Source organism: Mesoplodon bidens, assembly GCF_964165515.1.
Source record: "Mesoplodon bidens genome assembly, chromosome: 12".
NCBI classification, from domain to species: Eukaryota; Metazoa; Chordata; class Mammalia; order Artiodactyla; family Ziphiidae; genus Mesoplodon; species Mesoplodon bidens.
This window is the reverse complement of record NC_138168.1, coordinates 69269463-69341551: the sequence shown is the minus strand read 5'-3', so window position 1 is coordinate 69341551 and position 72089 is coordinate 69269463. Positions and strand designations below refer to the sequence as shown.

General features: G+C 42.1%; 1 protein-coding gene across 4 annotated transcripts; it reads right to left on the bottom strand.

The window, feature by feature from the left end:
- Positions 1–11739: 11739 nt before the first annotated feature.
- Positions 11740–56087, bottom strand: HECA (hdc homolog, cell cycle regulator). 4 transcript variants are annotated; one of them, XM_081251144.1, is made up of 5 exons: positions 55562–55591; positions 26744–26825; positions 25440–26480; positions 18482–18636; positions 11740–15682 (listed from the first exon to the last, which is right to left on the bottom strand). In XM_081251144.1, exons 2-5 carry the CDS (start codon positions 26787–26789, stop codon positions 15518–15520), a joined length of 1407 nt encoding a protein of 468 aa, XP_081107270.1. In that variant the 5' UTR covers positions 26790–26825; positions 55562–55591; the 3' UTR covers positions 11740–15517. The 4 variants fall into 4 exon arrangements, with proteins under 4 accessions (XP_081107270.1, XP_081107267.1, XP_081107268.1 ...); XM_081251141.1 differs by lacking the exon at positions 26744–26825 and having other exon boundaries at positions 55562–56087; XM_081251142.1 differs by lacking the exons at positions 26744–26825; positions 55562–55591 and adding an exon at positions 30426–31145.
- Positions 56088–72089: the final 16002 nt, after the last annotated feature.

The following is a 72089-nucleotide window of genomic DNA, read 5'->3' as shown; positions in this document are numbered from 1 at the left end:
CACTGCAATGAGAAGCCCACACACAGCAACGAAGAGTACCCCCCAACACCCCACTCTCAACTAGAGAAAGCCTGTGCGCAGCAACAAAGACCCAACGCAGCCAAAAATAAATAAATAAATTAATTGAAAATTAAAAAGAAAACTGAATTACGTGTACGTTTAGCTACTCATAGAAGAGGCTTAGTTAAGCAGACGTGCTAAATAAGAACACCAGCATTAGGAAGTTACTTTCACATGACACAGACCTGAAATTAACCTTGGTGTTTCACATGAGGCAGGCAAGGGCCAACAGCCAGTTTCCATTCTGTCTGGGGAACATGCCCTGTGATTGCTCATTCAAGACTGTTGATGTCTGAACCACACACACTCCATGGGGCTCCCGGGTACACCTCCCTCCTAGGAGAACCAAAAATGCATAATAAGTAACAGAATCATTTCACACATGGTTTCCAATCTTAAATTCTTTATTGAAATGTATGACCCAGTGCTAGGGGCCAATTATCAGGAACCTGTACATTAAGGTTTTTCAAGGTGGAGAGGAAAGAGTTGTGATGAAAAAGTCTAGTCCAGCAAGGTCCAACAGAACTTTCTCCAATGAGGCAAAAGTTTACAATTGGCCCAGCCCAGTATGATAGCCACTAGCCACACATGGCTATGGAGAACTTAAAATAGTGCAACTTGGGAAGGGGATTTTTATTTTAAAAAAATTTTTTTTTATTGTGGTACGCGGGCCTCTCACTGTTGTGGCCTCTCCCGTTGCGGAGCACAGGCTCCGGATGCGCAGGCTCAGCGGCCATGGCTCACGGGCCCAGCCACTCCACAGCACGTGGGATCTTCCCGGACCGGGGCACGAACCCGCGTCCCCTGCATCGGCAGGCGGACTCACAACAACTGCACCACCAGGGAAGCCCTATTTTAAATAGTTTAAAATTTAATTAGAATGGCCACTTGTGGCTCTTGGTCACTGGACAGGATGGGATGGCTCTGAAGCCCTCGATTCTAAGTGACGCTTGTATCTGTTTCCCTTTCTATAGGAGGCGGATTGACAACGAGGATTTTTAAGGTGCCTTCTATTTCTGACATTCTCTGATTCTGAGTTTTTAATCTTAACTACTTAAACAGTCATAAACATGATCACCTTTCTCTTCAATATGTGAGAGATGAAGTGACTTCTTACCAATGCCCCAGAATAAATGTCAGTTCTTATGACCTAAGTATTTCTTTCCTTTTAATATTTTGATATTTGATTTTCTACAAGGAATCCCCAAAGGAGCAGGCATCAAAAACACAAAACCAGGGAACACAGGATAATGTATGCTATGGTATAGCACGTGAAAAGAAAGACTCTTTGAATCTCCCACAACTAGCACTTTCGTGTCTCTGGCCTGCAGAGCTGCTGGTGCATTCAACCGTTCATTTAGCTGATGGGTAAGGCTCTGTCCTGCTCAGTATGAATACAAGACGTTGAAAACACAGGCCCGGCCCTCAGGGCATAATCAGAGTGGTACCTGCCTGGAATCCTATCACATCATTTCCAGAGCACAAGAGTCTAGCATCATCTCTGTACCCCACATCTGGGCAACTTCCTAACAATAAGAGCATCCTTGCTAAATGCTGACACTGCAATCGTATAAAGCTCTGTTTTCATCTGGCTCTGCCCTCCCCGCTCCTGCACCCCCTGACAGCTGCAGAGAGAGTATTATTTTTGAAGAGTTGAAAGCTTACTTCCTTGACCCACATTAGAAATCTGACCCGGAAGTGTATACTTTCAAAATGAGCACATCTCCACCAGCAGACCATTTACTTCAAGACATTTCTGATTTTCTTTCTTTGAGCTTTAAGGATAAATTTTGAAATCTTTACATTCATAATTAGTATCTTGTTAATTAAAATTATATGTAAACCAAGAAAACTAGTAGTACCAAAGTACTTGTTCCAATCTCAAAAGAGAAGTTCTAAAAGAAAAAACTTCAACTTGACTATCTTAAACATCATTCTTCTTAGATAAAATCCTCTCTTTTGAATTTTAGCAATTTTGAATACACTTTCTTCCATAGCTTAGATGATTTGCTAGAGATATCTTCTTAAAACTTTCAACTAATGCAAATCCAAATATGCACATCAGCTTTAAGAGAAATTATAAACTTTTTAGCAACAGAAACAATATGCCTGTCACCTCCTCTGCAATGTTTTTACCTCGAAAGCTATAATAAAACATTAGTACTTCTTACACTAAACATCATATAAATGCTTAAAGTTAAAATCCCAATTTCAAAAGAGTAAGAACCAGAGCCTATATCCCGCCTACACAGACACCAGATTAAAGACATCTGGAAAATGACTGCGATTCCAACACAATTCTTCAAAAAGCTCTTGCTTCCCTGCACACAAAGTGCTACATATGCATTAATAAACCTGACAAAAATGTAAACGAGAGACATGCCAGGAGTGAAATTTCTCTTTCAGAGTTTTTTTCAATCTAATAAAATTCTTCTTAATTGAAAAACGCAAACCTTGTAAGTCAAACGCTTTGTTAGAACTTCAATTCGTTATTTTAAAAAGGATCTACATTTACAATTTCATTTCGCTGTTAGGGTAATCACAGATGAACACAGTAATTTTGAGCAAGAAGTATTTTAGTTGTACATACCTCGAGGAGTCTTATCACCTCTCACGGAATGCCACCACTTCAAAAGTAGAATTCAGCAGAGTTTTTAAAAGATGTTCACAGCTATTGAAGGTGATCAGCCTTCTGAACAAATAATCATGACTCCTTTTGGTTCCTACTCCTGCACACAGTATGTGCTCAATAAATGCTGAATTGACTAGCATTTAGCATGTCAAGAATGACATGTGAAAGATTTATTTTAGTGAGAAAGTCACAGATGTTTAACACCAAAAGTTAAAGGCAGGGATAGATGCTTTTTTTTTTTTTTTTTTTTGCCACACGGCATCCAAAATCTTAGTTCCCTGACCGGGGATCAAACTTGTGCCCCTGAAGTGGAAGCATGGAGTCTTAACCACTGGACAACCAGAAAAGTCCCAGATGCTATATTTTTTAACATCTTTATTGGAGTATAATTGCTTTACAATGGTGTGTTAGTTTCTGCTTTATAACAAAGTGAATCAGCTATACATATACATATGTTCCCATATCTCCTCCCTCTTGCGTCTCCCCCCCACCCTCCCTATCCCACCCCTCTAGGTGGACACAAAGCACTGAGCTGATCTCCCTGTGCTATGTGGCTGCTTCCCACTAGCTATCTATTTTACCTTTGGTAGTATATATAAGTCCATGCCACTCTCTCACTTCGTCCCAGCTTACCCTTCCCCCTCCCCATGTCCTCAAGTCCATTCTCTACATCTGTGTCTTTATTCCTGTCCTGTCCCTAGGTTCTTCATAACCCTTTTTTTTTTTGGATTCCATACATATGTGTTAGCATATGGTATTTGTTTTTCACTTTCTTACGTCACTCTGTATGACAGACTCTAGGTCCATCCACCTCACTACAAATAACGCAATTTCATTTCTTTTTATGGCTGAGTAATATTCCATTGTATATATGTGCCACATCTTCTTTATCTAGTCATCTGTTGATGAACACTTAGGTTGCTTCCATGTCCTGGCTATTGTAAATAGAGCTGCAATGAACACTGTGGTACATGACTCTTTTTGAATGATGATTTTCTCAGGGTATATGCCCAGTAGTGGGACTGCTGGGTCATATGGTAGTTCTATTTTTAGTTTTTTAAGGAACCTCTATACTGTTCTCCATAGTGGCTGTATCAACTTACATTCCCACTAACAGTGCAAGAGGGTTCCCTTTTCTCCACACCCCCTCAAGCATTTATTATTTGTAGATTTTTTGAAGATGGCCATTCTGACCGGTGTGAGGTGATACCTCATTATAGTTTTGATTTGCATTTCTCTAATGATTAGTGATGTTGAGCATCCTTTCATGTGTTTGTTGGCAATCTGTATATCTTCTTTGGAGAAATGCCTATTTAGGTCTTCTGCCCATTTTTGGATTGGGCTGTTTGTTTTTTTGATATTGAGCTGCTTGTAAATTTTGGAGATTAATCCATTGTCAGTTGCATCATTTACAAATACTTTCACCCATTCTGAGGGCTGTCTTTTGGTCTTGTTTATGGTTTCCTTTGCTGTGCAAAAGGTTTTAAGTTTCATTAGGTCCCATTTGTTTATTTTTGTTTTTATTTCCATTTCTCTAGGAGGTGGGTCCAAAAGGATCTTGCTGTGATTTATGTCATAGAGTGTTCTGCCTATGTTTTCCTCTAAGAGTTTTATAGTGTCTGGCCTTACATTTAGTCTTTAATCCATTTTGAGTTTATTTTTGTGTATGGTGTTAGGGAGTGTTCTAATTTCATATTTTTTTTAAAGTAGAAGCAAATGGAGTCATTACTGACTTGCTCACTTTAATAACCTCTTGTGTCTATTTCTCATTAAAGAGTTTATAAATTCATGAAGCGATTAATTCATTAAACCTCACTCTAAGAATGTTAGAAAGCTGGTACTTACATTTTCCTGTTGTAACAGAAAGCACAATTCGAAAGGTTAAGTGATGGGTCTGAGTGTGTAAGAGGCAAAATTTAAACCCAGGCTTCCTGCCTCCGAAGCCAGGTCACTGGCCCTGGTCGGCTGAGTGAGTTCAGATGCCTGTCAGGGGTTAACGACCCTGCAGCATGTCAGCAGGTGCATTGCAACTTTGATCCCTCAAGCTGCATCGGGCCAGTAGAGGCAAACACCAGTACCGAAGGGCATCATCCTGGCCAGCACAGGGTGACCATGAGCTGTTTCCATCACATTGCAGGTGTTAGCATTTGCAAGCGATGTTCACTGCACCAAGTCTGGAGCGTGGATGCCAGCCTCCATGGGCAAACTTCAGATGAAAACTACAATCCCTATAGCACAACTGGTAGGTCGGTTTGTTTTCACCATGAAGGGGAAAAAATGCATCATTTTCCAGCCCAAGAAAGCGTAGGTCTTAGTTTGAAGCTACACCCAAGTGGGAAAAACCAAACGTGGCTTTCATAAAATTTCTAACCCACCTTATTAAGTCAGATTTCATCTGTTTATTAGTCCCACAACCTCCTGACTCCCTTCGCGGCTCACTGAGGCCTGGTTTTAGCTTGCTTCACACACCCACTGATTTCAGCTGTGTAAAGGAATACCAACACTTCAAAAGCAGAATTCAGCAAATGTTTTTAGAAGATGTTCACAGCTATTGAAGATGATCTGCCTTCTGAACAAGTAAGGCTGCTCTCAAAAGAAGCTCTTTTATGAGTCTGGCATAAAGTGTGCAATTCCTCCCCTGGTATTAAAGAACTCTCTAGATTTTCAGGAGCCCCTTAGGAGGAAGCCTCCTGGGAAGCATCCTGAGATTATCAACTTGTTGGCGATTGCGCGACCTTCAGCCCTACTTGCCAATGTGTGTGTTATTGAGCCACTTTTCTCATCTGTAAAATAAACGGGTTGAGTCAATCTCTAAGGTCCTTCCTGCCCTAATGTTATAAAGATGTTTTCTGAAATAACATACATGATCAAAGTTAGGCACATTTTTAGCACTTACCACATGCCAGGATAAGGGCTAAAGCACTTTATTGCACTAAGCACTTTATTTACATTACTTCACTTAAACCTTAATAATACCCCTATCCCCAGGCAGAGACTCTTAATATTTACAGCTGAGGAAAGTCAGCATTAGCGTGCTTGAGCAGTAGAATCTTTCTCAACCAACTTTTCCTTAGCCAATCCAGCAAATGCACTGACTCCAATTCATTTTGTAAAACTGCACTGTGATGAATGCCTTCAGTACAGTGGATGCTAGCGGCTGGTAGCTTCTATTAGGCAGGGTCTGCATACAGTTTCCCCCTGCAAAGCTGTGTGCTTACCAAAAGTTAGTCATGTTTGTTCCCAACCTTGTTTATGCCAGTTATACTTGGCACTGCAATAATGTAATTTAATAAAAATAGTACATAAACCACTGACATATAATTATATAAAGAAAATACTATTTCAGTAACTTAGTAGGATGCTTTGGAATGTTAGGACAAATCATACACACACAAAAACATTGTTGAGTTAAACATAGGAGATACTACAATAAAAGATTAGGGGTTGGGCTTCCCTGGTGGTGCAGTGGTTGAGAGTCCGCCTGCCGATGCAGGGGACACGGGTTCGTGCCCCGGTCCGGGAAGATCCCACATGCCGCTAGAGCGGCTGGGCCCGTGAGCCATGGTCGCTGAGCCTGCGCGTCCAGAGCCTGTGCTCTGCAACAGGAGAGGCCACAACAGTGAGAGGCCCGCATACTGCAAAAAAAAAAAAAAAAAAGATTAGGGGACAGAAATCCCCAAAGTCTAGAGAGTTGGTAACTTTATATTGTTTCTCATGTCTTTAAAGTTCTTATTCCATTTTGAAGAGAACGAGATGGGGGGTTTCTTAGATAATGCATCACAAAAGGAGATTTTGCAAGAAAGGCAGCATGGCCCTACAAGTGCAGGAATCACACATGAAAACTAACAAAAGAACCAAATCTGTCCAATGAATGTGTATTCCTGATTTAAATAAAATGTTTATGGTACATAGGTCATTGGGGGTGGGACTTCTTTATGGAGGGGTATAATTAATGTAATAAACTACACATATTTGAAGTATACAGTAAGTTTTGACATATATATAAGAAACCATCATCATAATCAAGATTATGAACACATTTGTCACCCCAAAAATTTCCTCATGCCCCTTTGTAATCATTTTCTCTACACGCCCCCCACCCCCCATTTATATTCCTCCGCCCATCCCCAGGCGAAATTGATCTGCCAATACAGGTTCATTTGCCTTTCCTAAAGTTCCACATAAATGGAATCATGTGGTATATACTTCCCACCCCCATCCTGACTTCTTCCTCTTTAGTGTAATTATTTTGTGACTCATCCCTTTTGCTTGTATCAACAGTTTGTTCCCTTTTATTGCTGAGTAGTATTCTACAGTACAGATATCCCATATTTTGTTCATCCATTCTCCTGTTGATAGACATTTGTGTTGTTTCTGTTTGGGGCTATTACAAATAAAGCTGCCAGAAACATTCATAAACAAGTCTTTTTGTGGCCATGCTTTCATTTCTCTTGGGTAAATACAGAGAAGTGGAATAGCTGGGACACAAAATAGGTATATGTTTAACTTTTTTTTTTTTTTACATCTTTATTGGAGTATAACTGCTTTACAATGGTGTGTTAGTTTCTGCTTTATAACAAAGTGAATCAGTCATACATATACCTATGTTCCCATATCTCTTCCCTCTTGCGTCTCCCTCCCTCCCACCCTCCCTATCCCACCCCTCTAGGTGGGCACAAAGCACCGAGCTGATCTCCCTGTGCTATGCGGCTGCTTCCCACTAGCTATCTATTTTACGTCTGGTAGTGTATCTATGTCCATGCCACTCTCTCACTTTGTCACAGCTTACCCTTCCCTCTCCCCATATCCTCGTCCATCCTCTAGTAGGTCTGTGTCTTTATTCCCGTCTTGCCCCTAGGTTCTTCATGACATTTTTTTTCTTAAATTCCACATATATGTGTTAGCATACGGTATTTGTCTCTCTCTGACTTACTTCACTCTGTATGACAGACTCTAGGTCCATCCACCTCATTACGAATAGCTCAATTTTATTTCTTTTTATGGCTGAGTTATGTTTAACTTTTTAAGAAACTGCCAAACTGTTTTCATCAGCAGTGTATGAGTGTTCCTTACTTTGCTTACATCTTTACCAGCAATTGGTATTCTTTTCTTTAAGTCATTCCAATGGGTGTGTAGTGGTATTTCATTGTGGTTTTAACTTGCATTTCCCTAATAACTAATGATGTTGAGTACCTAATCATGCGTTTGTCACCTTCATTCTTTTGGCAAAGTGTTCAAATATGTTGCACTTTTTAAAAAATGGGTCATTTGTTTTGTTACTACATTTTGGGAGTTTTTCATTATTTTCTGGATACAAGTCCTTTTCTTCCAGTCTGTGGCTTGTCTTTTTATTTTCCTAACAATGTCTTTTGAGAAGCTCTTAATTTTAATAAAATTCAATTTATCCATTTTTTTAGATTTTACATTTAGATCTATGATCCACTTTTAATTTTTTTTAATAAGGTATGAGTATGGATTCAGGTTTGGTTGTTTTGTTTTTCACAATGGTTATCAAATTTTCCAGCTCTGTTTGTTACATTATCCTCTCTTCACCGAATTCTCTTTACACCTTTGTCAAAAATTAACCCGTATAGGTAAGTGTGGTTTACTTCTGGACTCTATCCTTCCATTGATCAACTTGTCTATGTCTGTGCCAACTGGAGGAATCTACTCTTTTTAACTTTTTTTTTTTAAGTTTTTTTTTGATGTGGACCATTTTTAAAGTCTTTATTGAATTTGTTACAATATTGCTTCTGTTTTATGTTTTGTTTTTTTTGGCCCCAAGGCATGTGGGATCTTAGCTCCCCGACCAGTGATAGAACCTGCACCCCCTGCATTGGAAGGTGAAGCCTTAACCACTGGATTGCCAGGGAAGTCCCTAACTAACTTTTTTGATTTACCGACCAACTCATGTCTAGGTTTGTCAGGTGGCTTTTACTGTATTCCAATGGTTAAGAAACTTGATACAACAGGAGAGGTAGGAGAAAGGACAAGATAGGAAAGAGATGGGCAGGTACAAAAAAGATAAAACAGAGATATCACAACAGGTAAAAGGAAAATGATTAGGAAAAGCAGACACTTTTAAAAAATGGCTTTTTCCCAACTCTGCCATCACCAAATACCACCCCCACCTAATATAACTCTATCTTGTTTTGAAAGGTTATGTCTGTAAAATAAAAAAATATTAGGTATTAATTCATTTATGTTCTCATATATTATTCATCAAAGGCATATACTACTGCCAGTGTTTCTGAGCAGTATGAGATAACCAAGGTTGCTACAACTCCTGTCAAAAATAAACTGACCTTTTAGATATTCTGTGCAGCCTTGTGGCAGGCAATGTTCTGATCTCCATTAAGCTTTCTGAATTATTCACAATAGCCCCCGGGACTGCCACCATCTCACTCTCAGCCCCAACTACTTTCTTCTTAGAGCCATGAGGCTCTGGAGCTTCAGACAAACCCTAGCCTAGGGGCTTCCCCTGGCTTTACTTTCTTCATCAACCACTTGCTGTGTCATCAGAGTTTCAGAAAAATACGTGATTTATTAATGTGATGCAAATAACAAGAAAGTGTAAGGCACTGATTGTCAACCCATGGTTTTGCAATAACTAGGAATATCACTAATTATTAGCTCAAGAGATAACCCCTACACCATGAAAAATTTTAATTGTTTCAGACATGTAACCAGCACTACAAATAAATAGTGATCAGGTTTAGCAACTCAAAAAAGTCTGAAATACCAGAGCTTCAGACAGAAGAGTGCTGAAGAGAAACTCAAAGTGAAACACACCACGGGCAACTGTTTGAAAAGTTTGAAAAGGAAAACTCCGCCCCAGTTGGGTAGACCAAAGCTGTCAGACCCGACAGCCTGACAGGGCTGAATCCAGAAACATCTCGAAGTCAGATCCCAAAGTGAACAGAATGATGGATTCTTAGTGTAGACTGTTAAAATGTCACCTTACACTCAGATGCAGTTCTTCTCAAGCAATGATTGATCTTAACAAAAGAGAAAAGAAGTCAACAAATGAATGCACAAAAAATGAGGTAAAAGACACAACTACTGATTTCAAATATTATTTCTCCCTTTTAGAAGTTAGAAGTGCTCCATTTGTTTTCTTCTTTCTAAAAACAGGGGATGCTTTCAAATGTGCTCACCCTCATGCAAGGGTCTCAGCAAGGCCTCTCAGAATTACTTCCACCTGGGCTGCTGAAGCAAGGGCTACTGTACCTTTTACATCCAGCGCCCTGTAAAAACAAACCCAAAGTTCTCAACCAAAAACAAAGTACCTACCCACTGGTGTCATTTTGAGGACTAGGAGAAGGAATCCAGACTTAATTCCCAGTCAGCCGTGAACTACACAGACTTATTTATGTAGATTTAAGTTCTCTGGGCCTCAGTTTAACTCTACAATGAGTACAATAGTCAATACGATTTAAACACACAAATGAATGTAACAAAACAGAGAACAAACTAGTGGTTACCATCGGGGAGAGGGAGGGGCGAGGGGCAAGATGGGGGAAGGGATTAAGAGGTACAAACTACTATGTATAAAATATATAAACTACAAGGATATATGGTATAGCACAGGGAATATTGCCAATATTTTACAATAATTTTAAATGGAGTGTAATCTAAAAAATATAGAATCACTGTTGCACACTTGAAATATAATGCTATAAATCAACTATACTTCAATTAAAAAAAAATACACACACATACACACAATGTGAATACGACAAAAAACACAGTCCCTGCTCTAAATTCTGGTATCTCTAATTCTATGACTTTATGGCTATGAGTTTACTATAATACTTTGAGGCTTGTGAGAAATGCAATTAGATAGTTCCAAACTTGAATTTAAGATATGATCTAAACTTTCAAATAAGTGTATCAGAACCACTTGGCATGGTGTCCATCACCAGGAAACAGTGCTATAAGGGCAGATTCCATTTGGACACTGACAAATGTAATCAGTGTTTTTACTGAACACCATGAGACAAAGTACTTTGCTTATTTTTACAATGTTTTTGCTGTCCCCGAGGCTTAGCAATACCAAATTGAGCTTAAATAAAGTGATTATCACAATGCTAAAGGCTGCCATTAGAAGAAAAGTATTCTTTAAAAATACATTATTTCTAGTACATCTATATAACACTTTACTATCTTCAAAGATATTTCACATTGGGCTTCCCTGGTGGCGCGTTGGTTGAGAGTCCACCTGCCGATGCAGGGGGACACGGTTTCGTGCCCCGATCCGGGAAGATCCCACATGCCGCGGAGCGGCTGGGCCCGTGAGCCATGGCCGCTGAGCCTGCGTGTCCGGAGCCTGTGCTCCGCAACGGGAGAGGCCACAACAGTGAGAGGCCCGCGTACTGCAAAAAAAAAAAAAAAAAAAAAAGAAGAAGATATTTCACATTCAGTAGATAACATTTATCCTGTGTATAGAGAGCTGAAAGAACATGAAAAGAACAAAAGCTCCAGAAAAGCTTTTTTTCTTCCAAAATTTACCTCTTTACTAGAGAAACAGCCTATATAATTAGCAATCTAATTGCTGCTAAATTGAAGTCTAAACAATATAAGCAAGGTTTAAAGAAATGGAAACCACTAAGAACAAATAAGATTTTCTTCCATTAAACTTAATTCTTAATAATCACTGTTTAACTTTGGTTTTTTTCTATTATAGTAAAAACTGTATTTTCTTTTGAATTGCAAAGGAATTTTGCTGATATAAATTACACTATCACAAGTGTAATATCCTAAGTCGTTAAGGCTTTAAATGAAATAAAATTTATGCCTCGGATATCTGTAGTAAATAATGGTAAGACAGGCTGTGAATCCACTGGAGACGCTTTCTTCACCCACGTTTCCTGTGTTCTTATGACTTTGTGGATTTCAATCCATTGGCTGAGTATAATATCTGAAATGAAAGGGACGAGGAAATTTGAAAGATAAGGTAAACTAGATCACAGTGCAAGTCAGCAAGAAGTTTAACAGCAACTCAGTTCTCATTTTCTTATAATGAAGAAGGATATAATCCAGTCTTTTTATTATGAAAATTGTTACAGGCCTAGAAGCAACAACAACAAATTGTAGAATAGGATTATCTACTTAGTCAATAGAATTCCCTATAACCAGAACAATAATTGTGGATTATCCACATGGAACCGGCTTTGTTATACAGAATGCTTATTTTGTTGCAAAGGGAATTTACATGTGGTACATCACTTTCAAACAGCATAAAAAGTTCGTAGCTTTTATTAGCTGCAGTACTGATTTTGAAGTGTCTACCTGAATAGTGATCAAACCCTCAGAATGTCTTCTCTACTATCTTTTCTTATCAAACAATCCCAAGTTCAAAAACCTGGAATCCCAACAAAAAATAAAGTGACACACTAAAGAGAGAATACAATGTTAGTTTCTGAAATTTTATTATTTTTAATACATACATTTCACAAACAGAAACCTTCTAACACCACACAATTCCATAACCAAATGTTTCAATTTTATCAACATTCTTTAACTATTTACACTGTCTTCCCTCAACAAAAGTGCAATCCAAGACATTTGACAAGAAATCTTCACTGATAAGAATATGTTTTTGAGCTGGTGTTAATGATGCCCATTCATTATATTTTCTTGTAATTACCTGGAATAACAATAAAATCAACAGGACACAGAGATGAGCTGGGTTAGGCAGCATCCTTTTATAGGAAACAAAACACTGAACAAGAGCACTTTCTCCTCACCTCCTCCCCAGCTCCCGACTACAATTACCCAACAGCTGCTACCATGAGACTAAAGAGAAGAGCAACCTGGAGTTACTGACCTGGGCATGGGAGGAGAGACTGCATGTTAAGCATTGATCTTACAGGACAAAACAAAAGATTTCAGCAAGTTAGTTTGGGTGATCTAATAAGTTACGTATCAGTTTATCTGTTAGTTTTAGGATTTAAACACCTAATATTTTCCTGATGAGTTAATTTCCCCCCAGACAGATAGGAAAATACTTTTTACTCAGAAAATGAATGAGCTTCTTCTACAAAAACTGGGAATTAAAGACTGTTTGGGGAAAGCTCTTTCTTAATTACAATGGGATAATTCACCCCACTCCCTAACTTCACAGCACATGTCTATCTTTTAAGGTGTAAACCCAGTACATCAACTGCTTCAAGCGCAACCAGAAGAGAGTGAAGAACTGAGCTGGCCTGCAGAGAAGAAGATGAGGTGATCAGAAACAGTCTTCCCATTAAACTAAAGCAGGTAATTTTATTTGTTCAAGGTATAACTCTTAAAACTAAAACAAGTTAAAGTAGATAAAAATCACTTATTAGTCACTCATGAGTAGGTTCATGTTATTGAACACTATCAGAAAAACAGAAAGTGGAGCTCTTGGGTGACTAATACCCTTTAATATCCAAACCACAACAAAAATAATCATCCTTTCTGATATATTCCAATTCCTATCAAGGTACTCAGAGCAAAGTACTTTGAGAAAGTGTGGAGAACATATTAAGGTCAGCAGATTCCAAACTAAAATTTATTCTTCACATGGTTGTATATTCAATTACATTTTATTCTCAAATCAGCCAAATTTTCCATTTTAGACAAGAACGCAATGCCTTAAAGGCAAAAGATACTCTCGGATATGATACCTATGCCTCTCCTTTTATATCAATTTGGCATCCATAGAATCCTAACTTAATCATCAAAATAAATGCCAAAAGCAAATGTTACTCACTTACAGTGAAACTTCCTCATACTTATTTTCTCAGAGTAGACAACAATATGAGGAGAAAGTAGTGAATGCATCAGACACTCCACTTGCAGAAGTTTTAGGCTGAGGAGCTTGCTGAATGTGATCTCTATGTAAACTTGAAGCTTCAGAACAACAATACAAGCAGGTTTCTCTTCAGAAATTGAGGTGGGTTAAAGAACAAATATTTTACTATTCATTTTAAATTCAGAAATAAAATCCAATGGTACCCTGAGACAAGAGAAACTCACCAATTTTTATAACTGGGTACACGAGAGAATCAATAGCAAAACAGCTAGTTCAGTTACAGCTTTGTGTATTAAAGACAAATTTGCAAGGGATGTGTCCTATAGACCTCTTTTCCTTGCATCAAATACTGTGAGACCAATGACAATTTGCTGCTTCTTACAGACACTCAGCATTTCCCCTCACTGTGATATTCTTCAGATCATCAAACATCAAACTGGATGTTGTCAGCTGAATTACAATCATGCAAACCGAAAGATAAAGAATATTAGTCAACCTCTCACAGTCAGCTGTGTTCTTTCAAACAAAACATCAAATATTCCATGTAGCAGAACTGAAACTCACTTGCAATGATGCCTAAACACTTCTGAGAGGAAAAACAACTGTTTTTCTGAGAAAAAAAAATGGTATAAACGAAATAATAGAAAATATTCACATAACCCCAAATTTAGCTACCCATAAAAGGATCATATTTTCAACATTCTTTTAGCATGTATGTGTATTATAGTTGAAATTATCAAATTCATTTTTGAGAAATCATATTCCAATTCCAGTTCTCTAAAGGTATGGGGTGTCGGTCTACTTAAATCAGAAAGTTCTAATAAACAGAAGCCTGGGATTTTGGAAAGCTCAATGCTCTGACCAATCAAGTTCTGTAAATTGTCATCTTCTTCACCAATGGTAAGGTATCATGGAGATCTTCAGAATAATCTATTTTCAAACATATTGTTATGCATTATAATCAGTGATTTTCCAAAATGAAACACTTTAAAAAGAAATACTAAAATGATTCTTTTCCTCAAAGGTTCACAAATAATTTTTTCCTTTCCTTCTTAGGGCAAAATCTTTGATTTGGGAAACGCAGCATCAAAGGGGTAAAATGCAGCCATAAGCAATCTGGGGGAAAGACAAGTGTGGCAATTGGTTCTGAAACTCACCAGTTAGGGTCTGTGGCTGTGAGATTTACCTGTGAGAAGGATCTGACATCAAATGGCACTTTGACAGTGCAACCTATATAAATCAGTACCGCTCAAATCTTGTTATTCTCTTGGATTCTCCTTAAGAGCTTGTTTGACCAACTTCAAAGACACAGTTCAGATGACAGCGTTCTGCCTTTTTGCCCTCTTGAGTCAGTCTGCATCATTTCCAAATTCATTTAGCATATTCTCTTTGTTATAGGTCAGCTTACCTAAAAATACATATTTTCATATGCCTTATAATTTGGATATTATTTTCGGTATGAAAACTGGCTGCTAAACTACAACAGGAATAGAATCAGGGCTCATGTCCACCTTCCAACGATCTGTCAGTGAGGGGAAACTGCAGGCCAGCGTGCGCTGCGGAACGCCAAACCAAGGTGGACAAACACACCATCAGCTCTCCAGGCACAGATTACATTCACTTGTCACATGTTTCTCCCAAGGCCCAGAGAAGATCTAAAAGTGGGTCTTTAGACAGTTAACATTTTAGTAAGAATTTCTTCCCAACTCCTACCGTGCTCTCAGCTTATGACCACATAATCCCTTTCCTGAATTCACCCCATCCTCCCCACCACCCTAAAAGCTGCCCGAGAGACCCTTAGTGATAGTTAACCGCTCCCCCAAGCTCACAGGAGTACCGGCTGGGCTCTGGTCGTGACCACAGACTAACACTCGGGAGTCAAGAGAAGGCAAGGCGCAGGCCCCCTTTTAGTGGCACACATACACAAAGGAACTCTCCTTTCAATTAGAAAAGAAATGAATGTCACAGAAGGCTTCCCTAGAAAAGATATGTAATAAAGTAATAATATCAATAAAATAGCTATTACTAAAGCAAAGCTTTCATCAATAAGCTTCGAGAACTTTGAAGGAGGAAAATGGCTTCACGAAATGGTAGTCCAGGTTGCCACAGTGTGGACACTGCTGGACGTTGCTGTACTCGGAGAAGTACTGCATCCCAATCCGCACGTCGATCACTGGCTTCCCGCAGTGCTTACAGTTCAGGCGGGCCTGGTGGGGGGGAACACAAGATGCCGTGAGCCACAGTACCCCTCTACCTCACAGCACTGCCAACGTCAAACCAACGAAAACGTGAGACTGATCTACCTGGGAAACTCACCAAGAGTTTAGTAAAGCATCCCTTTTATTACCCAAAACAGGGTATGCAGAGCATCAGATAAGCATGAGATACACACTCAAATATTCACCCATCAGCCTGAAATTAATGACTCTTCTCTCCCGATGTGCAGCTCTGCTAGTAATTACTCCTACTGGTGGCAAGAAAATTCTCAACTTGTGCCGCCTAAACTTCTCCGGTAAAGTTCCCCGAACAACTGGAAATCTCTGCCTCCTGGATTTTAAAAAGTGACTGAAACCAACTTCCCTCATCCAAATCTGCATGAAATTTCTTTGAAGATTTTTTTTGTTTATTTTTAAAATCCATATACATTTTTCATTCTACTCGTTACTACATTTCTGTTTTCTTTGGGGTAAAAATAAAATTTCCCTAAAATACTCTAGTAAAATTGAGGATCCAGGAATAAGGGCCACCTTTACCCTGAGGCTTCTGGAACCTGCGAGCACACTGTACCTTTATACATACTCCAGCCTCCCTCTAACAGTACAAGACCCAAGCTTTTGGCAATAGGTCCAAGGACTTCAGTGAATAACTAGAAATTATAAGACTCTCAATTCAGACTCATTCTAAAAAGGTAATAGAGAAGTATAATCTCATTTTGTCCTCAAAACGCTCCTGTAGGTAGATAGTAGTACATGAATTTTAGATGATGGAACTGAGGCACATGGTGATAAAGCGGAAAGGCTGAGATCTGAACCACGGTAGCTTACTCCAGAGCCTACCCTCTTAGCCATTACATGGACTAGCTTTCTGTAACCTGAGATAAACTCCCTTTTAACTGACTAATCTCTCTGAACAATATTAAAAGTGAGATTCTAAGCAAACCTCTCTCTTTAACCACTCTGTTTAACCTATTATTCCTTTCTAATAATGAATTCCTGCTTATCTTGGCCTCGAAGTCTTATTGGAAGACACTCCTTGATGCCTTAATAGTGTCTAACCTTTGTACCTTCTCAGTGAATATAGTTAATTGATTTTTTTAAGCCAAAAGTAATCAAACCTGTTTTCCATTTCAGTAAGGGGCCAGAAAAGAAGTGTTTGGGCTTAAATTGTTTTAAGGAAGAAATATATAGTGAGGAACAGCAGGCTGGGTGTGTCAGGACGCCATTCTGCTTTTCTCCCTGAAGGTGAGGAAATAACCCCAGTGCCTTTCAGTGGTGGCGTACAAAGAGCACAAGACTGGGAGTGACAGAGGTTGTGGTCACGGCTGTGACACGTGTGGGGAGACCTGGGAAAAACATTCCAATTGTTTAGGCCTCCACTGTATGTGGAAAATACGAGTCTTTTCCAGTGCTAACACTCTATGAGTTATAGGCCCACACATTCTTTCACTTCCTTATTTCTTTAAAAGATAACCCTGTCTGGTGTGTGTGGGAGAGAGGCGTCCCTTCCTTTTGTTCCTCTCATTTCAAGAGCTGGCATCAAGGAACAGTGGGTATTATAAAATGCTACAGTGAATAACTAAAAGACAATGATATCTCACTTCCAAGGCTAAGTTTTAAATGGAAATGTGGTCCATGTATGAGAATAGCGTAAAGGAGTCAATCTTATCTGGAATCAAACGACAGGCTACAGATGGCCATCCAGGTCTCTCACGACCATATTTCTCTTCTAAGATCACTAGTACGGACACAGCATAGCTGAAATACCAACTGTGCCAACCTTTTAATTCAACCTACACAGCTTATCTTCTGAATAAACCAATAATGGTAAGGATATTCTCTTTATAAAAGTCAAACCATAATGCTAAAGATATAAAACTATGTAATAAAACTAATGAAATGTTTATCAGGTATTTATATTAAAGACTTAGCCACTTAAGAGGGAAGGAAAGTATCTCTCCAATCCATGAATTTCAAAGAATTATATAACAAGTGTTTTCTTTTCTAAAGCACTTAGAAATAAATCAAGATACTTCCAAGGATTTTGTTTTGTCTCCTGTGTTTCTATGGACTTATGTAAGGCATTTTCCAATGTTAATACTTCCCTCTTTTCCTCATGACAGCTAAAGTTCAGATGCTTTCTTAGCATCAGAAGATGCCCCCCCTTAGCAGAGCTTTAAGGACTACAAATCTTTCAAGTCAACCTCAAGCACCTGACAGGGCAGGCAGTTCCTGGATAACTGCACTGTCCCACAGAAAGGAAACAAAAAGAAAACCCTGACTATTAAAGAAAGTGAAACTTTCTTCTTTCCTTTTAAGTGACAACTTTTTCTTACTAGAAGCTATGTTAATCATATAAAACATTAAAAAATATAAGTAAGCAAAAAGAAAACTAAAGGAACCACTCAGCATCCCACAACCCAGAGACAACCTCTGGTAACAGGCTAGCAGGTTCCTTTTCATGTTCACTTTTTACAAATGGAAGCGTATTATTCTGCCATTTAAAGGTGGCTTTTTTGACTTAAAATACTGAAAATATTTCCCACATAATTACAAGATCCCTTTTAATGACTGCCTAGTATTTCAGTAACAGCAGCACCATGCTGCAGTAAATCAACCATCACTGCTGGATTTTGGGGGGGTCCCACGGCTGCTCACTCCTGAAGCACGTTCTCCACACCCTCCCACCTCCTCCAACATAACCACAGTGCTGCCTCTAACTCCTCTGCATTCCCTTGGGGACAGAAGCCTGATAGCACCCACTACTCACTCTGAGGGGTAAATACCAACCTGACAACATGGAGAGGCGGCCAGGATGTCATAGGTGTACATGGTGCCCAGCTGGTGCCAGCTGCCATCCCACCGCGACTTACACTTGATGCAGATGATCTTGTGAACCCCTTCCAGGCAGTCCACACACACTGCGTACAGATGCATGAGCCTCCCTGTACACAGAAGACACGATGCTGAGAGTGGCTGGCCAAGAAATCACCTTTTGTCACCAAAGGGGATTAAAACAATGGCTCATCTATCAGTTATAAGCAAAACTTTATCATTTGAATAAATATATAAAGCAAAATAGATGATATTTATCATATATCCCCAAGTTGCCCTTTTACAATAAGGATGGATTACTAACTATTGTCAGTGGGACACATACTTTAAGTTCAATCTTATTAAATACCGGCTTCAATTCATTTTTCCGAAAAGTGCTGCCAGGTTTCTAATACGGACATCCAAACTCAAAATGACCAAGCCACAGATGCTCAAAAGCAGCCTGTGATCATGCAGGACTTTCTGCTCAGAGATCTACTGTGGATTATGGAGGCTGAACCAGCAATGTTGGTCTGTGTTCATGGGCTCTCATCCATCAACAAGTCCCATCATGAAAAAGTCCAAAGTCTGTCTTGGTATTGGTAGCCCAGAATTACACCATAGTCAAAATTACTATGTTAACTGTTCTTGTCTCCAAAATTGCTCATCCATCACCACATCCAATTTAGGAACCAGAATTATATCTTACTTGTGTTTTTTTTTTTTCAAAGGAGTTCAGTGTCTTGTTATTTACTGGGCTCTTGAAAGTCATAAGCCCATTCCTCCACTATTTATCAATATCTAATGCTCGTAAAGGAAAGATGTCACCCTAGTTTATATGGAAGGGTTCAGGTTCAAATTGGGGAAGAAATGGAATGTCCAGCATCTGTCTGGGCAATGTGTAATGAACAACAACAACACTGCTCTCTATGTGGGGGTCGGGGGTTCCACTGAGCTAGAAAACTACCAGCAGCAGAGCACATACCCCTAAGTGTCTTATTCAGAGTGTGCTGCTCGCTGCCATCAGCCAGACCATGCCCTTCATATTTTCAGCGGTTAAGGACCAGCCTGCTCCTTACCCATTAGAAAGGGGTATACAGTACTTACAGGGAAATCTTTCATTTCACTCATTTACAAGACTCTCTCTCCCCCTCCCTGAGGGCAGGAACTATGCCCTCCTTGAAGGCTCAGTGTCTTGCACAATATCTGGAACGCAGGAAGCACTCCATAATTGTATGTTACATGAATGGATGGGATATATTAACAGCCGAAGACATTATAACCTTGGGGGCCTCTATGCCAAAAAATGGGAAGGGTGACAAGAGCTTCTTGCAATACTGCCCACCTCTGCTGTAGGGCCCTGAAAATAAAACCGTCTCACACTCAGAGTGGCCTGGGGCATTTCAGGATGTCAGTTCAATATCTAGCAGCCACTGGAAAAGGCTTCATTTCCAATCTCCGTCCTAGACAGAGTTCTCAAACACTGCAGATCTCAAACATTCAAAGACATCAAGGTGGCTGCTAGGAAGGGTGGGGACAGGGACAGACAGAGAAGTCACATGTTGGTAGCAATGACCATGATGATGAAGCTGACAGGGAACTTTCACTGAGTGCTTACCAAGGATCTGACACTGTGCTAGGAGGCTACGTGAATCATTTCATTTAACCCTCACAACAACCCTCTAAAGTAGGCGTTACTGTTATTCCTACTTCAGATAGGAGGAACTGAAGCTTAGAGAGCTGGAATAGCTTGCCCGAGTTCAAAAAGATAATAAATAGCAAAGTCCAGACTTGTCTGACTCTTAACCTCCAGGCTACATCACGGGAATTCCTGGCTGGGAATTTGTTTCAGTTACTGTTATATATTGTCCTAAATACTGAGAATTTAAAACTGCTAAATTCTAGGGTTGTGAGTTCAAACAAAAAGCAGATTTCTGAGAGAATAATTACCTATGGTTCTAAGTGGTAAAGAACTATTGTACCAAAAGAAATTCCTAACTCGATCAACCTTAATAAATTATTAAAACCGAACAAAAACATCTTCTTCTGGAAAAATCAGGGAAAAGAGGCTGGAGCTGGAGGGTGGGGAGGGCACTGAGGGGGAAAGGGCCCAGAGCAAGGGAATGGCAATCCACACGGGCCACCACTGGAAATTACACATTATTTCAGCAGCATATAATCAACTGCAGCCTGGAATCTTGTGGCCTGGAATGTGCCTTCCTACTGGAACTGAAAATGCTTTAAGGACTACATGGTTGAAACTCTGTGATGGAAGAAATTATTGACACTGGCTTGTTATAAAAAAAGATGGCATGGACTTTGAGATGTGGCAATAAAAACACGGACATATGACAAGGCCCCACTTATGGCATTGACTTGTCTGGTGCTGATAAAACAACCAGATCCTCAGATTTTTATCATCAACAGTTAAACCTCTCAAGACTTCTGTAGTGCACACCTAACGCATCCATTATCTATTTGGATAATGTGTGTATGTACTTAGGTGTGTACACACACACACACGTACACAGAATTCTTAGGCCTGTCTAATTTTTACCGTTCTCCATCCACTCTGATGGGTACCCTTAAGATCTAGTCCTGGGGTCTGTCATATACTCCTCCTTTTCTTTCTCTTTTCTCCCCATTCAAGGCCTCTTCCACTCTTTTAGCCACTAATTTTATAAAATAAGCTTCAGTGTTCATCCTAAATGTTTATTTCTAATAGCGCTTGTGAAAGACACCTCCACACAAAAGTCCCAACATCCCTTCAAACCCAATACACACAAGTACCCCATCTTCTTTCCTCTAAGATCAGGTCCCTTCCCCAACTTTCTCTACTCCTGTTCGTGACAATACCATTTACCTGGTCTAGGGCCAAAGTGAGCCAACAAGGACACATCTTTATCCTGTACAGTAAAGCTGTCTCCAAAGCTGTGATCTTTACTTTATAATCTCTTAGAGCTGTTCCCACCTTTCAATCCCCACCATCACCACCCAGCTGTCTCTCTTCTCCTTGCATCTAGAATACAGATTTAAATTTCAACTGTATAGCTTCCACCCCTTTCAAACAACTTTTCCCCCAAGCAACCATTGGCTTTAAAAAAAAAAATTGTTAAACCCTTCAATTCATCAATATGGCAAAGCTCTTTGTTATGGCTTGAAAGGGCACCCACAATCTGTTCTCCACCTACCTTACTCATTTCCTACTCTAGAACCTCTGCTCCAACCAGATGGTGCTCTTCAGTTCTCTCTCACTGTCTCCTGACCTTTTTATGAACAACTATTCCTTTGCTTGCATTACTCCTTATCAACAACCCCCCAGTGTAGTTAGACCATGTACTTATCAAAGTCCAGTGCCCCTCTTGACATCTGCCTTCACATTACCTCCTTTGACTACCCAGGCCAAAGTGTCCCCTTCCTCTTTGGAAATGATAGGTTGCTTCACGTACATAATATCCAGGCGATACCAGTTCCAAAGGTGGTACTAGTGCCTTAGGTCTGGTAAAGTTAGTTACACTTTTGCAAATGCATCTTATATCCTAAGATTATAGACTGATGAGTGGCAAGGACTGATAGTACCCAGTACAAGTATGCAATTCATAAGTTTGATTGGTTGGTGAACAGATTAAATGAAAAGGATTTGTCCATCATGAATAGAAAAAGGACTCTCCTCTCATGTACCCTGTACCCTTGTACCCTCATTCATCTTCATAAAGAATACTTCCAGTCATAAAATGGTGAAGTGAAGATGTTTCCATCTACTTCCCTCTAAAATTATCCCCACACAGTATAAAGTACAAGTAACAAAATACAAATTCTATCTTCCATGAAACTATGAGGTACTTGCAACCCTGAATATGAGATCAGAAATTAGATGGAGAAGTAATAAATGGTTTGGCTCTGAAACTGGAAAACAAGCACAGGGGAGGTTGAGATGAGGTGCTGAAAGAGAAAGAGTGGGGTATAACAAATTACTAAATAACCACACATTCTATACAACTTTTTTCATCAAGAAGCAGAGTCTGTTGAATCATCCCCTGAATCTGGGATAGCCTTACAACTTATTTTTTTGAAGAATAGAATGTGATGGAAGTGATGTTACTCGGTCTCAAGCTTAAGCCTCAAGAGAGAGAGGCCACGCAGCTCCATTCTCACCATCTTTAATGCTATCCTGAGAACACCATGTGAAAAAGCCCAGGCTAGTCTACCGGTAGATGAAAGGATATATAAACAGGGATAAGCCATTCTAGCTGAGGCTCCCAAGGACAACCAGACTGCCAAGTGCTAGACATGTGTGAGAGGCCATCCTAACCAACCAACTCATAGAATTGTGAGAAATTATAAATCATCACTGTTTTACACCACTAAGTTTTAGAGTGGCTTGCCCTATAAGAAAGACTAAAAGACACAGGACAGTAGGCAAAACTCTAGAAAATGAATGAGACCACTCCTCGCAAATTCAGCTCCCTTTCCCTGCTGAGAAAGATGAAACAGAAATAGCATGCATGAAACAAGAACAGGATGCTATTAAAAAGAACTTTTGGAAATTACAAATATAATAGATAACAGAAAATCTTAAACTCAGTAAAAATACTGGAATATAAAATCAGAGAAATCTTCCAGAAAGCAGAATAAAGATAAAGAGATGAACAGGGCCAAAAATATACATAATAAAGGATCTCCCCCCTCCTCAAAAAAAAAAAAAGGATCAATCTAAGAGGTCCAACATCTGATTAGCTGTTCTCAGAGAAGAAAGAAAGAAAGAAAGAAAGAAAGAAAGAAAGAAAGAAGGGAAGGAGGGAAGGAAGGAAGGAAGAAAGAAAGGAAGGAAGGAAGAAAGAAAGAAAGAAAATGAAAATGGGAGGAAATCATCAAAGAAATAAATCAAAAGAAACTTTCCCCAAATTGAAGACTACAAGTTTACAAAATCAAAAAGCCAAGAAAGCATCCTGCCCAACAAATGGAAAAAAAGACATCATGGTGAAACTTCAGATTACTAGAGAAAATCTAAAAACCTTTGGAGGATGGGAAGGGGAAATAAAGGGTCAGGAATAAGAATAATATTAGATTTCTCAGTAGCAACACTGGAAGACAGGAGACAGTGAAGTAATGCCTTCAAAATTCCAAAGGGAAAATAATTATAACTTGGAAGACTATGGGAAAATATTCCAAAGGGAAAACTATTCCAAAGGGAAAATAATTACAACTTGGAAGTGTGAAGATAGAATCAAGATACTACCAGACTTTCAAAATCTCAAAACATCTATTCCCATGCTTCCTTTCTCAGAAAGCTCCTAGGGGATGCTTCTTAACAAACTGAGGAAATTTACCAAGAAAAAAGAAAGTATGGGATCTAGGAAACAGAAGATAAAAAATAGGAAAGAGATGAAAGAATTCCTAGAAGGACAGCTATGTAGTACAGCAGGCATTAAGTGCAGCAGGACAGACAGGAGCAGGAAGATGAAAGGCTCCATGAAGGAAATTTCTAGAAAAAAATTCATAAAAATGTTTGACAGGTATGTGGACATGTTTTTGAAAGGTGGTTTGTAGAGCTGCTGGAGAGTTAGAACCACCAGCCAAAGCTTCAAAACAAAGGCTAAGCAAATGAAAATGTGAAGCAATTATTAACTTTGATAAAAACAAAAGGAGGGCTTCCCTGGTGGCGCAGTGGTTGAGAGTCCGCCTGCCAATGCAGGGGACAAGGGTTTGTGCCCCGGTCTGGGAAGATTCCACATGCCGCGGAGCAGCTGGGCCCGTGAGCCATGGCCGCTGAGCCTGCACGTCTGGAGCCTGTGCTCCGCAGCGGGAGAGGCCACAGCAGTGAGGGGCCCGCGTACCGCAAAAACAAAAACAAAAACAAAAACAAAAGGAGTCCCAGAACATACAGTTCTCTAAATAGGAAATACATCTATACTTCTTGGCTCAGCACTAAATATTTATATACTCGTAATAACAAAATCATCAAGGATTTAACTAAGAATTGTGATGGATTATCCTGAGAGAAAGGGGAAGATGCAAGAAAGCATGAACCATCATCCACCTTAAAAGTAAATCTAGAGCTAAAATCGGAGAATGAAGATAGCAGCTTTAAAATTATGATGGTAAAAACCTGAAGAATCAGTTAAGATTTGAAAGAGTCTCACTCTGAGAAGTGAGACACCAGGGGTGGGTGGGAAGAAGATAGGTGGGGATATATCATTTTTACTATAGGTTTTTTTAAGCACACTTTTAAAGTTATAAATGGGTTATATGTCATGGATCCCGTATTTATATAAATTCAGTAGTTTTACATGAATTGACAGATTTCTCTGACAACTGACCCACCCCCTGTTATCCATTTTCTGGCTGAAATGTCCCAGTCTTTGTATGTCATCACAGCACTAATAATAAGAAGAAGCAGCTCCCCACGCCTCACCACCAGGGTAATACCTGAGCTTTCATTTTCCTTTTGCTGATATCAAGAAAGTCTCACCTTTCACACATTTCAAGATTAATTCAACTAATCTAAAAACACATTGACCCTTCCCTCGCTGTGTTATGTTTACAAGGATCAGAGAGAATACACAGCTTGCTGGGCACAGTAACATAGGTTTCAAAGGCACCTATTTTATAGCAAGTGAAACATTTTTATGCAATTCCTTCTCTAAAGTTCCTCCCAATTACGAAAAGCTATACACCTGAATCCTCTCTTCAAATTACAGCAAGACAGAAACATAAAATTACCCACCAGGACCACTGTACTTGGTATAGTGTGACATCAGAGGCAAGGACACCACCTCACTGGGCAGAGCTGAAATATTCAAAAGTTAGCTAGCTCCTGACTAGAACAAAAACACGTCATCAGTTAAAATTAAGCCCCAACAGAGCCATCCCTTCTTGTTGGCTTTTCACTTCTCACAGACAGAAAACAGGCAAGGTGAGCGAACACCTGTACCTTGAAGGTGACAGGGAACATCGTACTCGATCTCATCGTGTCTCGAGGGGCTTAAGAACAGAGTTCCGTCCACCAGCGGGAACTGCTCGAACACCGGGAGCGCCCGGTGGCACAGGGCACAGTTCACCACGTTCCTGTGGCTGGCGCTGAGGGCCGCGAGGATGAACTTCCGCAGATCCTCGCCCTGGCCCATCTGGGCATCGTCCTCCACCCGCACGTGGAAAGTGTTCAGCTTGTGCCGGGGGATGTGAGTGAGAAGCTCGGACAGGTCCAGGCGCCGCAGGAACTGCACGGGCGCGTCGAAGTGGCCCCCCCTGTGAACTGACAACCCGGCCGGACTGTAGTCAAAGTGGGCGTTTCGGAACACGTGGCCCCCCGCCAGAGCCTTTTTGTGAGGCTCCAGGTGGATGGCGTTCTTTAGGAACTCCCCGAGGTACCTGGAGGAGCGGGGGCCGCTGAAGTGGGCGGGGGAGAGGATGGAGTAGCCGGTGGGCGGGGACTGGCCCGGGGAGCCGCAGGGGGAGCGCGCCCCGTAGGCTGCGGCCCCGCCGCCCTTCTCCTGGGAGTTCTGCCGGTCCATGGAATGCCGGCGGGGCAGGTCGTGGCTCAGGCCCTTCTGGGGTTTGGTGGGCGGCCGGCACTTCTTGGCCTCCTCCACCGCCTCACCGGGGGGCCTCCCGGTGTTCCTCTCCGACCCCGACTTCTTCTTTTTCTCATCCTGCATCCGCTTCACCTGGTACCAGTCCGTGTCCTTCTTCAGGTGACCCTGGCCACAGCGGCAGGAGCAGAAGCGGAAGGCCAGGTCGTAGCCCTTCTTGGTCCACATGTTCTGGCGGCACTGCTTCTCGTTCCAGCTGCGGGCCCGGCCGATGCAGTTGAACTGGACCAGGATGCTGCTCTCCCACTCGTAGAAGCACTGCAGGTGCATCCAGGTGCTGTGAGGGCAGTGCTCGTTGTTGCACACCACCTTCTGGTAGTCGTCCTTCTCCAGGTCAACCGGCCTCCCGAAGCTGCAGATCAGCGGCGTGGCACAAGGGGCTTCTGGGGAGAAACAGAGAGAGAGAGCGAGAGAGAGAAAGTCAGCTAGCGGGCTGTGGGATTCCAACCCACGGCCAAGTGTGAGATCAAAGCTACCATCCCACCTTAGCCCATTCACACCAGAGGTATGATTTTTCTGGTGTGGAGATTTCTACTACTGTAATAACACCAGACAGGGTTCAAAAACATTCACCATTTTCTTCTGGTGTGATGTTGTACCAAGGGAATTTATTTTCTGATTATCCGTTATCTGCTGAAAAACATACCAGTAAGCTTCAAAAAGTCCAAATCCTTCACAGTGCAATTAGCCATATGTCAGTACTTGTAACAGCGTAGTATGAGGTCTTCCTGAGATGTGGGTGTAATGAAAGGCAGTTTCAGGGTTCTTTTAAAAATGAATCACTCCTGGGGCTTCCCTGGTGGCACAGCGGTTAAGATTCTGCCGCCAATGCAGGGGACACGGGTTCGAGCCCTGGTCCAGGAAGATCCCACATGCTGTGGAGCAACTAAGCCCGTGCGCCACAACTACTGAGCCTGAGCCCTAGAGCCCGCGAGCCGCAACTACTGAGCCCGTGCGCCGCAACTACTGAGCCCGTGCGCCTAGAGCCCGCGCTCCACAACAAGAGAAGCCACCGCAATGAGAAGCCCGAGCACCGCAATGAAGAGTAGCCCCCGCTTGCCACAACTAGAGAAAAGCCCATGCACAGCAACAAAGACCCAGTGCAGCCAAAAATAAAATGAAATTTTTTTAAAAACCCACACCATTCACTTTATAAAAACAAACAAACAAAATGAATCACTCCAGTGAACTAGGAAATATGACGGAGCCACTGAACCAACAAGTTCAGATGGTAGCTCCAAAAGGGCCCTCGAAACACTATCACGGGATTTAGGTTATCCTGAATACCACAGAGAAAAGAAGACAGACTTGCCTCATATAATACAATATGCCACCAAACGAAGCGGCAGAGATGATGGGACCCACAAAGCCTATGGCTATGTTACAATCATCCCCTTCAGTGTCAGATCCCAGGAACTTAGCAAAATGGCCCAAACTGACCTGTCTACCCCCGTGATCACCGTGGCTTCCCCATCTACCTCCCGGGTGTCACAATGCTTAATCGTCACTTCTCCAAACCCCAACCGTCCAGTGTAGCAATTCACAGCATGGACTCTGCAACCAGACTACCTCGGTTGGAACCCCAGCAGTACCACTGATGAGCTGTGTGCTCGTGAACAAGTTACTTTACTTCTCTTTGTGTCAGCGTCCTCTGTATAAAATGCAGATAACAACTGAATGTACCTTATATGGCTCTTAAAAGGATAAAATATACTGATACACAGGTGGTGCTTAGAGCAGGGACTGGCACGTAGGAAACCTCTTCCCCTTCCTCCCATTCTTCAAGGCCCATCTCTAGATGCCAGGACTCCCCTCTTCCCTTGCATCCTGATCTCCCCACCCCCAGGAAGGTTCTGGACTGAACCTTACTTGAGTCCCCACTGTGGTTGGTCCCCACCAGGTGATGACTCAGGAAAGGACGCCTATTACTCAGTTTTGTACTCCTGGCACCACTTGCACACATCCAGTGCTGAATAAAGGTGCATTGAAAAGACACTGGCACGTGAAACCCACACATGACAAGCAGAGCAGAAGGAAGAGAGAGGGCTGTAATCCTAGGCAGAAAGACTAGTGTAGGGAAGCACGCTGAAAAGCAGTAGAAGAGTGGTGTGTATACTGGGTAAATTAACTGTAGTCACCTGAAATGTAGACATCTTTAGTATCTTAAAATGTTAATTAGTCAATTAAACAAAGTTCATTTGCTTTTATCTTTACTCCTTCAGAGGAACAGCCTCAAAGGCAGTGACTCTGTAATGTAATGGCAATAACCAAAGTGATATTAACCCAGGACTAAGGAAATCTAATTTAAAGAATGACCTAGCAGTACCCTTGCATTCATGATATCCAAAATTTTAATTTTTAAATGCTGAGACGGACTTGATATTTCTTTTAAAAGTATTTTCACATTTCACACACTAGGTATTTAGAAAGTAAGTAAATGAATAATGTCATGCCTCTTTTTCAAATTCCTAAGTCTTACAATTTACTGACACATATAGGAAACATTTTTTTAACTGTAAAAAACAGGACTGGTGGCCTTCAAAAATCACACCTATAACAAATTAGCCATATTATAGAAATGTATTTGATTGTTTCCTGAAAGCTGTTTCTAAATTTACAAAATTCCTAGCTCTTAAGAATAGCAGTCCCACAAAGTTATAAATGGAATACAAACACCTGATGCAACCAAACCTTTAAGGGGGAAGTGTAAAGCAGGGAATCCCACATTCAGGGAGGGCCTGTGTTACACACCTCCCCTGGGACATTAGTCTGAGCTGTGGCAGCTTGACTAACAAGCAAAATGAAAAAAGGTTCCTTTATACAAAGTCAGCATGGTTTTTAAAAATGTATAGGAGGGCTTCCCTGGTAGCGCAGTGGTTGAGAGTCCGCCTGCCAATGCAAGGGACACAGGTTCGTGCCCCGGTCCGGGAGGATCTCACGTGCCGCGGAGTGGCTGGGCCCGTGAGCCATGGCTGCTGAGCCTGCGCGTCCGGAGCCTGTGCTCCGCAACGGGAGAGGCCACAACAGTGAGAGGCCCGCGTACCGCAAAAAAAAAAAAAAAAAAAAAAGTATAGGAACACTCCAGGACCTGTTTCTATGGCTTCACCGTCAAATATTCTGTACTCAGCTTCTATTTCTCCCTGCCCAAGTGAAAATAATCAGGGCTCACCTCATTCTGGGCACAAATCTCAAGTAGTTTCAAGTCTGGACAGTAAGATAATGAGGCTGACGTCACCTGGGCAAAGCCCGTCACTCTGCTTCTCATCCTGTATCCTTCCTCCCCACTCAGGCCTCGGTCCTCCCCCACCTAGTAAAAGGGAAGGACCTGACTGTAGTCATTTATGCTGGCTGCCCAACAAACCCAAAGCTCTTGACAAACTCATTCACGCTAACAGGAAGCCCCCAAACCAGACACCACCATTTTCAGCTTCTTAGCTGTGAAATTGACTGTTTTCACCACTCTTAAAATAGTTTCAGGCGTCACAGGAAGATGGGGAGCCCGGCGGGGTGGAGGGGCGAGGAGGGGCTTCTGAAGTCACGTGAGGCTTTCTAGACAAAGCCTGAGGTAGGGACTCGGTCGTTTTCATCATTGTAAACCCACTACCGTGAAGACTATCGTGCCTAACAAACGTCCTGTTGAAGGCAAGTTCGGCCCGGTCGAATTTCGGACTCCGCAGTGACTGGGTGCTGGCGGAGGGAGAAGGGAGGAAGGTGGCCACTGGGGAGCACAGCCCACGGCCCCGCCCCTGAGTCGCAGCAGGTCTTCTGGACTCAGCACAGGATTCTCTCTGGGGCAGAGCCTGGCCCTCACCCTCACTGCCTCAGACTTGCCATAATCTATTCTACCCTCCTTCAGCATCCAGCTACCAAGTGCAAACTTTAGGGTTTCTGAACAACTATTTTACGACAGGGATCTGTTCCATACAGTAATTCTTCTTACATGGGAACACATCCCCTTGTTTGCAGAGCAAGTTCCCCTCCAGGTATGACGGCTCTGACCAGAGGATCCTCATCGCTGAGCTTTCTGAGAGGCCAGAGCATGGTGACTGAGGATACGGACTCTGGAGCCAGCCAGCCAGCCTGCATTGACTCTCAGCTCTAAACTTATTAGTTTTAAGACGTTTGACTAGTCACTTAACCTCCCTGTGCTTCTATCTTCTCAGCTGTAAAATGGCAGAAGTAAGAGTGAGCACCTACCTGAAAGGGTTGCCATGAAAATCAAAGGAGTTATTAAGGCAGTTTGAACAGTGTCCAGCACATAATGAGCACCATTTAAATATAAGCGATTATTATTATTATCTTTTTTTTGCGGTACGCGAGCCTCTCACCGTTGTGGCCTGTCCCGTTGCGGAGCACAGGCTCCGGACGCACAGGCTCAGCGGCCATGGCTCACGGGCCCAGCTGCTCCATGGCATGTGGGATCCTCCTGGACCAGGGCACGAACCCGCGTCCCCTGCATCGGCAGGCGGACTCTCAACCACTGCACCACCAGGGAAGCCCGCGATTATTATTAAAAGCTTTATCACTTTATATTACCTGATGTAAAAACCAAAGGACTTTGAATGTGTTTAGAGCAAAGCTACAACCAGGAAGTGACCGTCCTCCTTTCTCCATCTGTAAATAAGTGCAAGAAATGTTCTGCTTCCCTACAACAAACAAAGCAGGGTGGTGTGCGTAAAATAATTTCACTAAATATCTACTGACAAGTTTTAAAGAAGGAAAATTTACTTCTTCTAACCCCTTAAAGATTTTCTACTCAGTGTCAGACAAATAAGTATCTTGCTATGTGTATTTTTCAACCTAAACAATCTTTTCCAAGCCTGGATAACAGGGATTCATAAAAGGCATGGATGTATTTGATTATTGAGATGTGCTCCTAAAGAACTTACATAATTCAAGACTGATTATCCCCTAGTCTGGGGGTAGGGTATGGGGAAATGCATCCTCAGAATGCATAAATCTGCAGCCGTTGTGCTGTATTTTTGTTTTACTGGTGCTTTTAAATATCAGCATTACTTCTAATATTTCTCAGTTGTACCTCATAAATTGACAGAATGCCATATCATAGTGTTTTACCACATTTCTGTTCCAAAGTTACAGATTTTCAGGATGTTTTTCAGTACCAGTATTAGCATACTTGGATATTTTGAAAGCTATAATAAACGTTTAAATTATGTTAATTTTAAAATAATAACACAAATGTCACCAAAATCCATGAAAAAGTTCTATAAACAACAAGAGTTCACATAATATTGCCAAGGGTTAGTAGGTATTTCTCTTTAAAAGAAAAGGTAATGACATTGGGTAACAAAGCATTTTTATAATTCAGTTGACCTGCTGGCTTTGAAAATATGAGATGGCTTGATGCATAACTTGGGGGCATGTGTCTGTTGAAATTTTCCATATAATGTGAAGCTTTTATTATGATTTATGTGTCATTAGTTGAAATTTGCATAATTCAATTCGCATATAATGGGATCACACTGTACTAGGAAATAAATTAGCAGGCTGCCTTTTCTCCTGCTTGGAGATTTAGATCTTGAGGGCGCTGTATCACGGAGAACTACACAGCACCCTAGCATTTCATGTACTGCATGCATTCACCCTGAAGGAGAGGTCGGTCCAAGAGCTCTCGGAACCAAACCACAATACCATAGGATGGGAACAGAACTCCACATTAAGTATATGTGTATGTGCACTAGTGTGTGCATGTGTGCCTGTATGTGTGCATGTATATAACTGCAAAGAGACTGCCCAGTTGTTAAACTATCCCACTGTTAAAGACTCCAGAAAAGACTTCACGTCATCCTCAAGTACTATAATCCAAATTTAAAGCCTTTTCCTTGCTCCTCTGAAACACTCTAGAACCTGATTTTGATTATCCTTGTCAATGGCCTCCCCTTTACCTGCATAAATATTCAAATTAGGGCCATAATCAAAACTCCTAAATCATATTTTTTATACATAATTCCCATTTTACCACCTAAGTTATAAGCACAGCATGCCCAAAACGTTGACCTACTTCTCTCTTGATGCACCCAGAATGGTGCCTGGAGACCAAAGGCCACAGTGGAGTTGGCCCCTCCCCTTGCCTCTGGATTCCCAAAGCCCTCAGCTTAAAAGACAAATGGCTTCACCTCCCCCCAGTCTGTCCAATGGGTAAAACATATGGCTGCATGATTAACTGGCAACATGGGTTATCTGCAGACCAGGTACCTGTCAAAGAATATGATCCATAACTCACTGCTGTTCAATATCTTCCAAAAGCTCAACTGAGAGAAACAACTTTTAAGAAAGAGTCCATAGATGATGTCCACACATTCCTCTAGATCAGAGTTCCAGTGGGGTGGTCTGGCCTGCAGTGTCTTATTAAACCAGTACAGGGTTTTTTGTTATGAAGTGTAAATGCCTTTTAGATGTAGCATGCCCTCTCTGGGTCATCCAGGCCTCCACTCCAGCCCCATTCATACACTTACTCATATGCCAGGACCCTGGATTCATTTGGGTACATGAGCCCTGCGCTAGATAAAAGCTATCCCTTAGTTAAGCCAGGTGTCCCAGAGTTGGTTACTTGGACCACATTGTTTTATTCCCTGGACAGGCTGTTTTGAATGACGTGAGCAGGCCTAATAAATTTGTTTTATTTATGAAAGGACATTGTCATGGACATTGCTCAGTATTTTATAACATCTTATAAGTTGCTGGTTTTGTTTTGCTTCATTTGTTAATGTGATGGACACTGTAGCGCAGGCCACTGCTTCTGTTTGCCTCTTTCCTGTGTGCTAGAAATCTGAAAGCCACATTTGTGACCTACCTCTTGTAATGCCTCAAGACGTCCATTATTTTTCCCAACAGTATCATCTCTATTACTAATATTCTCACTTATTTATTATTTCTTATAGTATTACATGTATTTTTCTTTTTTTTTTTTTGCGGTACACGGGCCTCTCACTGTTGTGACCTTTCCTGTTGCGGAGCACAGGCTCCGGACGTGCAGGCTCAGCAGCCATGGCTCACGGGCCCAGCCGCTCCACGGCATATGGGATCCTCCCGGACCGGGGCACGAACCCACGTCCCCTGCATCGGCAGGCGGACCGCCAACCACTGAGCCACCAGGGAAGCCCCTATTACATGTATTTTTGAAAGCCACTTTATTTTTAGAAGAAGGAGGCTATAAATGATCAAAACAAAAATCCATTCCCCACCTCTCCTCTTAACTTTCAAATCAGCTTTGCCTAATACGTGTCAAAACTTGGACTTGACGGGGGCCCAGGTGCTCCCCTCCCTTCTCACTTTCCTAAGTTGGCCAGAGCAGGGTGCAAAGTGAGAGGGGAGGCCGGTGCTGACCCAGGACCCCAGGAGCCCCACAGACACAGCACCTTCAGGAAAGGCTGCCCCCTCTGCCTTGCCTGTGGCACAAGCGGTGGGTCCTAGAGCCGCTCTGCTCACCCGCTCCGTGCCTCTCCCCCATCCCACAGCCCATGCCTCTCACCCACTTCCCCTGGGCCCAGCTTCCCACTCTGCTATTCATACCCAGGCCTCTACTGTTCCCAGCCCACCTGGCTTCTCTCAGACACACCTCGGGCTGGCTCTGCCAGCCAACCTGGCCCCTCTGGCCTCCTTGCCCCACTTGGACCGTGCAGGTGCCTCCCCCATCACCTGCTCCCAGCCTCACTGGTGAAATTAGACATGGTGAAGTGGGCTCAGACTCCCCCCAACTCCACCCTGCCTTGTCTTCTTCTGGGTGTGTATGGAGGGGGGTCTCTCTCCTGGGCTCTAACCCACAAAGCCTAGGCTCTTCCGGGCATTGTCATCCTCATGTGGGCCCAGTCTTGCCTCTGCTTAGCTCTTCCCAACAGCAGCCTCTTTACCTCCCCTTTTCCCCTTCTCCCCGCTCACCTAGCAAACCCAGGAATTCATTTCTGGAAAATATGAAAAGGAGAATCCCATGTTCACTGCAGAGACTAGCTCTAAGGGGAGAGGCAGAAAAAAGAGCAATGAACTGAGAAACTGCAAGTATTACAGACGTGGCCACACAATCTGAACCTGCTGCAGGGTCACATCACCACTGACAACTACAAGAATCCAACCAACTCCATCTTCCTAGGATGGCTACTGAAAAAAACGCCAATGTAAAAACTTAATAGCAAGAATAGCAGATCACTGTAGTCATCTCGCTTTTATTAATGGCATTAGCAATTATAATGACAACTTGTTTTAATAATAAAAGTCATATTCATTGGTAAACTAATCATAGATACATGTACTCATATATAAGAATATAAGAAAAAATAAGTTTATAACAGGTGCCAAGTGAAATAAGGCACATGCGGTCATATATATGTGTAGATGAGCGTATCTATGAATAACTAGATATCGCCTTATCAATGTAATTTCATACACATGCACATGTACACACACACACGCCTACTCTAGATGCAATATTATTTCCACAGTGAACAACAACAAAAGACCCTTGCTTTTGCTAACCAAGTTCTTTAACAGTTAAATTTGAACCTCGAGATCCACTGTAAACCCATCCTTTTGGCAATTGCAATTGCCAGTAAACAACTGCTTGCTTTATGGGTTGCCCTTTCTCATGTCACTCTTTGAATACTGGCCAGCTCAGCATTAGCCACGGCAGGAATCTGTCAACACCTTTTGGAATCCTGACCACATTCTCTAAGATATTAATCATCCCTTGCCCCCCTGCTTGGCATCAAAGCAAATTCAGTGAGCATCTTCTCCTTGCAGTGACACGGGGTTTTGAAGCTTGCGGGGCCAGCAGGTTTGCTTCATCTTTTTTACAGACACTGGAATAAAAAAGAATGATGAAAAATATAGAAAAATATACACAAATGAGTATTTGGAACCAGGATATATTGTTCCACTCTGTGCACAGATGTGATGCCATCAGCGTTTCCGCTTTCCTCCTTCTGCTCCTGGAATGAATCAGGGAACATCAATACAGTGTGTGACAACCCTGAATTTCTTCCATCATCCCAATTGATCATGAAAATGGTAAAGGTTTATCATCTGCAAATATTATGGATTTGAGGCCAGGTTTTTTAAATCAACATATCCTGATAAGTAGACTTAACACCAGTTTACTAGGTCTGACACACTAAAATCTTCTGAATCTTTACTATAAAGAAGTCAAATACAGGATAATATGAGCACTTGACTACAGGTCTCTAGAGATCTGGACATCTGCAAAACAGTACAATAGTTATATTCTCAAAATGCTGTAAAAACTCAAACTATACAGATAAACTTCATATAGGAAATATTTCTAAGTGATCTGGTCTCTGAATAAGTCAGTTTTCTTAGCAGGTTTATTATACATGATTACCTAAAGAAAGAGCCTTCAAATTTTCCAGGATACTAATAAACACTCATTTGGGCAAACGTATGGCTTCTTTTAATAGCTATCATTTAATAAAGACCCTGTTTTAGAAGACGTAATAAAAACACCAGGGTTTGTCTTAGGGTTAAACACTTAACTACAGAAGAAAGAAAATACATGGGGTCTCTGAAAATCAGCTAATTACAAGTCCATTCAAATAACGTTTTTGAACACCTGTTATGTGCCCAGTTCAGAGCCTAACATAGAGGCTGCGAGTGTTGAATAAATTTGTAAGCCATACTTTCCTAAATCTTTGAGTATCTTATACTTTTTTGTTGAAAACTGGACACTTTAAATAACATAAAGTGGCAACTCAAAATCAGATTCTCTCTCCTTGCAGGATATGCTTCTGTTGTTGTTACTGCTGTTTGTGTTTAACTCTGTAAAGTCTCTATTTTTTCATCACATGTAGCCACTGAAGTTTCTGCTCAGTTAGCTTAGTGGTCAGCTAATAAATGGACAGAGACTTCCTTAAATGCCCTAAACCAATAAGTGTCCCATCCTTCGCCAAGGGGCTGTGTGTGTGTGTTGGGCAAGCCTTCAATGCTTCAACAGTTTACAACCTTACTTAGCCTTTACTCTCTGCTTACTCAGAGCCTCAAGGTCAGCCAGAGGTGAGATGAGGGTCTCCTCAGGTCTTTCCTGGACATGCTTAGAGCGCTGCCATGTGCACAGTCTTCTAGAGCACCAGGAATACATCAGAGCTTCTCAAAGCCCCTTATGGACCTCCTACTTCCAAGACATTCTTTTTACGTTTTTTGACCCATTTCTCGTTTGTTCCAACTGGTATCACTGCTGCAGGCAGTTGCAATGATAAATAATTGCTGCCGAGTGTTTTCAGCAGACATCCTAAGAGGGCTTCGAACACTGACCTCTGAGCCAGGTCAAATGGTGAGAGTTCCCTAGAGCTAGGGCTTTTGGGGAAGCTCCAAACCTGTCCTTCTCCCTCTAGTGACTACGAGGTTGCTTGTTTTAAAGCTACCACGCATACTACTATATAAAAAATAAACAACAAGATCCTACTGAATAGTACAGGGAACTATATTCACTATCTTGTAACAACCTATAATGGAAAAGAATCTGAAAAGTATATACATATATACACATACATACGTGTGTGTGTGTGTGTGTGTATATATATATACACACACACAGACACACACACATATATACAGCAGAGTGATTCAGGTATCACTCTGCTGTATACCTGCAACTAACACAACATTGTAAATCAACTATACTTCAAATATATATATAAATTTTAAAAAACAAAGCTACCACAGAGCTAGGGAGAAGGAATGGGAATAAAGCAAGTTAAAAGAAAACAAAATTCACTGTTCTTACTACAATTCAATAATTTCCCTGAATAAACACTCCTAGGATTATTGCAAGCCTTTAGTTAATTTCTAGAATTTTGAAAAGTTGATTTTGATCATTTTTGCCAGTGTTCTCATTGCTTCTATGGAAAGGCAGATTTCTAGATGTTCTTCTTCTGTCATTCTAGAAGTGCTTCTTAATATAGATTTAAGTTTAAATACATATTTTGTTACAGGAAAATGATAAGATGATCAATAAGAGAGTTTCAGGCAGGACGATACTCTTTCTTCGGATCAGACAGATTCTGGGTAAGAATTTAAAAATAAAGAAAAAATGTAAAATTTCTGACCATTACCTTTTAAATGGCTGATAATGGTTAGCAAGTTGCTATGATATTTGGATTCTGTTTAAATACATTAAAATGACACCATTTACAATAAACCGGAGACTGTATCCTCTGCATTTACTTAAACCTTTAAAAAAAACTGGGTGTGACAGTATTAATATGCAAAAGAAACTTTGTTTTCTCAAATTCTTTGAGGATACACAAGCAAAAAAGTTTTATCACCACCTTCAAGTCAGCCTTCTAAAAATTACACTTTGACGACATCATACACACATTCAGGAACCTTGGAAACTCCCAGACTGAAGCCCCATGTCCTTTGGCTATGATCAAGGAGCTCCAAAACTAGGCCCCCAGGCTAGATCTCCCACCTGGTCACCCATCAGGCCCTCCCCCCAAGCCTCTGCTTCAGCTGCCATCCCTCCCTGTGGGGCAGTGCAGAGCGCAGATCAGAAAGGGAAGGAGTGCACCCGGACCACTGTGCCCACACCATACCTCAAACTCACCAGGGGGTTAAAAATCATTTCTTGACTAACTGGTGAGTATTTGAAATGAAAACTAAAAAAGTCTTAAAATAAATGCTCTCAAATATTTTGAGATCTTTCTCTATTCAAAATTTTTAAAAGACACTAAGTCCTGTACAAAAGGGAAGCTAATACTTTCAAAACATTTTGTCAACTTGTTTTAATTAGTATAGGAGCTATAGTAAAGCTCACTTAAGCACATCTGTCTTAACCTCTGATTTAGTTTATCCTCCCTTATGTTATTTTAGTGTGTGAGACTGTTCCAAAGAGGGTAGCAAATTGAGTACGTGGAGATTACATTCAGTTAAACATGTTTTTATGCTTTGAGTAGGATTTAAACACAAGGCTTTTCACTCAGACAAACTCAGACAAATCTATCCAAATAAACATGGAAGCCTCACATTCTCCCTCAACCAAAAAACAAAACAACAATGTGCTCTTCAACTATATTTAACAACTTGGGGTTTTAACATTCTCTTAATATATTGGATTTATTCTCCTAGACTCACTCTTTTCTTATGTTCAATTAAAACTCACAAGCCTACCCAGCCTCAAGTTCAAACTAAACAGAAAGCTACAGGCTTTTATTTTACCCATTTTTTAATTTCCATTCTGGCTCTAACACTCTGACATCAGTAAGAAATCTGTATAAATAATGACTTTAAAGTAGAAAATTCATATCTTTTCTTGTCTACCAAAGGCCATGTCAAGACCTAAAAGGACATGGACCCAAAATATGTCTGGTTTAGGCTGAATATCAGGATGAAGATAATGGTTTCATAGTTTTCCCTGAATGTCTCTTAAAAATACCAAAATACCAGAATAGAAATAAGACAATCCCTTGGTTCAGATTCTACAAACACGTCCTGAGCCCACAAGAGGAGCCTTTAGTGATCTTCCCAAGTCATTCAGCTGGTAAGGGGCCTTCCCTCTTCCATTCCCACCCACACTGCACACAGATCAATAAAGAACACAGAGCCAGTTTATAAGGAGAGGAGGCAGTGACCAACAGCTTTGTGTAACCAGATCATAGTAAGCAGTTCTATAATTTGGAATAGTGTCTCAGTCAAAATTATAGAACTGCTTACTATGATCTGTTTACACAAAAGTTTATTCAATATGGTCCATGTCCATATTAATCCTCAGAAGTATTTAAAAGCTAGGTCTACAGAAAGTCAAGTTAAAGAAGCAAGTGTTTAGGGCTTCCCTGGTGATGCAGTGGTTAAGAATCAGCCTGCCAGTGCAGGGTACGTGGGTTCGAGCCCTGGTCCGGGAAGATCCCACATGCCACGGAGCAGCTAAGCCCATGCGCCACAACTACTGAGCCTGTGCTCTGGAGCCCACGAGCCACAACTACTGAAGCCCGCGCGCCTAGAGCCCATGCTCTGCAACAAGAGAAGCCACCGCAATGAGAAGCCCGTGCACCGCAATGAAGAGCAGCCCCCGCTCGCTGCAACTAGAGAAAGCCCACATGCAGCGATGAAGACCCAACACAGCCAAAAATAAAATAAATGAAATAAATACATTTATTTTAAAAAGCAAGTGTTTAAACCCAATTACAATATAAAGGTTTCCCAATCTTTGCACTCCTTAAAAACAAAGATAGAAAATGAAGCTACTCTAGCTAACAGAACTGCTAATTTCAAAAAAAAAAAAAAAAGCCATGAGCAAAGGCTTACTCGCTTCTTAATGAGAATAAAGCAACTTTTCTTGGAAAGAATGTAAAGAAACGGCACTCCATCAGTATGGAGACTGTCTAATAGGGCGGCAGAAAGAGCACTGATGTTGAGAAACAGAAGCTCAACCTGCTTCTCCCGATCCCTGTTTGGGTCAACATGCCAACCCCCAAGAAGATCTTTAGGGTTACTACTGTATTTAAATCAATAAACCCCCAGCACAACGTGGTTAAATTCATTTCCGCACTCTATCTGTACCTAAACTAAACTAAATCCTTACACTCCTTTGTTTTCCATGTGCCTTTTCTGTCCTGCTGAACTCCCTGAAAAATACACTCTTTCAGCTCCCCTGCCTTGCCATCAAAATAAACCTGGGAAAATACTTCATAGCAGTGGTCCCCAACCTTTTTGGCACCAGGGACCAGTTTCCTGGAAGACAATTTTTCCACAGACAGTGGGGGGGGGGATGGTTCAAGCGATAATGCGAGTGATGGGGAGCGATGGGGAGCGGCAGGTGAAGCTTCGTTCACTCATCCACCACTCACCTCCTGCTCACGGCCCGGTTCCTAACAGGCCGGGACCAATATCAGTCCTCCACAGCCCGGGGATTGGGGACCCCTGTTTTACAGCAATCCTTCCCACCCTGGCCGTCCCTCTGCTGTGATCTAGGGAGAAAAGACAAAGCTTTTGCCTGTGGGCCACACCACTCAGCCTATTTCTAAAATGATGCATCAGCAACCAACAAGCAACTTATAGAATCTGTTGCAACAAGGAAAGACTTGTCAAAGGGGAGGGCATGTCTAAGTCTTATACAGACCTCAGTTAAAGTGAAAATGAGACTCAAAAATAAATTATGTCTATGTCCAAGCCCAGGAGTTCACCATATATACACACTCAACACAGCTGTTATAATATGACTTGTTTTCAGGAGAGCAGGCCATAAAAGTTCCTACTGCAGAGGAAGCTCGAAGTTTAGAGCCCAGTGATACATTAAGCCAATGATGTCATTATAACTAGACATTCATTCCTTTTCCAATTACTAACTTTTGTGGAACACAGATATAATTTCATAGTATGACTATTTTCAAAGACTCAAAACTATTCATTTCTAGGCTTCCCTGGTGGCACAGTGGTTAAGAATCCACCTGCCAATGCAGGGGACACGGGTTCGAGCCCTGGTCCGGGAAGATCCCACATGCCACGGAGCAACTAAGCCCATGCACCACAACTACTGAGCCTGCACTCTAGAGCCTGCGAGCCACAACTACTGAGCCCACACGCCTAGAGCCCGTGCTCCACAACAAGAGAAGCCACCTCAATGAGAAGCCCACGCACCTCAACAAAGAGTAGCCCCAGCTCGCCGCAACGAAAGAAAGCCTGCGCGCAGCAACAAAGACCCAACGCAGCCAAAAATAAAATCAAATAAATAAATTTATTTAAAAAACTATTCATTTCTAAACTCATTTATAAAAGAGTTACCAAAAATATCCAGAAGGGCTTCCCTGGTGGCACAGTGGTTGAGAATCAGCCTGCCAATGCCGGGGACACGGGTTCGAGCCCTGGTCTGGGGAGGTCCCACATGCCGCAGAGCAACTGGGCCCGTGAGCCACAACTACTGAGCCTGCGCGTCTGGAGCCTGTGCTCCGCAACAAGAGAGGCCGCAATAGTGAGAGGCCCGCGCACTGTGATGAAGAGTGACCCCAGCTCGCCGCAACTAGAGAAAGCCCTCGCACAGAAACGAAGACCAAACACAGCCAAAAATATCCAGAAATTTGTCTTTTGCCATAAGAGAATTTGTCCAGTTAAATATAGTTCTATTAAAATATATAAATATATACAAATGTATATATGATTATATTCCATATGAATTCTAAACAGTATTTCCAAATCTGTCAAGAGAAAAACATTTCAAATTAATTCTTTAAAAATTCTTCCAAGTCATCTTTAGATCACATACCTCATGGAACATTAAAAAATAAATTATGAGGAAAACTGATATATTCCAAAGTCAAAAATTTCAAATCTGACTATCTCAAAGAGGAGGCTTGTTTTTAATCAACCAAATCCCAAGAAAAACAATGATTTAAAAAAACACATCCATACATTTACATAAACACACTGATACAGATACATACCCGGTATCATGTGCCAGTAGAAGTTATTTTGATAAAATCCATAATACGGTTTGGTACATTCACAATTCTTTAAACTTATTTAAAATGCAAAATGTGAAAGGGAGGTAAGGAAACAACTGAAAGTCGTAAGTAAGCATTCCACGTGCTTTTACAACACAAACTCCCACTCCACAGGACCCTAGAGGCAGATAAAGAGCAGAAAGCAGAAAGGCCTGAAGTGAATGGAGATACAAACTAAAGAAAGTGTGATGACAGATACAGGCACACCAGTGTAAATCATGAAGTACAACAGGCCAAAAGTAAGGCTCTGTTAATCAAATGGTTAAAATCACAGAACAGTCTGCGGTTATAATGAAACCTGGGGACAGATGATTCACAGATCACGACAAAACCATACCCAAGTCAGCTATCCTCAGGCTGGTGAAAGCATCCTCCCCAGGGCTTCAGCCTCCACAGTCCTTCCCCACAGTGGGGTCAGAAACTCTAGAAGGAGCTCACTCAAGGAGTTGGGCTTGCCCTGAGACCAGCAGGTGAGCACTGCATATTCTCTGGGAAAATCCACATAGTGAGAGCTCCCAGACCTGAACTTGTAGAGAAACTAAAGGCTCCCCCAAGGAAGCAGAATAAGGATTTTGGAAGAGTAACATTCACTGCAAACTCTTGTGGGGCAAAGCCCAGGTTGGCCCTGGGTTCTTTCAACGAATCGGGAGTGTGCATTTGTCACTAAGGGAAGCAGCCACACCTCCACATGACAAACAAAAAGCCAAACACCCAACTAGAAAACACTAAAAAACCCCAAATCATGACACAACCATTTGCTTTTTCAAACAGATCTATGGTTTTTTTGCAAAGAGTTAGTCACAAACAATAACATGTTATCCTCGTTTTCCACAGATAAGAATAGTTGGGGTCAGAAAGGTTCATCAGCCTTGCAAAATGGCAGACCTCAAGCTATGATCCGTGTCTCTCAAATCTCACACTCTTTAAACAAGCAATGCGTTTGGGAACCTCTTCCAAGCCACAGACATTTGAGAAGCACAGGGCAGACTGGATCAGCGTGACACACAGGGTGCAAATAAACTCTTGGTTCAATTCAGTACTACGTTCTCATTTTACTAACACAGAAATGTAATTTCAGCACAAGTGCCAGAAAGACAAAAATGAGAACTTTCCTATGATTCAGGATTTAAGTTCATTATCACAAGGAAGTTATGGGTAATTTAGCCTTAAGAGGCCTCAGTTTGTAACAGAGGCGATAAGTAAATAAGAAGCCTTTATCTACAAGTTTCAAAGTCCTTGGAACTGGCTCGAATAAAAACCACAGGGGATTTTAGGAATGCGCAGGAAATGACAGGTGTTGAGCACAGGAGCTTCAGCTGTCAACCAGACAGCAGTGGTCAGGGAGGAGGTCAAGGAGGGCGGGAGAAACAGAGCTTTGCAAATTAAATACAAAAAGGAAACAGACCCTCACAAATGTAACAGCATTACTGTGCACTGATACCCAAATGAACTCAGTCACTACCCTGATGCCAGGCCCAAACTGCTTTTCCTACAGGTAATTTCACAGACAAGTTTCTCCACTATCCCCTTTCCCTTGAGGTTCTATCTCTATGTGGATGTTCTGTGATCATACAAAATTGTAACATGTCTAACCAGCAACACCTTAAACAAGGCAAAAAGATAAACAACAAGCCAGGGGAAACATATGTCAAAAAGTATCCTGAATATAAAAAGACCTTGTTTAGATCAATGAGAATACAACTATCCCATTAGTAAAATGGACAAAAATCACAAACGGAAAAAATACAAATGAACCCTATACATATAAAAAGACATTCATTTGGCTGGCAATCCAATAAATGCAGTTAAAAATTACAGCGAGATGTGATTTTTCATCTATCTGATTGGCAAAGGTGAAAATGGCTATCAAAATCCCTGTGGAAGGGTGTGAAGAAAAAGCACTCCATGCAGGGCCAGCATTAGTGGAAACAGGGAAACCCTTTCTGGAAAGCAGTTTGGCAACATGTATCAAAGCCTTGAAAGTCACATGCCTGCTGACCAGTGATCTCAGTTCTAGGACTGTAGCCTAAAGAAGATAATCGCATCCTCGCTATGAACTGTGATCCATTAAGAACAGGAAGCGTCAGTTCAAATGTTCACTATCGCCACAATCCCAAGACCAGGAAGTCCTCGTGTCATAATGAGAAGGATCAGATTAACAGGAGAGAACGACGTGTCAGCTCAGTGCTTCCTTGGTCAAGTGTTTTCTTGTTTCACGAATTTAATTTCAGTTCAAGTACCAGAATGATAAGCATGAGGCCTTCTAAAAGTAACTTAAATAGCCCTATTGCCTCCTTAATGGTTTTATACTAAATTTAAGCCCTCGACTTAAAAACTTGTTCATTATTCATACACATGTCTGCGTATCAGTCAAGATGGAGCCAGTATCACTTAGGATCCAACTGCCACAGCAGGGTCAGGCACATCTCTCTGACACGAGTGTGCCTTTTCTGCAAAAAGGGAAGGAGGCTGTCCCTGGAGCTGAACGCCCCCATCCTCCAATGCAGACCGCAGACGGCTAGGTGTCCCGCCTGGCTTCCAATCAGCACTCCATAAAGGGAGTCATAGCATCATCACTGTTGCTGTCGCTGGCAAGAGCTTCTCCTCCTTCTTATAGGTCCAGGGGTTCTGTAGCCCCAACACACCTACCATCCAGGTATCTTACCTAATTTCCTACTGAACTGCAACACATCGTCGGCATTTATAAAACTAAATGCCTAATACAGTGGAACCATATCATTATAGGGCTAACGTTAACCCCAACATGTAAGCACTGCCCAATAAGAACAGATCTGAGGAGCTGGAAACAGAAGAATTCTTGGAGCTGCCCTGGGTATCAGATGTGCTCGTTTCTGCCTCTACCTCGGAAGGATGCTTCCTGTTTCCCAGTGCCAGGCTCTCTCCATGGCTTCTGGAAGCACTGTGTCTGTTCGTTAACAACAGTCACCAAGCATCCCAGGCTCAGCCTCTCAGATTACAGGCCGCACCTGCTGCCAATCAAAAATAGCCAGACCTTGATTCTCCCCATTCCCCAGTCTCCATTTCTGCCCAGACACTGAGGTCTGTCAGGCGTCACAAGTAATGTGTCACTTTAATAAGAAGTTATGTTGTAATACTACAGTTCTACTAAATATTATATTGACGTAATCATCACACAGAAGTGCTCATTTAGAAACCTAAAACAGTGTGTGATTTAGTTTCAACACTAGCGTCAAAAGACTCTCCTGAGATGCTTTTATAACTTGAAGGGACATGATCTAAGATATCAAACCTATGCTAACCCTTGGGAAAAACATCCATTTTTTAAGTGAGGGAGACAAATATCTCCCTCACTTATAGGAGCAACTTGATACCCTGCTAACTTTTTTTTTTTTTTTTTTTTTGCTGTACGCGGGCCTCTCACTGCTGTGGCCTCTCCCGTTGCGGAGCACAGGCTCCGGACGCGTAGGCTCAGCGGCCATGGCTCACGGGCACGGCCGCTCCGCGGCATGTGGTATCTTCCTGGACCGGGGCACGAACCCGCATCCCCTGCATCGGCAGGCGGACTCTCAACCACTGCGCCACCAGGGAAGCCCGTACCCTGCTAACTTTTGCCTACAGTCATTCTGTCAGTTTTATAAAGGCATATGCCTTAAGGCCATCTATTTCTAATAAATTTCCAATAAAATGAAAAATAGAAGTCAAGATTTATGACACTATCTTTTGCTATCTATCTGTAACTGCTATTACAGGGGTGATACTGAACTGCAACAAATTTTGAAGGGGTCCAGAATATGCCAGTGTGGCCTAAAAATTATTTTGAGCTTAAGGCATTTGAGTTCCTGAAATCTCTTATCTGCCTAAAACCAGAGCCTCTCAAAAGAACTCAATTGTCATAAATCCCTTCCCAAAAAGCAACCTGGGAAGACTGACTTTTACCACCAGAGATAACTCTCCACACCACACCTAAACAGACATTGTCACAAAACTATCATCACCCATCTATTCTCTTAGGGCCCATTTATCTTTTCAAAAAGTCATTTGTTTCCTACAGGTGTCCTTTCTCCCCCTCTCCTACTCTTACTAAGAAGTCACTCATTTTCCTAGAAGTGCCCTTCTCCCCTCCCCTTCACCTATTAAGATGGTATATAAGCCACAAATTATAACCACCCCTTTGAGTCACGTTTCTTCTGTGAGTAAATCTGTCTTTTCTCTTGCTCGTCTGCCTTTTGTCAGTTTAATTTGCAGGCCCCAAATCCATAAATCTAAGAGGGTAGAGGAGAAGTTTTTCCTCCCTGACAATTTAAATCTGTGAAATACACTGCACTATATGTGCATATGAGAACCATGCTAACGTTCTTATTAATTATTCTAAACAGTTATAGGATTAACAGTTAACACTTCCTTTTTAAGTTTTCCTCTACTTTTCTTTACATTTCCTCTTAGTATCTTTCGTCTCTAACTCTTAGATTGTTTTCAAGTATTATCCTCCTAAGTTATTATCCTCCTAATTTAGCAGAAATAATTTGTTTTTCCTTTCTACTTCTGATAAATCAGAACATATAATTATTAAGTATTAGAAATGCTACTTATTTTTTGCCAGTTTATAAAAACCTCTCAAATACAATCAAGCTAAAGCATCCTGTTGATTAAATAAAGCAAGCTACTATTTCACCAACCACTGAGAACTGGAAGCCTTCTGAAACACACATATTTAAAACACATAGTCACTTTGTAGAAAACAATGACATCCCCCCTCACCAGAGTTTATCGTTTTAAAACTGATTCGATGAGGTTAAAAATAAAATGACAAAGATAATTAGTCGAACCTGTCACAGAGACAGACATTTTTCTACCAAGATATGAAAAATAAACCCCTCCCTCCAGAGAAAGGCCTTCTGTTCAGATGGCCCCAAGCCCTCCCTCGGCGTTAGGTTCTCTGAAGTTCACCTCAATTAGCTAACCTCCCATGGCTCGCAAAGCATCAGGATGCTGCTGCCCACAAATTAAGACAGACTTTCCAAACAGCAGCCTTGGGTGCTGTGACACTTTCATCTTGTGCAGAAAGGCGGTGTGTGCAGTGTGCCCACTACTTTACTGAAAAATCACAATCAACAGTCCGCAACAGGTTGTACCACCAAACCTTGATTAGCTGTATTAAAGGGAAGATTGTCAAAAGATACCCATCCTGTTAAAATATACAATAACTTTACAAGCTTGCCAACAACGTATGATTATCCCCCTTTGCAGGCTCAGCTGACCATGCCTTTGCTTATAAACCTCAGGGATGGTTCTGCACTGGTGATGAAACATCCAGATTTGACCGTCTGGCCCCACTCCCTTTCCAGGCCCGTGTCCTACCACCGTACCTCAAACCAGCCACAGATTCCTGGCAGCAACCAGAACTCAAGGCTCTTTCCCACCCGCTCCTGCTGAAACATCCTTCCTCTGCTTTCAGAGCTAACTGCATCTCTTCCTGCAGCACTCAGCTCAAATGTCCCCTCTTCCAGGAAACGAACCCTTTCTTCCACTGGGCACCCATAGCACATTATCACGTCTCCCGATTATGTCTCTGTCCCAGCTCCACCATAAGCCCAGGGGGGTGCAGATTCTGAGGCCTCCAAGTATAATTCGACATTACACTTCCAGTCATAGAAGACAGTAGGCACATAATGTTTAGTAAATGCATGAGTGCACAGATGAACAACATAGTGAATGAGCAAACGAAAGCTAATGAATGAACTTTCAAGTTGTTACCTGGGGAGAGAGGAGGGTCTTTTGTTTACTTCTCAATAATATTAAGCCCTGGCTCATCCCAGAAAGAACACCCTCAGTGCCTCGCCTCCTCTGAGCTACCCTTCACTTCCATATGCTCAGTTCACTTGCCCCTGTCCTCAGACACAATCTCCAGCTTTAATCCAATATATGACCAGTGGGCTTCCCTAGTGGCGCGGTGGTTGAGAGTCCGCCTGCCGATGCAGGGGACACGGGTTCGTGCCCCGGTCCGGGAAGATCCCACATGCCGTGGAGCGGCTGGGCCCGTGAGCCATGGCCGCTGAGCCTGCGTGTCCGGAGCCTGTGCTCCGCAACGGGAGAGGCCCCAACAGTGAGAGGCCCGCGTACCGCAAAAAAAAAAACCAAACAAACAAACAATATGTGACCAGTTCACAAGCTCCTGCTCTTTATTCCACAGCTGCCCTTGTGTAGTACACGCAATAACCTACTTGCACTTATTTCCATAAAGACTCCCAACTAGACCGTAAGCCCCCAGGCCCAATTCTTCTGTCCTTGTAATGCCAGAGCCTGACACAGTGCCTGACAAATAGCAGGCGCTCAAAACATGAGATGGATAAATAAATGAATGAAGAAAGGAAGAGGAAACTGTTCTCACACTATGTTTTTAACTTTTTTCTTTTGGCTAAACCATCTGATTTTTCAAGGTAAACTCTGATCAGAGAGAGATGATGAGGGAAGAAGAGAAAACACTGCATAGTCAAATCAATGCCTGAATAAGAACCTGTATAATACCACAGTCTTTTTCTATATTAATACAGAAACCATCTTACTGTCTCTCAGTGTCTGTTTTCAACACAATAGTTTAACAAGCTTTGTAATTGGATAAGGCTGAACAAATCACAAAACTTATAAAAGATATTGTTGATAGTGTCCATATCTGCCAGACCCTATGCCAAGATCTTTCATATACACTGTTTTTCTTAATCTGCAAAAACATTCCAAAGGGTTGCATTTAGAAAATGAAGGCTGAGAGAGGTTAAGTCACTTGCCCCAAAGTCACTCTGCCAGTAAGTTGTGACACCTTGGGTTACACCTAGGTCTATTCAAACAGCATGCTTTTTGACTAAAACTTTAAAAATTCTAGGCCTTACTTCTTTTTTTTTTATTATTAGTTTCTGCTTTATAACAAAGTGAATCAGTCATACATATACATCTGTTCCCACATCCCTTCCCTCATGCATCTCCCTCCCTCCCACCCTCCCTATCCCACCCCTCCAGGCGGTCACAAAGCACCGAGCTGATCTCCCTGTGCTATGCGGCTGCTTCCCACTATCTATCTACCTTACGTTTGGTACTGTATATATGTCCACGCCACTCTTTCGCTTTGTCACAGTTTACCCTTCCCACTCCCCATATCCTCAAGTCCATTCTCAAGTAGGTCTGTGTCTTTATTCCCATCTTGCCCCTAGGTTCTTCATGACCTTTTTTTTTTTCTTAGATTCCATATATATGTGTTAGCATACGGTATTTGTCTTTCTCTTTCTGACTTAGTTCACTCTGTATGACAGACTCTAGGTCTATCCACCTCATTACAAATAGCTCAGTTTCGTTTCTTTTTTAGGCCTTACTTCTTAAGATTAGAATAATGGTGCAGACAGAATTTCAAAGGCTTATGCTTTCATCTTCACTATCACCAGTTGCTAAAATGTCATTCACCATCATTAGGTATTTTGTTGAATCCTTGTGAGCCAGCAAATCACTAAAGAGCACAGGGGAAATAAATGCGGCCTTAGAAAAGCGTGGCGGCATCTGCTCCAGGCCCTTGATCCAAATGGGGCCTTCCTACTGCTGCTACATTTGGGGGTTATCAGCAATTCTCCAGCATGCCTTTAAAACAATAAGAACTAGGAACTGAAGAGGCTGTGGGGAAAGGGCACTCTAGCCACAGCCTTTCCATAGGGCAATCTGTAAGCATGTATTTATTAAAAGTCATAAAAACGTGCACATTCTTTGACATAGCAAGTCTACAGGTAAGAACTTATCTTAAAGAAGTAACTGAATAATGCCCAGAGATGTACAAATAAGAACTTAAAGATCAAACAACAGCAGAATGATCAGTTTATCCAAGATGCAGACATAAGATGGCATATTAGGCAATCATTAAAAATAGTGATGCACCTGTATTTACCGCTCTGCTAAATGTCCACAAAATATTATACATGTTAAAAGCACATTATAAAATATATGAGCTGATCTTCTTTTTTTTCCCTGAAAACCCTATGTGTACTTTTAAAAGTCTGTAAGAAAAAAATGTTAAAGGCTATAAGAATATGCATCACAATGGTGATCTAAGTGGTAGGATTACATGCTTGACTAGAAAGTCAAAGAGAACTTTGCCTACCTTCTCTATTTAAAAAAATTTTTTTTCCATTACACCCATTCTATTACTGGCAAAAAAATAAAATAACGAAATATTTTTAATTAAATCAACTCCTTAAAAATTCCGAGGAGCTGGTGATAAAATCAATCAAGACAGATCTTTTTTCCTAAAGTCTTCCTTTTGATACCTTCAAACTCTTTAAATTGTACATAGCTAACAGCCTGGAATAAGTTCATAGGAGGATTAAGCTGCAAGATATTTCCCACTTTATCTCCTGTTTTCAGTTCTCTATGGAATGATATATATTCTTGGACTTCTAAGAAAGCTGACATTGAAGGTTTGGGTTCTAGAATTTAAGGCTCAGGTCCTGTAACAAGTAAAAAGAGAAAGAGTAAGGACTGTGCGTAAGACACCATTAGCAGAGCATGGAATGGTTCTTACTATAATATACAAAGTACACACCATGAAGCTTTGACGGATGAGGGAATATTTTCTACCAATCTCCATTACAAAGGTGGATTTCAAAAGACAAGGCCTAAAACCAGCAGATATTTTTAAAGACATAAAACATTCACTTTTAGAAAAGGTAAGAAAATTCCAAGAGGACAATGGTGTTCTATATACCTTAGACCCTCAAACAAATATTCCTTGAGTTTAAAGTAAACAGCAGGCAAACATTCTGCAGTTTCCTTCTGATGGATATAGGTCATTTAAAGGTAGTAAAGAGGGACTTCCCTGGTTAAGAATCCGCCTGCCAATGCAGGGGACACGGGTTTGAGCCCTGGTCCAGGATGATCCCACATGCCGCGGAGCACCTAAGCCCGTGCGCCACAACTACTGAGCGGGCGCGCCACAACTACTAAAACCCTCGCGCCTAGAACCCGTGCTCTGCAACAAGAGAAGCCACGGCAATGAGAAGCCCATGCACCGCAGCGAAGAGTAGCCCCAGCTCGCTGCAACCAGAGAAAGCCCACGGCAACGAAGACCCGACGCACCCATAAGTAAATAAATAAAATAAATAAACTTTAAAAATAAATAAATAAATGTAGTAAACATTTAAGTAAACACCTAAAAAAAAGAAACTATTTAAAATATAATACAGGGGCTTCCCTGGTGGCGCAGTGGTTGAGAGTCCGCCTGCCGGTGCAGGGGACACGGGTTCGAGACCTGGTCTGGAGAAATCCCACATGCTGCGGAGCAACTAAGCCCGTGCACCACAGCTACTGAGCCTGTGCGTCTGCAGCCTGTGCTCCGCAACAAGAGAAGGCTGCGACAGTGAGAGGCCCGCGCACCGCGATGAAGAGTGGCCCCCACTCACCACAACTAGAGAAAGCCCTCGCACAGAAATGAAGACCCAACACAGCCAAAAATAAATAAATAAATTCATTTAAAATATAATACAAACCTAGGACTATAAAAGTGTTTTTGGTGGCCTAAGTATGAGAAAAATACAATTCGTGTTTACAGGGAAGAGGTGGCACTCCAAAAATCTATTTGTAAGCAGACGTATGAAATTCAGAACACATTTTCCATCAAAACAATGTTACTGTATTATGATGGTTACCTCCTGTCCTGTTCTGCGAAGATTTAGTCGTTCCTGAGAACGATTGATCCCACGCCTGCATTTTAGGTGAATGGCACTAGCGGTCTGAGTGAAGAATCTAACATGACCAGCAGCTCTCCGTCACTCACCGCTGAAGGCTCTCAGCTCCCTCTGCACGGAGGCTCTCCAGCTAAGAGACGCCGACCCCCAGGTCACTCCCTCTTCTCCAGCTAAGAGATGCCAACCCCCAGGTCACTCACCAGTCCATGGCGGCGGGGGGGGGGGGTGGGGGGGGTGGGGGGAGGAGGTCCCGCCCTCATGCCTCAAGGTAAGATAACTCCACAGGACCATCCTAGCTCCAGAGCTACCTGTAATCACTGCATCACAGTTCAACTCCTCCCTCTGCCCGGCCCTGCTTCCCTCACTCCCCCACCAGTAACGATTCCAAGAGCATGTTCAGTAAACCTCTGGCAGGTAAATCTTTGTCTCAAACACTATTTCCAGAATCTAAGACAAGTGGCTAACCCTTAGCAAGCTCATATCGTATAAGTCAGTCACTGTGTGTGTGTGTGTGTGTGTATATATATATATGTGTATATATATGTGTGTGTGCATATATATGTGTGTGTGTATATATATGTATATATAAATAATACATAATAGATATAGATATCTTATTATATATGTATGGGTAGGTACTATAATCCCATTTTAAATATGCAGAAACTGAGAATCAGAGAAGTCAATTGACTTGCCCCAGATTACAGAGCGAGTGATTTGAGGAGCCAGGTCTACTGAATGCAAGGTCAATCACCAGGTAAACTGACTCCATCTACTTCAAAGAACTGTTGAATGAATGAAGGCAAACTCAGCAGCCCAGGGGTTCTGGTGGCAGTCAGGAATGAGTGGAGTGGTGAACCATGGTCATCCATAAAACAGGAATTTATCAAAGGACTTGGGATCCAGGCCCATTAAAAAGTAGATACTATGACCAAGGTTCATGTATTTTTAGGCCTCAAGCAAAAAACCAGTGGCCTAATGGAACCAGAATTCCAGAATGAGGGCTTCCCTGGTGGCGCAGTGGCTGAGAGTCCACCTGCCAATGCAGAGGACACGGGTTCGTGCCCCGGTCCAGGAAGATACCACATGCTGCAGAGCGGCTAGGCCCGTGAGCCATGGCCGCTGAGCCTGCGCGTCCGGAGACTGTGCTCCGCAACGGGAGAGGCCACAACAGTGAGAGGCCCGCGTACCGCAAAAAAAAAAAGAATTCCAGAATGAAACTACGTGGGTATAACCCACTGCATGATTACTAGATCCTAAAAATAATGACTGGCAAATCTTGTCCACCTACAATCAAAATGTTGCAATATGTGCAGACAGATGTTTACTATATAGGAAGAGGGCAGTGCTTTTACTCCAGTCCCCACAGAAATCTTCATACACCTTCATATCTAAAATAAAGCTTCATTTCTAAAAATACTAATAAATTTCTTTTTAGGGCTATAAAGTCCCTACAATTGACATGCAACTTACCCAAGAAGCACAACTGCAACTAGTTCAACTCCTTCAATTACAACCCCGCCCTGGCTTCCCCAAGCTTTCCCTAACTAGCAAATCTTTTTTTATAGAATCAGTAGTTATTTATAACTACTGACTAACAGTGAAAAACTAAGAACTAATATTATCCTACCCTGGTGTCCATGCTGCCCAAGAACCACAAGACATAAAACCATTCTATAAACTCCATACAACTACAAACAAACACTATTAACTTTAGGTGAAGTCATTAAGTTTGCACGTTTGCAGATGTAGATCACAACTGACTCGAACACTGAGAACAAACTGTTTAAAAGATTAATAGAATGTAGATTTACTACACCCTTGGAATAACTGTTTGATTGGTAATATTTATAATCACAAAATCTAATGTCACAGCTAAATAAAATATTGAAATATACTTAGAAATACCATAATAGTTGACTGTCATTTTTAAATTTAAAAATAATTGGGCCTTATCAGTTGATTCTGAGAGTTTGCACATATCAGTTGCCCCTTCCTTTAAAAATTCACCAATGGCATCTCTCCCACCCCTACATTACACAGCACAGCTTTAAATGGCAAAAAACAAACAACAGAAAAAAAGCATTTATAATTTCCTTATTTACCAATTTTGCACACAGGAGGCCTCAGCATCTACGTTCAATTATCATCAACTGCAGTGAGAGGTTCTTCAAATTAAGGTGCATCATTCACTGAGACTTCACACCAGGTCAGAACCAAGAATGTGGCAACATAAAATTCAACTCACTGCTCTAACATAACTCAAGTTTCTACCTTCTCTAACTGTAATTACTGCAGTGTTTGCCCCATTTCTTCCTCCCCCCCCATTCATTTAATAAAACAAGCTCCAAATCAGAAATACATACCTTCACACAGATATATACAGAATTGCTAAATATACCTTAGATTGCCACTTCAGAGGAGAGCAGTAATAGGGACACTATAACCATAGCTTAATCTTTACGAATGAGGAGATACCACCAGTCCTGAGAAAAACATTTCCTCACACCGCCTTAAAGTGGCCTAATCTTTTGGAGAAAGAAGAAGAGGAAACGTCAACCTGAAGCTTCCACTAGGATAATAAAACAGCAGGGTAAGCCAGAAATACCCTGGGAATACCAGACCCATGCAGATGTCCTCTCTTGATTGCCACCTCTCCTTTAATACTTAACACAGCACTTATAACACAGTAAATGTTTAATATCTTTTGAATGAGTGAATGATAGCTATCATTCACTGATCACTTACTTTTCTTGAGAAATTTTATTAAGCTTGTTACAAATGTAGCAAGCCTTTAAAACAAGTACTGGGGACTGGGTAGGGAAGGGACACTCTGAGCCTCACAATAACCTTATGAGGAAGCCAATACAATCAGCACATAATTCTTTTCCCCAACTTTACAGGTGAGGACATTGAGGCTCAGAAAAGCTGTCCTTCCCAAGATGACAAAACTCTAAGTGGCTGAGCCAGGAGTCTGTCTTTTTCCTTTTGCTACATCAATACCAAAATGAAGTTTAGAGCGAGGAAAACAAAAGAACATGGAGAAGACATTCTGGCCAAAAGTTGTATTTTCAAACATTCACAAGTGGGATGTTTCTGAGAAAAAAAAAAAAGTTCCGATTTCAAAATTGCAGAGACACAGCCAATGGGGCCTAAGGTTCTGTTCCTAATAGGCTACCTTTAATCTCCTCTGTTCAGATCACTGTCAGGTTCTTCTAAGTGCAGGTAACCTGTTTAAAAAGTGAGTGATCTACGTAAAGAATGGCTTCAAAAGCTGAAACCTACAAGTTAAAAGCCAGATATAAAGAACCTAATCTCCCTTCATTAAAATACACCTATATTCCCCGTCCTGAAAAACTGCCTGACCAGAAGAATTCAAAGAACAGTCCGAAAAAGTGTTTGCCCTGTAACTAAAATTATGTCTCTGCAGTGACAACGGCAATCCTGTCACATCTTCACTATTCCTTAAATGCACCCTCAAAAGGTGCATTCAGGCACTACCTAAGATTATTAGGCTTCCTTCTAAAAATGTGAAGCAGAATTAAATAGAGGATGATTTTTTTTTTTTTTAACTCCGGGCTGAGAACGGAAGTCAAGTTCAGATTCTCTTCCTTCCTCAAGCGAGCAAGAGAATTAAAGAGCACACCCCCACCCCCAGCGACACACACACACACACACACACACACACACACACGAACACCCTACAGTAAAAATGTCTTGGGGCCTCTTCACCTGTGGCAATCGACACAGCAAGCCTCGGTTTTCTGGGATTTGAGGCTCTCCTTCACTCTGGGGAGGGGAAGGCGGGTGGGTGAGGGGAGCAGAAGCAAGAAGGAACTGGTGCCTAAGTTTTCAATCGGACCATTCTTCTCAACTTGGGCAGCTCTTTTTTTCCTTCCTTCCTTCCTCCCTCCCTTCCTTCCTTCCTTCCTCTCTTCCTCCCTTCCTTCCTCCCTCTCCCCGGTCCGGGGCGCACGCTCGGCTTTGCCAGCGCGGGCACGAAGGGCAGGGCCCGAGCGGAGCGCCGCCGCAGCCGGGCACCCAGGAGTCCCTTGGAGTCTGGGGCGCAGGCTGCACGGGGAGTGCGATCTGTGCGCCGCGCGGACACCGAGCCGGGGTCGCCGATCGACCGCCGCCGCCGGGCGTGGGGACCGGGAAGGGGCAGCCGCGGCGGGGCGGAGGGGCGGGGTGAGCACTTCCTGACTCTCGCATTGTCCACGCATCGCCCGCGCCACCCAGGGCCCCGCCGACGCGCCGTCCCCGTCGGCGAGTAAGTTGGCGCTCGCCCCTCGGGCCCCGTCTTACCGTTCTTGGCGTCGCCAGCCGCTGCAGCCCCCGCGGCGGCCGCGGCGGCCGCGGCGCCGGGCCCCGCGCCTCCCGCGCCCGCCGCGCCCCCGGTGCCCGGCACGCCCGCCGCCGCCGCTCCGCAGCCGGCCGCCGCCGCCAGGGCCCCCCCGGCCGCCGCGCCCGCCGCGCCCGCCGCTGCCAGGGCGCCGGCTCCATTTTCCTGCTCGTCCCCGCTGCTGTTGGCGCGCTTGTTTTTGCGTCCGCCTTTACTGTTTTTGGGGTTGGGCATCTCGCGAGTGTCCAGGTGCCCCGCGTCGGCGAAGGCGGCTCCCAGCGGCTCGGCGCCCGGTACGGGAGGCCGAGAACGGAGGGCGCGGGCCGGCGGCTCCTCTGGCGCCCGTCTAGCCGCGCGGCCCGCGCCGCGCCATCCCGGCCGCCGCGCCCTCCCCGGCTTCCTGGAGCCGGCGCGCGGCCACCCGAGGCTCGCAGCCGCGCGGGCGCCGCGGGCTCGGGGCGCAAGCTAGACGCTCCCGAGCCGGAGGGAAAAGGCGGGTCTCGGGCTTGTTTTGATTCGGCTTCTCTGACACGCTCTGGCCCCGCCCCCTCCCGTGACGACACTGGGGATTCGGCCTGGCCGCGCCCACCAGGTGACCTCACGGTAGCCCGGCCCAACCGCGTGACGTCACGCCCCGCGCTGAGTCGGCCACCTTGGAGTGACGTCATCGGGGCGCCCTCACTCCCGGGCCCCTGCTGCACCCCGGTGCCTGCTGACCGACCTTCCTGAAATGGCCCCGAACGCCAATTCAGTGGCATCTGGAGTTAGTCGGGGCTCTCCTGACCTTCATGCAATTGAGGCTTAGAACAATATGGTCTGGGAAAAATAGGCGGGCGACCAGAACAGGAATGGAAAGCAGAGGTTTTCTAATTAATCATCCATCGAAAGGCTTTGCCATTCAGAAACAATCGTAGATTCAGAAATTAAAGGAATAGAATTGAGTTCCTAGACAATGGGAAAGCACAGCAGAGTCCGTGAATGGAAGGCGGTCACAGGCTAGTGGTGAAACCGCTCACTCAAACAGGACCCACCATTCCAGGATGTTACTGAACATCGCCTGGGACCAAGAAGCAGGTAGTGCCTGGGGGGGAAACCCAATTCCCTTGGATAGGACTGAGTTGTCCTGAAAGATAGGTGGCCACTGTTGTGAGCAGGTGGAGATTAGAAGGTGACACCTGTGATAAGGTAGTGACTTGAGGGGCAGGGGACCCTGGGAAGAGTTTCACATGGCCTCTTTTTCTGCAGCTCTTTTTCTGCTTTATGGAAAACCAGCTCTTTCCCAACCCTCAGGTCTCAGCTCAAACACATCACTTCCTTCATGATGATATAACTGACATACCTCCCCAGAAGAGCTATCAGAAGTATCACCTCATCCATCTCTAATTATGTTGTCAAAGTATAAGTTTACTTATTTCCTGTCTATCTGCTTCTCATATGAAAGCTCCATAGGTAGGAGATTTTATGTGTCTTGGGCACCTCAGCGGACAGCTAGCATATATTTGTTGAGTGTATAAATTAAGTACTTTCCCCATAAACTATGGAGCGAAAACTATGTTAGCTGACAATTTACAGTTCTCCCTTCCTATATAGTGTGATCTTCTTTAATTAACCCAGCTCTCCAGTAAAGAACCTTAGGCTGTGTTCTGAAGCATAAAGAGGTAGACAGGGAGGTACCCGCCCTGTGCCCACCTAATGGGGAGGCTCTGACTGGGAACTCTGGGCATTTATAGCAGAGTCTGTTCCAGAGCCTGGAGCTACAGGAAAGAGCACTGGATACTCAGGAGCAATTGGTGGTTGGACTTTTCAGTAGGGAAGTGATGAATCTTTTAATTCCCTAATTTTGTTTGAGGAAAGTGACTCTTTAGAGGGCTACCTCATAGTTATAATAGATATTTTGTGCCTATACTTTCATGTCTATTTCTCCCCCACCCAACTCCCCTAAGCAGTAGAAGAGCCGGGATTGTCTATCTTTCTAACTAATTCTGCAGAGTCTAGCATAAAGCCTGACCCACAGTTAGTGTTCAATAAAATTTTGTTGAATGGAGGACGCCTAAAGCATTCTTCTTCTGGATACATTTTTCTGAACCTTAAAGTCTCAGCTAAATCATCAGTTCTCTAGGAAGCCTTCTCTGATACCCCAAAGTTAGATTCATCCCCATGTGCTCCCTGTACCTTGCCCACCACAAGAGCTTGCACACACAGTATTGAAATTGCCTATTTACTTGTCTCTTGTCTGGGACCCCACTAGACTATAAGCTCTGTGATGGCAGAAGCTGTCTGTCTTAGTTGTCACTGTATCCATGGTACCTAATGTGGTGCATGGTACACAGTAGGTATTTAATAAATGCATGACAAATACATGAATAAGTAAATGGACAAATGCTTTGAAGGTAGATGCAGCAGGATTTGGTGGCCACTTGGACGTGAGGGACGAAGGAGAGAGTTAAGAAATTCTGAATACTGGAGGAAAGGTTGATGGAGGTTAATGAAAGGAAGACTTCAAGGGGAGGGTATTGGTGCTGTGGAGGAATGTAGTGAGTTAGTGTGGGCCACTGGACTTAGGTTAATTTCATTACTGATATCCCTCACTAGACATGGCTGAGAGATCTCAAAATATTTTGGTAACTTTGGCTTTGACTTTTTTTTCTTTAAGTGTTTTGAGTTTTGGTTTTTTCTTTAATGGTGAGGATGAAGAAGCTTTAAAGTACAGGAAAATTGAGATAATTCTTTTCTTGAATAAGCATGTTGCTGTCATGCCATATTGAATCAGAGTAATCGTGCAGGTACCCTGCAGACAGACATTCCCACCAGCTGCCTCCCACCTCTACATAACTGAGACTTCAGAGTTGGAAACTTTCCCACAAAAATATCATAATTGGCTCAAAGCACACAGACACCCAGCCAGTTGCTGTTCTTGTTCATTGTGTGAGCCACCTCCTTCTCATTCAAACTGAAACAAAGTGAAAAGGAGGAAGGAGAAGCGGGCCACTTCTTCCATGCCCAACCTTGCTAGTCTATTTTTAGCCTTAGTCAAATTTGACACACAGGCAATAGTTCTGATTTTATTGCAACAACAAAAAAAATGTACTAAATTCAAGATGTTAAAAACAAAACTTAGGTACAGTTAAAGGATTCCATGTTCTACTTTACATACAACATGTGGAATTTCACAGGAATCCTACTGTTCTAGTCCTTTTATCTTTCCCTTTTCCCCACCGTTTCTGAAGGAGAAAGAGAGGGAGGAGGGAGGGAGGGACGGAGGAAGGAAAGAAAGAAAAGAAAGAGAGAACCAGGCTAAAAAGCACAAGATGGAAGAGATGACACAAAGCCCTCCCCTCAGATGCTTCCGGGGGAAGAACTCTAGGAAAACTGAGGAAGCCCCTGAGCTCTGGAGAGCCACACTTGGCTTCCCTTTCTTTAATTTCCCTGATCAACTCATGTGCTCTGAAATAAACTTCAGAAAAATCGTACCTCTACCCAAGGTTTCCTTTCTCCAAACATCATTCCTTGCTCCATCACCCAGGTCTTTGCAAAATTCAATAAAACACAGCAACAAATTAAGGTCACCGAAAGTAAACAATTTACACCCTGGAGAAAAGGAACAAGCTAATCTTCAGGGCTGGATGAAAATAAGTGGTCATTGTATCAATGTCCTTGTTCTGTTTGGGTTTTTCGTTTGAAACTTGTCCCTGTCTTCTGAACCCTCAGAGTGAACTAACTCATCTGGGCCAGAGTTAGCTTAATCGGCTAACATCACTTTAAGTAAATATACCTTGAACAAATGTATGTTATCTCTTTGCACCAGCTTCTTCCTCTGGAAAGAGCTTCTCCTTTGCCCACAGGTTTACTTTGAGGAATAATGATAATTGTGATGACAACGAACTTTGACAAAAATGGAACACTAATATAAATAATAATATGGATTATTAAATGCCATAGATCTGCTCTCCTATTAGATCATTCCCAATTATCAACAGTAATTTTTTCTCAAATATGTACCCTCAAAATCTCTGTTCAGGCCTTTAGTTTGACTTTTACATTATTTCCATAATATACAAAAGCAGTCACATAAAAGATCAGCATTCTGCTCTCAGTGGCCCCTGTACTGGTTGCTTTCTCCACGTCAGTGACTTCTCTGCTCATACTGTTGTCCCAACTCAGCATTAACACTGTCTTGGACCCCAATAATCTAAACAGGATGCTCCTTTCAAGGAATAGATCAAGTATAATCTTTTGCAAGACAGATTTCCCTGGACGCATACCACCCCATACTCTCATTTTCCACCTCTGTGTGCCTACCACCTGGCTCCACCAATGTTTTCCAAACTATGGGTCATATTCTCCTGACAGGGTTTAAAATTAATTCAGAGGGTTTCTCTCAGGATTTTTTGTAAATTGGAATAGAATAGAAAATATCAGAATGCATTGCATATAGAAATTAAGTATTGTTTTGTAAAACATACATATTATTTTGTAGAAGTTAGTTTTACACACACACAAACCCAAACAAATATATATAATATATATATATATATATATATACTGAGTCATGATGTAAAGTCCATTTCTCATTGTGGGTGCAGACAAATGAACAATGACAACAAAAAAGTCTGAAAGTCACTTGCTATACCATACCATGAAGTATCTGATTCTATACAGGCTCTCTTTCCAAGGTCTTCTCACCACAGGGAGAGCATTTTCTCTCTCCCATTATATTTTAAATTCTCTGAAGATAAGCACCATATCTCATCTTTTATATTTCCTCCGATGAGCCTACCATCAAGAGTGCTTTGGGCTTCCCTGGTGGCACAGTGGTTGAGAGTCTGCCTGCCGATGCAGGGGACACAGGTTCGTGCCCCGGTCCAGCAGGATCCCACATGCCGCGGAGTGGCTGGGCCTGTGAGCCATGGCCGCTGAGCCTGCGTGTCTGGAGCCTGTGCTCCACAACGAGAGAGGCCACAACAGTGAGAGGCCCGCGTACCACACACACACACACACAAAAAGAGTGCTTTGCTTACAAGTACAACAAACACATATGAAACAAACAAAAAAATTAATCACCTATTAACCTGAATGGAAACACTTCTTTTCTCATACAGTGGTCCCCTCAGGTCCCCAGGAGATAGGTTAGCAGAGGCTAGCATTGTCAAAGGAGGCTTCATTGGAAAGCGTTGAAGATCAGCCTTTTAAAAAGGCATGAAAGCAAGAATAAGTATGGAGCATACAAAGGGGAGAGAGGAAGCTGTAGACACTCTAGTGTTTGTCAGGTGGAGCTGGAACAATCAGATCACAATGGGCCCAGTGCAGCAGTGGACGCACAGCTGGTTACAGTCCAAACCTTGATAACTGCTAAGAAAGCTAGAACTCACTCTCCCTCTTTCCTTTCCTTGCTTTCTTTTTCCCCAATAGTAGTTAATTACTATACTACATATTTTTTATTACTATATGATATATTTTAATGTTTATTTACTTTGTTTACTGTCTTTCCTCACTAGAATGTAGATTTCAAGAGGGTGAGGATTTCTCTGTTGAATCCTCGGTGCTTAAAACAGTGCCCTGCAGATAGTAAGTGTTCGACACATATTTGTGGAATAAAAGAACATATAGAAGAACACCAGAAAAGAATAGTTCAAACCAGAGGTCAAGGGGCGGGGGAGAAAGAGCCTCTAAAACCATATTACTATGTTCTTGGTAGACATAACATCCTTCTCCCATAGCCAGTGTAATATTTAATCCAAAGGAGACTAGCTTTGTATAACAAGGAGCCCTATGACAGCCATATCTTCTTCAGCAATTGCAGTGACCATGCTAATATCACTTTCTACACCTTATATCTCCTCCCAAACTGGCACTGAAAATTCCAAGACTCTTTTGTCACCTAGATTTCATCTTCAAGATCTTCTTTGTTTCTTTCCAATTAAATCAGTATTCTTCTACACTGCCACTCTAAAGCACGATTTCACCACTATGCTTTCGTCTCTCCTTCAACTGTCTACAAGGTTTGATTTAAATAATACAGCATTGGTCTTCTCTAAATACCTCTTTTAATACTGCACTAGTTCTATTGCTGCCTACCAAATTACCCCACAATTTCGCAGCTCAGAACAACAAACATGCACTATTTCACAGTTTCTGCATCACGAATCTAGGCATGGCTTAGCTGGGTCCTCAGGCTCAGAGTGTCTCTCGAGGCTCCAGTCCAGGTATCAGCAGGGATGCAGTCCTGTCAAGTCAAAGCTTATCTGGGGGGAGGATCTCTCCTGAGGTTGTTGGCAGGATTCAGTTCCTCAGGGCCGCTGGCCCGAGGCCTCCCTCATTTCCTTGTCATGTGAGTCCCCACAGAGCGCAGCAGCTTCACCGGCGTGAGCAAGTGAGATAGCAGAAGAGAGTAAACAAGACACAAGCCAGTCTCTTGCAGCTTAATTTCACAAGTAACATCCATCATCTTTGCTGCACTCCGTTCCTTAAAAGCAAGTCCCTGGTTCAGCCCACACTCAGGGGAGAGGATCACACAAGGACATGAATACCAGGAGATGGGGATCATTGAAAACCATCTGAGATGTTGCCCACAAGTATGTTAATATATTGCTTGCAATCCAAATTCTAATTCCTAAGGGCTTCAAGTTTAGTTTATAAGACAAGAGGGGTAGATTGTGGTAATCACTTCATAATGTATACGTGTATCAAAACATCGGTCTCTGTACACTGTAAATATAAACAATTTTTATTTGCAATCTGACAAAAAGAGGGAGAAAATGTACTGACTTGTTCTGGTTCTTTCTTTTTAAATTACTGTTTCAACTAATCAATCTTTGATGACTAAATTTCACGAATTTAAAACTTTTGCAAAATGACTTTTGCTTAAACTTTTTCAATCATCTTATTCAAAACACTACTGATGGGGCTTCCCTGGTGGCGCAGTGGTTGAGAGTCCGCCTGCCAATGCAGGGGACACAGGTTCGTGCCCCGGTCCGGGAAGATCTCACATGCCGCAGAGCGGCTGGGCCCATGAGCCATGGCCACTGAGCCTGCGCGTCCGGAGCCTGTGCTCCGCAACGGGAGAGGCCACAGCAGTGAGAGGCCCGCGTACCGCAAAAACAAACAAACAAACAAACAAAAAAGCCCACTACTGATGTTTAGAACAAACACACAGTATAGTACATTATTGGATCCGAATGCCTGCTTCAAGGACACAACTTTTTTAAGTGCTAAGGTTACCGCGTGCCTGTTTCCGGAGTTAATTTTGATTGATCTTAAATAGAATTCTCTCTCAAGATTCCTCTTCCTCTTTTATTTCTACTTAGAACAATTTCTACCAAGGGTATCCTGAGGAACACTGCTTACAAAAGATGTGCCTCTATTTCTATGGTTAAATAAGTCTAAGAAACACTGCATATTTTATGAGTCATGATATACATTACTATAGTAAAGACCCTAAGAAGTCCAGCAGTAAAGAAACCTGCTTACTCCTAACTTAGAATTTCCCAAGTTTATACAACCTATAAATTCCTTTACATGTAATACCATTAACATCCTGTAAAACTAGAGTTCTGCTAAATAGTTTTTTGGGAAAATAGTGCCTTTGAGCAAAAAATAACTACTTCTAGCATTAGTGTTCAAGTGAATAGATACAATGGTGAAAATTCAAATGAAAGGTAGACAGTGGATCCCTCTTGTAGGCAACCAGTTCTTTGGAAAATGTCTTGAGAAAGATCTTTAAAAACTCTATAAACTCCAGCTGTTATAATAAGGATGCATTAAGTACTAATTCTAAATTATGTAAAACAGCTGAACATTCACGATACTGCTTCCATTTTCAGAAACGTATTTATGCTATCATTATTCCATTGAAGAACAAAAAAATTAGTGTCCACAACCTACTAAGGACTACTTTTTTTTCCAATGGGAAGACATCTTTACCAATATTACAACCAGAAGTAGCGTCCAACTTTTGTTCAGAACTTTTGCTATAATAAATACTCTAGAATCTGAAAATAAATCTCCTGTACCCTCTGAGTATGATAACAGTTCTTTTCTTTGCCTTCACATGAAGAATCAGTTTCACCTTTAATCCAGTTATAAGGGTTGTTATGCATGTTTCTGGAATTAGTTTTGCTTGATAGTGAATAGAATTCTCTCTCAAGATTTCCTTTCCTTCTGCAGAATATTCATTCTGAGTACCTGAATGTAAATATGGTACTGCATGTATTGAAGATGACCACAAGTTTGCTACTCCTCTCTTCAAGTGGTGAAGTCTATTTCCCCTCCCCTTGAGTCTGACTTGGCCTTGTGACTTGCTTTGACCAATTAAAAATGTAGCAAAACTGACGTTGCTCCAGTTCCCATCCCAGCGTTCACTCATACTCTCTTAAAGCCAGACATTATGCTGTGAAGGAGCTTGAGCTAGACTGTGGAATGATGAGAGTCCAGTGGAGGAGGTGACAAAGACTCTTTGCTTTTGACCAAACTTGAATCAGACTCCTCAGGGTCCTCTTGTTGATTAGGCCAGTTTATCAAAAATATCCCACCCTTGGTATCTTATTGCCCTGGCCTGCCCTCAGCAAGAATCCTATCAAGTTGGTTTAGCCAGACTCTCCCTACCCCTGATGTTTTCTCTCAGTATTTTTCCATCCACTGACCCCCACCCAGCTCTGCAGCTGTAAATTCCTAGTGTTTCTTGTTGTGTTTGGAGTTGAGCCCAATCTCTCTCCCCTTGTAAAAAATCTCTCTCCCTCTGAATAAAGTCCGCCTAACCATCTTAAACAAGTTTCAGGAACACATTTTTCCTTAACAAAGGATCTTGGACAGCTGGAAGATAAGAAGCTGTCTTCCAGCCTCAGCCAAGCTCCTAGCTCAATGGTTCTCAGCCTGAGCAGTTTTGCCCCCGGGGGCATTTTTGGTTGTCACTTCTAGCATCTGGTAGGTAGAGGCCAAGGATGTGGTTAATCCTGCAATGCACAGGAGAGCCTCCACAACAAAGAATTATCCCAGCCCCAAATGTAGTGCCAAGGTTGAGAAACCCTGTCCTAGCTGAATGCAGCCATATGAGTCACCACAGCTTCACCATATAGAGCAGATTGTCCAGATGAGCCCATTCAAGCCACAGGACTGTGAGAAATAGTACCTAGCTGCTGTTCTAAGCAGCTCTCAGGATAGTTTCAATGCTTTGCTCTTGTTTAATCACTGAGGAGGGGAAGGGAAGGAGTCCTGACTTGCAGTGTTTGCACCTGCCCAAGGTATAAATGCTCCTACCATGGCCAAGTTTAGGTTACCAACATAAGCCACAGAACACAAGGCTATAAAGAGGTGAGACAGTTGGCTCTGTGAATCAGTAGGACTTGGTTATACTGTCATAGGCAACTGAGGCAACATATGTAAAACGTCTTTTTATATCTGAATTCTAGGCAGGGGCTTTCCCATGTTCCGTTGACCACCTAGTCAGGGGTCTCTACTTATATACTGTCTGTGATCACATTTCTATCAGAAGCTTCTTTAAATGCCGAGACATTGATTCCAGTATTTCTGGCTTGCACAATTTTTTACACCATTAAAACTGTCAAATTGGGTTTAGTCAAGAGGCTCCCACAGAGGATCACAGCATGGACTCCACTCCAAAGTAATGCCACAGCACTCTCAAATCTGTAGTCCTGAGGCAAATGGTCTGATTTGGAATAAAATATTGCTCTCCCTAAACTGTGGGTTTTCTTTGTGAAATGTAACTTCTGAACAATAACTAGAGGATCCAGGCTAAAGTGGAAGCAGGGGTGGGGAGACAACCACCTAGGCCGGTTTTGGGCCCATGCTAAGGCATGCTTTTGTTCAGAAAAAAAAAATTTTTTTTTTGGCCACTTGGCTTGCAGGATCTTAGTTCCCTGACCAGGGATTGAACCCTGGCCCCTGGCAGTCAAAGAGCAGAGTCCTAACCACTGGACCACTGGGGAACTCCCCAGAAAAAAAATTTTTTTCCAGATAGATGGAATTTCTTCTAGCACATAAGCCCAAAACATTCTTTGTTATTTCCTAGAGCACCCATTCATCAGGTTTCAGGGTGGACACTGGATTTAGGTTCTATTAAGTGTTATTATAGCTGTGTGGTTAGGAGACTATGCACAGAGCCACACTTCCCGGGTTTCAGGCTTGGCTTACTAGCTGTGTGACCTTCGGCAACTTATTTGTGAAACAGGGATAATAATGGTATCTATTTCAGAGTTAAGACAGATAATTTTTGTGTAGTGCCTAGCACATAGTAAGCTCTCAATAAACAATAGCTATTATTTTTATTAGCAGGAGCATTTGAAGTTTATATTCACTGTTGCTACTCAAAGGCCCTCCTTTTAACTGTAAATGCTATTTAACATTCTACTTTTTTAACTGTAAACAAGTTTTTTTTTCTAAAAGCAGTGCTGGTTCTAGGTCAAGGATAAACTGTTTTCAGCACACAACTTTAGTCTCGTCCAAGAACAAACCACACACTACTTCCTGTTGTGTGCAAATACGGGTACCTTAAAGAGACAGTCAAAACCAGGGACACACACGGATGCGAAGATTGCAACAGAGTGCACTCTGGTGTACACAGCTGGCAGCCAGAATGGGAGAAGATTATAAGAAGCAATGCTTTCTTTGCCCAAGAGTTTGAAGTTGATTTGTGTGGATATAAGAAGTTTTTGCAAGTTACTAGGTTAAAAAATAATGCAATGAAAACAGTATTTTTGGAAGAATAGTCTGACAGTAACATTCAGGACTGACAGGATAGAAAAGGTGGTGACTCAGAAGCCAGCAGAAAATCTACTGTATCATTTTGGGGATGAGATCGTGAGAGTTTGGGATTAGGAAGTCAACGGGGAAACCAGAGGAAGGGATGTACATGACAGACATTTTGAAGGAAGAAATCATAGGCCCTAAAGACAAAAATCTTTGACCTTAAAGAAAGGCAATCTCCCATATGCTAACACATATATATGGAATATAAGAGAAAAAAAATGTCATGAAGAACCTAAGGGTAAGACGGGAATAAAGACACAGACCTACTAGAGAATGGACTTGAGGATATGGGGAGAGGGAAGGGTAAGCTGTGACAAAGTGAGAGAGTGGCATGGACATATATACACTACCAAATGTAAAATAGATAGCTAGTGGGAAGCAGCTGCATAGCACAGGGAGATCAGCTTGGTGCTTTGTGACCACCTAGAGGGGTGGGATAGGGAGGGTGGGAGGGAGGGAGATGCAAGAGGGAGGAGATATGGGAACATATGTATCTGTATAACTGATTCACTTTGTTATAAAGCAGAAACTAACACACCATTATAAAGCAATTATACTCCAATAAAGATGTAAAAAAAAAAAAAGAAAGGCAATCTCATCAATATCTTATTTGGTTTAGATGGATACCATGAATTTCAATACCCACAAATAAATTGGTAGCACATTCCATTCTGGGAAAGCCCATAAGGGTAAAAAAGAACCCAATATTTACCCTATTGGTCTGTTTGCTTTTAAAGAACAAAATTAATTTACTATTAATCAAGATTTGAAAGCTCTAGTTAACACTGGGCATTTTGCCATTAAAAGATGTTGCCCAGTGAGCTAGATGTCTTTTGTACCAACTCTGGATTAAGCCAACAATCCTGGGTTCAATGGTTTCTCAAGACAATTTTAAGTTTCAGTCTGAGATGAAAGAAGTGCCAGACATTTCCTGCCCAGCCTTCTAGGTGACTCTATTTCCTAACCTAGTATCCAAAGAAGTAGATTTAACTACTCAACATGTATTTTTCTGGTACCAATTTTATGCAAAGCTCTCTAATAGATGGATAGCAAGCACCGTTCATTTATAAGTCACAAAGGTGTCATGACCATAGCATGAACAGGTTAAACAGAAGGAACTTTAGATTTGCTCCATCTATTTACCTTTAACTCACGTATGGGATATCTTCTGACTTCTTGTCTATAGGTGACAATTTGATTCACAGTCTTTTCCCTTTGTCTTACCACGGAAGAGAAAACAGGCATGGATCAAATTACCAGCTGATTCTTTTCTATTTTATAATGACAACTGCATTTGGTTTTTTTTCAAAATATTTACTGAGCATATAATGAAGGTCTGTGCCAGATCCAACTGCAGTGATGAAGAAACAAACCCAGTCCACTCTCATGGAGTTCAGAGCCTGGTGAGAGAAAGCCACAGATAATGTCCTTATTCTCATGTCTTTCTTCAAAAGGACTTACAGAGAACAAAGAGATGTGCAACATAAGAAAATGAAGTATATTAGAAGAAATGAGAAAGATAAGGCAAAGGGAAAGCAATGATGGGATCATACAATAGAGGTGGACTAATACACAAAATAAATACAATGAAGGCCTACATGTATTTGCTAAGGATCCACTAGGAATTTGCCTCTAAGCTTTTTAGCAGTCTCTGTAAAAGAAGAAACATGGTCAGTTACACAATCCACAGGTTCCACCAGATAAAAGCGGACCAACTACTCAAGAAAAATATAGCTAGTCCTGATATAAGGCCAAACAAACCAACCCCCAAGGATCCTATAAATGCAATACTATTGATATCCTGAAAAGCATCCTCAATAATATCCTTATAGCGAAGGAGTGGAGCTATTTCTTATAGCACATCTCAGTGTGAGCTGATGTCTTATCATCAAAGTCCAGTTCAGTAAAAGCAATTTTACATGCTTTTGCCTAAGCAGAAAAATTCATTATAATGTGATAGAAATATGCATAAAGTTCTATGGGAGAACAGAGGGGACACAACTGCAATTTCATTGTTCAAACTGTTGGAGCATGGGACTTCCCTGGTGGTGCAGTGGATAAGACTCCGTGCTCCCAATGCATCTAGCTCTCTGGTCAGGAAACTAGATGCTACATGCATGCCGCAACTAAGAGTTAGCATGCCACAACTAAGGAGCCCTTACGCCACAACTAAGGAGGCCGCATGCCACTCCTAAGGAGTCCGGCTGCCAAAACTAAGACCTGGTGCAACCAAATAAAAAAAAAACAAAAAAAAAATGCTGGAGTAAATGTCATCATTGAGGAGAGATCCTGGGAACTTCTATTCAATTTCCAAAGGAAATATGCAAGTTTTGCTGCAAACACCTAACCTTCTTAAAACTCGAATTTTTATTATGGATGCAATATTGTTTTAAAAGGGCATTCTCACCATGGCAAAATTCACATTAAAAAATCAAAAGACACTATCAATTGAAAGATTCTCATTTTCTCTACAGGGTATATATCTCAGCTCACCTTTAATATTAAATATGATGAATAATAAATTGAGGGAAAAAAAGAGTCTACTAACCTGAGGGGTGGGTACCCATAGAATCGATGAGAGGTTAGAGTTATATCAAGTTTATAGTAGGCTCCCCCGCAAACCCAAGACCACAAAACAAAGGGAGTTCTTGGGAGATGAGTTCTGATTCCATGTTAAACTGCATTAAAAAAAAATGATATGGTCAGGAGTTAGATTTTTACCTGATAATAGAAAAAGAAAGAGCAAACAGAAAAAGAGGTTGTCGACATAATTCACACATCTGGTATCAAAGAGTCTTACATTGCTAATCCATTCAATGAAAAGGGGTGACAAGATTTGTCTTGAAGGGAAAGAAAAGCAAAAAGAATATAAATGCTTCTATGGTTGGTTTTATGAAGGAAGTATTATTCTTCAGTATTCAAACAGGTGTGAAAGGGAAGTGGCATTTTCCAGCTCTTTGTACCACGACCAGCTTCCTCATCAACAGGTACAGGGCAGCCTGGGTGAACCAGCCAAGTGAGTGACAGAAGGGTCTCCATAGCACGGTGACTGAGATTAACACCCGATAACAAAGGATAATGTTAAATCTCCACGGATAAAAATGCACAAAACGAGAATGATTGGCACAGATGAGAAATCCACTTGCCCAGCACCAGTCAAAGAGCACCGAGAACCATTCGCATTGATTCTCTGTCTCCCAGTACCTGTGATTAGCTGCTGAGATTACAAAACAATAGTTAAGATCTTCACCCAGCCGTGCTTTAGATACTAAGGTTGACAACATTTTGTGCGTGACAGAAATAAAAACCGAGTATTTCAAATCCATCTGCCACCCTGTAAAGAGGGTGGAGCATTCAGTTTAAGAACCTTTTGTCTGCTGAGAACAAATGAAGTCATCCTTGGTACTCCAGACACTTGGAGACGGTATTAACTGATGGGTGAGGAGGCGTGGGCGTGAGATCTATTTCTAAGCAGAGAGAGGGGAAAGGTGGGCGGGGAGGAAGCTGGAGGTGTTATGAAAGGGGAGGGAAGAGGAAACACAGGGAGCTAGCGACGCATCAACTGGCGGGAGGGAGAGGGAGAGATCTGGGGGAGAAAAGAGATTTGAGGAAGGAGACTCGCCTCTTCGAGGAGATGTTTTGCCCTGTAACCAACTGCCCCAGTCTCCATATACGCGTATATCACAATATAAAACCTTGTGTAAAATACCAGTAAATATATCACAATATATCACAATAAAAAACCTCGTGTAAAATACCACTGGCTTCCGGGGTGGATTTTCTTTGGGGGAGCCAAAAGTCGTGTTTGATCCTACTTCACAGCTGGAGTGGGGCGAGAATAGAGGCGGCCCTGAGAGGACAGGCGCATCCATCCAGTGTATTTTCCTAACTCTGTGACGAGCCAATAAAAATCATTGAAAGCCTGCAGCCATCTTTGTCTCCACATCACTCTTCCCACTTCATCCACTGCGTGTCCAGATCCTGTAGATTCCGCCTCCCCAGTCTCTCACAAGTAGACCTCCTTCCTTTCTATTCCCACCACCATTTCCCCTGTATGACCTCCCCTGACTTCTGGCAGGGCTCAATCTCTCCCAGCCCTCAAGACCCGCCACCCTTTTCTGTAATTCACTTCCCCCTTGGATCTGTTCTAACTTATATTTTGAACTATTGATATTTACGCAGACACTGACTCTCTGAGTACACCGGCAGCTATATGAGAGCTGCGTTCTCCTCAACTTTATAGATTTGACAAATAGTGTTTAGGAAATCTTTGTGGAAGCAAAGGAGAGAGAAGGAAAAGGGAATGAAAAGGGAAGCAGAAAGGGATGGAATAAAATGAAAGGGGAGAGAAAGAAGGGAGTGGAAGAAATTAAGTAGCATCTTTTTATCCGGGGTATGTAATAGGTCTTCCGTACAAGTTTAATTTTGTCTCTTCTCAAAATAATCTTTTCTGTACTTTTTCTTTTTTCGTAACCGCATCCTTATTTTATTTGGAATAGGTGACTCACACAGCATTGATACATATTCAAATACCAGTGTTTAGCCCCATATTTCCCTCTTACCCTAATACCTCTTCTACTTTGATTTTCTTTACAATCAATGTTCTTTATTCTTAAGATAGTAGAAAAATAGACTCAAAAGTTTGGAGGCTGTTCTAAATAATTTTATTCTACTACATACTTCATTTATCCTTCCTGAGTATCAGAGGTATTTCATGAGGGCCAGTATGTTATATATTTCTAAAATGATTATTTTTTCTCATTTCTCTGGCTCAGAGAAATCTAACAAGAACCTCTGCAGCTGCACTGGTTATAGTCTCAGACTGATCCCCAGCCAGGTGCAAAGACAATGGCTGTTTATTAATATACCCCAGGCCAGCTGTTGTCTTAACATGTGCAATGCCCAGGCCCTGGGGAGGAGGACTCTATTTTATCTGCAGCCTCCCCTTTTTGGGTAAGGAATAAACTTTGCTATCAGTTTTGAAATAGCTTCTAATAAGTTAAAAGAAATAAATTTTGTTTTATGCAATATATTTTTCACCCAAAGCACCAATGATAGACCCTAACGTCTGCTGTGAAATGATTGGTGAAATGATGTATGTGATTTCACTCGAGTCTGCCATGGAAATCAGTCCTCCATGAAAGAACCCTGTAATCGGGTATAATTGAACATAATGAACAGGTAAAACATGAAACAAAAGAACACATTGGCAGGTAATATGTAAGAGGACCAAGGGAATACTCGTAAAAGGGAGACAAGACAATATAGGTGGTATTTCAGTTTTTAAAACTACTAACAAAGTTCTCTAAGGAACCCCCCAAATAGCGAGAGGGGCTCAGCTTGCAAATAGGCCATACTCTCCATTCTGTCACTTTTAAGTTTGTGCCTTATTCATAAATACTTGATCATCATCATTCATAAATACTTATCATCTAAAATCAGAGAGGCGGCAGAAACCAAAGTATTCTGTGTCAGATTTATTTTATCCAAAGTCATACAATCTTACATTGGGAAGAGACCTTGCAATCTGAACTCCTGTTGAGCCCTGGAATTCCTTCTACCAAGTCCTGAAGCAGATGATCATTTAGCCTTAGACTAACTCCAAACTTGCTTCATCATTTAGCCTTAACTTGAACTCTTCCCATGACAGTGAGCTAAGGCAGGCTACTACATTATTGGAGATTTTTGTTTCCCAGAAAGTTCCTCTGTATGTTAAGGTGAATCTTGCTT

Bases quoted from the DNA above. Each gene is read 5' to 3' on its own strand.
- HECA (XM_081251141.1), bottom strand. From the start codon at position 55,832: ATGCCCAACCCCAAAAACAGTAAAGGCGGACGCAAAAACAAGCGCGCC. The intron at 26,481-55,561 runs GTAAGACGGGGC...GTTTCTCCCCAG, and splicing joins GGCTGGCGACGCCAAGAACG to AAGCCCCTTGTGCCACGCCG. The intron at 18,637-25,439 runs GTACAGGTGTTC...TTCTGTGTACAG, and splicing joins TGTTCCCTGTCACCTTCAAG to GGAGGCTCATGCATCTGTAC.